The following is a 72,089-nucleotide window of genomic DNA, read 5'->3' as shown; positions in this document are numbered from 1 at the left end:
TTCAAATAGGTCCTGTATAAAGCTTGAAGATACTTAACAAGGCAAAGACCAAAACTTGATAAAAAGTGACAAAGCGTCGTCGTTTTTCCCTTCTTGAAGAGGCAGAAGATAGTCCTAATGCGTATAAAAAATTATGAAAAAAGTAAGACAAAATAGTTACCTCTCTGCAGATGAAAACAGATCAATTTTGCAGAATTTTGTTGCATTCATTCTTCATTACTATTACCCCAATAACAAATGCTCATGACCCAGATATTGAAATCTCCAATTTTTCATACAAATTCCATCCAGATGAAAAAAGACAAGACCAAAGGTTGAAGAATAAAAAAAAAAAGAAACAGAGAAAGAAATAAAAAGAACGCTCTTAGGTTTTACATCAACTGATTGATTTAACTTTGTGGGCTATAAAATTCCAGTATCATCTTCATCACTCTGGTTTTTTCTCGTCCTTTGCTTCCTCTGTTTCATCTGTTTTGGACTTTTCTGCTTCTTCAGGCTTCACCTCCTCTGTTTTGGCCTCTTCCGTCTTAGGTTCCTCTGCCTCGTTGTTCCCTTCTTCCGTTATGCCAGCACACGCGTCACAAAATCATCACTCACCCAAGAATCAAAATCCTATATGGATGAGGATTTCAAAACCAAAATAGAAAAAAAAGAAAAAAAATAAAGAAATAAAAGCTTTCAAGTTGTATGAATTTCATCATTCATTTTAACACAACTTTTTTTACTACAAATGACAAATAAAAAAAGGCACCTTGAAAGTAAACTTTTTGTAGAAAAGGTGAATTTGATTCTTGAAATTGAAAAAATAAATCATCTTTTGATTTTCTCGAGACTCAATAGAATCATTAAAATATAGCTTTGGTAATTGTAACAATCACACAAATGATCCCCAGATAATATAACTCAAATCAATAATAATGAACTGTTTATAATAGAAATTCTAAGCTCAATACATTTGACAGAGTTAACAATATTAAAGGAAAATAACATAACTCTGATTCAATGGAGATTAAGAAATATAGAATGAGAGTAGCAGGAGAGAATAGAAGATCCAGTCACTGAGATAGTGCAGCTGGCCAGGGAGAAGAGAGACTCAAGGAGGCGGGAAGACTACACATAATTCATTTCACACCCTCCCCTGATGACATCTTGTCTTTTTATATGGCATCTCAACACCTTTTTGCTGCCTCTTCCTCTTAGCATTGGTTCTTCCTTCCTGGGCTCCTTATTAGGCTCCCTATCCTGGCCCAATTCTTCTGTGACCATGACAGTAATTTACAATAATATAATTGCACAGATAATAAGATAAAAGAATTTGATTATGCATAACACCTACTTTTTTTATATACTCCTTCCAGTCCTATATAACAGCTTTATTTTTAGAGAGGTGTCTGGTTCAAAATATAAGCTTAATTTTCAAGTTTGTCTGAGCATTTATTACTTTTTTTCCTTATTTTATCCTTAGTTGACTTTATTTAGTACCCCCTCTCTCATTAATATTACCCCTCATATGTTCTCTTTCATTATTTTTTTTAATTTATTGTCTTTTTTATTTACTCTTTTAATAGATAAGGGCAAATTTGGAGAAAAATATATTTCTGACTTATTTATTATTTTTAATTAATTGTAACTGCTAGTTCATTAAATGATTTGGTTATTTGAAGCTTATATATAGTATGGGTAGGAGTATGATTTAGCATCTCTCTCATTTCTATCTTTTGGACATCTTTCATTTCTATCATTTGAAGCTATAAATATGCACATTTGTTTTAGTGGTAAAGAACCACGCAAGTTCATGAACTCGTCGGAGATTTCAAGGAACTATTTATATATACATAAAGGATATTCATAGAACTATGGGCATAAATTAGCAGAGTGACTCATTTCAGATTCTTGTACAGAGCTCGGATTCATAATAAAGTTAAACATGTTAGTGCATTTAAGGTACTTAAGAATAGACCCGCGAACAAGCTTTTGTGGAGGATTTGTTGGACTAATTCCTAAATTTGTATGCAATCTTTGGAATCTAGAAACGATGGACCTTGGGCATTCTGAATTTAGAATATCCGTATCCTTCTCTAGCGGGATGTGGAAGCTCAAGAGATTGAGACCTCTTCATACAGCTGGACCTGTGATTTTTCCTGAGTTTCCAGATGTAGAAAGTAACATCATGTGGAATCTACAAACCCAATCTTTGTGTTGCTGTAAACAAAAAAATCAGCCGCTGTATCTTTAATAGGTAAAAGTGTATTCCCAAAGCTTAGGAGATTGGGTTTGCATTTCTATGAGGATGACATGCATAAACAAGGGGTTGGACGAGTGTGGGAAAACCTTTCAAACCTAAACCATTTGAATGCATTGAAGACTTATGGCTTTCCTAGTATTCCAACTTCTAGCTTCTGTCGATGTCTTCCCTTTCAACGTTACCAACCTAGCAATCTCAAGCACCAACTTAAATAACGATGTCATGAGCACTTTGGGGAGTCTTACCAACCTCAGGATTTTGACACTGTGTTATTGTGAGTTTACAAAAGGCTCAAGGTCTGAGTTAGATCCAGCTTTGTTGAATTAATGGGTTCCCCAAATAGAGGTATTTCAAATGAAATATTTGAAGAAGCTCTATCGCTGGGAATTAGGTAAAGATGGAATGCCATGTCTCAGACGTTTGATCACTAAAGAGTGCGAGAAGTTGACTGCTCTCCCTGACGAGCTCTGGTCCTTGACTTCCCTAGTGAGAGGTACAAGTAGTAGGGCCATCTGAATCACTGAAGATGCAAATCCAATCAACCCATGAGACATGGGTGCAATCTCATTATCTCTAAGGTTACATTTGGTATGGAGTATTAAAAATGAGGGATAAGGATTGGGATTGGGATTGAAAAAATATGTTAAAAGGATGTTTAGCATGAATGATTTCTTATCACATGGGATTAGGCAATGCCACATAGATAGGATTGGAGAATACCACCTCTTCTCATGGTATTTCCCAATCCCATATATATGGGTTTGTCTAATCCCAAGTATCATACAATTACTCACACTAAACACTCTTTTAATATAGTTTTACACTTTCAATTTTAATCTCTATCCCTCATTTTTAATGTTTCGTAGTAAACGGGACCTAAAGGTCTTTGAGAGCGAGAGAGAGAGAGAATGTAACAGACATATATTTATAGAGAGATAGAGAGAATAAGTGAGTTGAAATGATGTGTTGGATTGATAATTACAGACTACAAGGTGATTACTAATAGCTAATCAGTTACAACTGTACAAGTGCTTAAACAACGAGATGTGGATTATATAAGAGAGCACCCGCATTTTTTTTTAAAATATAAAAAGAATTTTCCTTTAAACCATTAGCCTTACTTGATTAACATTCTTAGTGTCTTTTATTCTCAGAAGTTCAAACTCCTTCCTGAAATTGAAGACTTTTATCTGCTTTGTCTTCTCATGATTTCCTTGAAATTCAACTTCCTTTGCTGTATTGCATGCCATTATATATCTTACTAAAATTAGTCTGATCTACCACCGGATGAAGACTAGCTACTTTATTCAAGGTTTGATTGTCTGGCAATGCAGTTTCAAAGTCTGACTCAACTGTTTCCCTTTTCACAGACCACACAGGATGGTTTTCTCCTGTGATATATGTTGAAGAAATGAAAAAATATTGCTGCTTGTATCCATTACAAAGATCATTAAAAACTCTCAAGTGTTTATATGTTTTTAGGTGATGTTTTTCTTGATTTCTCTCATGCACAATCCCACAGAATTCAGTTTCGCTCTCTTAACATGTAAGAAAAGAAGAAGAAATTTTCCACACAGAAAGGCAGTCCCAAGAATTCTCTGTTGTCTGACACACGCATATATGTACCAAGATATATTTCAAGGAGCCCTTTTGAAGGTTTTCAAGAGTATTTATTTCATTTCCTTTGCAAAGCTACTGTAAACATTCATTGCTATGTATGAGTTTGAACATCTTGAGTGTGTGCGCAGTTTAATTTTCCTATAAGGATTTTTAATTTGAAATGAGGATACTTACCTGCTGAAAATCACCCAATAGAGCTGTTTTTTCAGCACATTCCTTTGATATTCTGTGCCTCTTGTCAGTAGAATAATGACTTCTCTATTATTAGTCTCAAATGATTTTTTATAGTAATTATTTTTATTTTAAAAATTAAAATTAATATGTCAGTATTTAAAAATATCTTATCAGCATTTAAAATTTTAATGTTAACATTTTTTTTAACAACATTAAAGTAAAAGGTCTAAAAAGACATTTTGTAAATATAATGGACTAGAATGAAAAAGTGTATAAAATTAAAGAATTAAATATGCATTTTTTCATAATATTTATTATTAGTCATGAATAGTGTTACTCACTTCAAATTTTTGTAGAGCATATAGTAATGAAATTATAAGAAAGAAAATACATGGTGCTTGAGATCCGTGCAGATGGATCTCACCAATGCTACTATTTCTTTCCCATTTTCTTAATTTTCTCATATATGTGGACAAAAATATTTTTAGTTATTAATCAACTACATAAGAAAGGGAGAGGAGCCTCTCCTCTTCTCTTCTCATCCTCCTCGATCTCATTTTTCTTTCTTAACTCTTAAATCAATATTTTAATTATTCAAATGTTAATTATTTTAAAATTATTATTAAAATATTAAATTATAAAAATAAACAAATAATAAAATACAAATTACTATTTTTTTAATAGTTTACAAATGCAATAAATAGTAAATACTTTTAAAAATGTTTTATAAATATTTTTGAAAATATTAAAATCTGAATGTCAATATAATTGTTAAAAAAAAAAAAAAAGGAAGAAGGGGATGGAAAGGGAAGAAAATAAGAGAACCCTTTCCCGATGTAGAGGACTGCCATCACCTATGAAAGATTCTGCGAGGGTGACCAGATGGTTCTTCTTCTCGTTTAAACCTCTGGTGCTTCTTGTTTAAGAAGATGGTGTTGAGAGAGTGAAGAAGGGCACTGGAGTTGAGATGAAAGTGGATACGGGGGAAGCCAACACGGTAGGATGTTTTTTTTAGGAGATACTCTGAAGGTTGAAGACCCATATGAGCATGAACACTTCTGATCAAGGTGTGACTTGGAAGCACAAACAACAAATTCAATGAAGACCGCCTTAGTACTAGTTTAAGTATATATGGAGGGAAAGGATATTACTCCTTCTGTTCTTAATATAGGACCTAATTTTTGAGTTGATTTTGGTTCTAAATATAAGACTCTTTTCTCATATTTATCAATTTTCTCTAAATTATCCCTATGAATACTCCCTCAACCATAATCAAATAGAAGAGAGAGATGGGTATTAAGAAAGATGATTATGGTGTTTTAGAAAAAATGTGTCACTTTTCTTATAATTAACTAACTTACCTAACTTTCTTAATTTAATCAAATTAGTTAAATGAGTCTTACATTAAAGATCGGAGGAGTATATATGTTCTGTTTAATACTTAAAAATAAGAAAACAGAGTTTACTAAAATAAACAAGAATGAGACAAGATGAGAGTACAATGCTTTCATTCTTGTAGGGCAATGTTCATGGATTGATGCTTTTGATCTCAAGTAAAACTTTTTTATCACGTGATACAAATATGAGACAGTTCCTAGCTGAGAAAGTTAAGTTCAACTCAAGCAAATTCAAATTTTACGTACTTAGTCACAGTTGAAACAAAGGCCCGATTCGAATTTTGATATCCAAATTTGGATTTAAAAATTTCTCATACTCAATCATAGTTGAAGTAAAAACTAAATTCGAATTTGGAGTTCTAAATGCGAATTTGGAAATCCAAATTGTAATCCAAATTCAGATTTGGCACTTTAGAAACAAAATCTAAATTTAAATTTGGTCTACCACATGGCTTGAAAGTTATTGACCAAAGTTAATAAGCTCTTTGGCTCTTAAAGTTTTGAGTATGGAGTGAAAATCCAAATTGATGGAGCCAACGAGAAGTATAATAACTAAAAGCAAATCTTTGGAGACATTTAGAACCGCGAGCAGTTGAAAGAGGGAATTGCTGCAAGAGAATATATGAGAGATCTCTGGGTTGAACTCGCATCAGTTAAAGTCGCAAGCCTCGAATAATACGTTTAAAAATTTTCTGCACGTTAGTATTTAATTTAGTTATTTATTTTGTTTTCTTTATTGTTAATTATTATTTTTATATATGGTCATAAGTATCAAAATAAAATAGATTTGATTTGATATCTTAACAGATGCTACCTTCGCATCATTACTTATATAATTCATTATTTTTATTTAGTTTTTTAAAATTAATAATTATAGTATTTTTGTAAAAATCTATTATGATTTCTATATTCATATTGAATATTTTATTTATTATTTATTTAAATTATAATTTTTTATATTTTTATTATTTTTTAAATTATTGAATTTTTTAATAACATTATTAAAGGTTAAAAACTTTTTTTTATTTAATAATATTATATTCTTTCGTTAAGGGTAATATGGCAAATTGCACAAATTTCAACCCATTTTCAGTCCAACCAAACAAAATTTTTCCACAACCGATTTTTCATTCCAGTATTTACCAAACATGTCATCCCTTAGAGATTTTCCCTTTATGTTTTTCTATTTCAATCAAATTTTCCTACCAAACAGGTCCTAAGTTAGAATAGAAGGAGAATGCAGTGGGAAGCCTAAAGAAGGTCCCAGCCAAGCTTCTATTTGGTTCCAAGTCTCTCTCAATGCAAAGTGCAATTATATGAGACCTTAAAATTATAAGCCCATTCACACACACACACACACACGAATTTCTTGAAGTGCGCTTCATGTGAATGGAATAAGTTAAAGAGATATATAAAGAAGGACGGATCCAATGTGTAGTTTTTTATTATGCGGGAACCAACTCAGCAACTCTCTGTCTCTCTTAGCTTTGTCTACACTTCATGTAAAGTGTATTTTAAGAGATATGATTCAAGAAATGAGGGATTTAACGGTGTTTGTCATCATTGTGCAAAGTTTGTCACCATTGTACGAGTTTAAATAACGTGATTCATTATAAGAAAGTACGTAATATAGAAGTACTAATCAAACATATGCAGATTAACGGTGTTTGGAGCCTTTTTAACGGAAAGACTTGCCCATTTAACCTAATAAACTATAAGGTTTTAATTAAAAACAAATAAAACTAGAGGGATCTGATTCAAAATCTGACAAAACTATAACGATTGCCGAATTAATTTTCTCATTAATCAAAAATCTTAATTGTAAATATTTTCTGAGTAGTATATTGCAAGTGGATTTCGGAATATAAGGAAGGAAGCTCGCCACTGATTGCGGGAGAGATTTGAATGAAGAGACAATTCCATTTTCTGGCGTGAACCTAGGACCCTTCCCCATGCAATATTGTGAATAAAATATTTAATCGGATGGCTATTAACAATTAGTAATCATACTTTATTTCCAGTCTCATGAAGATGACCCACACTGAACGCAGAGGAAAACAAGTCTCTGAGTGATAACACAAACATCAAGAACAAGTTTTTCTTTTAATCCTTTATACATAATACTACTTTTGGTTTTTAATATAAGACTTACTCGACTTATTTGGGGAGATTAATTAAGTTAATAAGTTACCTTAAAGCATTTATATTTGTCATTTTTCTTCAAACTAATTTGTTACTCTTATGGATTGACATATAATCTAATTATACATGCAAATATTTGAGAGATATCATCTATATATGTCATAATTAAGTGATTTGATAACTTTTTTAATCTTTTTAAATTAGCCGACTGAGTTTTATATTAAGCTCAATTTATTTATTTTTAAATGAAAGGGAGGAAGGTTTTGAAATTTAGAAAAAATAATATTAAAAATCACTTAAATTTTATAAGAAATTTAATGCATTTATTTGTTTTTTTATTAATGTGTGTCAATGAGTTAGAATTAGAATACAATTTAAACACGCGCACACATAAAAACATAACATCAGGTTTGAACCTGAAACCTTGTCAAAACGTGGTGGGTGACATTGTCATTGGGACAATTACCATTGATAATTTTGGTTATTTTGCTAAAAGGTAAAGGTTAAAGTCACCTAGTATTAGTATTCACAGTTGTACTGCCAACTTTGAAACTCATAAATACACACCTGCACAAAAAAATATATATATATGGAAAAAAAATTCCTAAAGCATGAATTTTTTTTCAAGTAATTACAGAAATTTGTCAAACAAGTATGGCCTATGACCTATCTGTTAGAAACAATCTCACCTAAGAGGGGGGTGAATTGGGTGAGTTACAAAAATTTTAAATTAAGTGCGTGACAGTATTGAATAAAAACAGAGAGTCAGAGTAAGGAGAAATTTAACCGCAGAGAGAAGACACAAGATTTATACTGGTTCGGTCTAAACCACGTGACCTACTTCCAGTCCCCAGAACACCTCTGAGTATTTCACTATCTTCCAAGATCGACAGGGCTCTTGGTGCCTCGGTACAGTAATTGTATCGCTCAATCAATCCCCCTTACTCCCGTAAGGATACAAGCCTTCTCAAGAGTCCACACTCTTGAGTATCACTCAAGTATTTTAATAAGAGTAGTAATTGGCTCTCTTAAAGAGTGAATTTAATAATGAACACTGATGCTCGGTAGTAACGTGAAAACAGAGCATTGAATGCTAGACTAAATAATCGCAGGTGGTAGTTCCGGTATTCAATCTCTTCATTAATGCTTCTTCGCACCTTTTATAGTTGATATAGTTAAGTAGCCGTTAGACGGAAGAGCTTCTAGCCGTTGTGACTCCGTTTGCGTGTTTCGCTGGTTTTCAACGGTTCCGCCATTAATGCGTCTGAGCTTCTGACACTGTAGGTTGCAGCTACGTAATCCCGTTGAAGAGCCGTTGTATTCTTTTTCATTAATCTGCATTATTTAAGCTTTAAACAAATAAGAGTCTTGCGGTAAATACTTTAGTCATGACCTAAGAAGAGAAAACAAATATATCATTCAAAGATTTGGGACGAAATGATTTATCTGTAAGAAGAGCAGAAAGACATTCTGGATATGTTTGATCGAAGAGATGTTCGATTACTTGTTGATAGATCATGTTATCGATAAACAGAATGAAGACTTTTCGAATTAGTTCACCAATATTATCGATCAAGTGTTGGATCATTGACTTTAAGAATTATCATAGTAAAAGGAAATCATTCCATGATCGAACAAGTGATCGAACACTTGTTTGATCGAACAGATTATCGATAATTCAAATGTTATTGAAATGAAACTTAGTCATTGATGATCGAACAACTTATCGATAAATGTATGATGGATAATGTTATCGATAAACCATGAGTATGAATATATTCAGTGAAAGACACAGACTATCTAAAGTGATCGAACAGGTGATTGATCAAAGATTATTCGAACAAGTGATCGAATAAAGTGAGAAAAGAAATTTAATCCTGTAAGGTAAAGAAACAGATTATCGATCACGTTTTGTGAAAACATAAGTTTCAGGGAATTGAATGATCGATCATATTATCGAAAATCCAATGATCGATTAGGTGATCGAAAATAGTTCAACGCGAATATAGCAATCTTTAGACTATTTATCGATCATGTGATGTGAAAAGATATTTATGCAAACAAGTTAAATTATCGATAATGTTATCGATAATTTGGTTGCAGGAAAACTAAATAAGAGTAGATAAAGACATTGATTATCGATCATGTGATCGATAATTTGATGATCAATAAGGTTATCGATCCATCAGTGAAGTTGATTACCTGCATTCAGAGAGTTAGAGCATAATGTTCGAACATGTGATCGATAAACAAATGATCGAGAAAATGATCGATAAATTGGTAACAGAATTAATGTGCAAAACAAGTAGATTGTGTTACCTTTTATCGAAGTCGTTATTGATAAATGATTTATCGATCACGTGATCGATAAATACACTTCAGATTTGGTTCTCTTATCAGTAACTCGATTGTTTATCTGATATTATCGATCAGTTGATCGATAATTAACCATAATCTTGTGTGATTTCCACGTTAGTGATAATCGATCACTTTATCGATTAATTACTTATCGAATAGTTCTTCAATCCAAATACCTACTATAAACCTGATTTACACTCGAACAATTATCTGAAACCTTAGCGATAAACGATTAATCGATCAGTTGATCGATCAAAATACTTAACCCAAATTATCTGACTTTGTTATCATCAAAACTATAATCCTAACACTATCCATGCTTGGCCGAACAACATTTAAAAAAAAAAAAAGTACTCGTCCCCATGTGACTAGATCTGAACAGATTATATTTAATATTTTTAATTACTTATTTTTAAATAAAAAAAGTTATGTTTATTTTAAATTCTATAAGCATTAAAATAATTATTTTAAAAAATAAAAATAAATTGGGATTATTCAAATTAAATATAAAGGATCTAAATTTGATGAGTTTGGAATGCTCATCACTCTTGAGGAGCATCCAAACTCATTCCCATGTGACACACCCTTTCTTTCTATTTTTTTATTTGCATGCTCATCAAATTAGTACTCTAACCTCATCATATATAAACCATTCAGATTTGATTTAGATAGTTCATATTTAATTCTTTTATTTTTTAAATAATTATTTTAAAGAGCATAAAATCTAAAATGAATATAATCTCTTAATTATTAATTTTTTAAAATAATTTTTTATTTAAACATAAAAAAAATTAAATTTAAACTATCTAAATCAGATTTAGATATAATGAGTTTTGGGCGCTCATCACCTTAGTCGTGCCGAAACTCGTCCCAGAAATTGGTTCCCGCTAGTTCCATGCTCAACTGAAACCACCTCGGCATCGCACGGGCTTTTAGTGGATCCACGCGCTTCTTTTGTCCCTTTCAAATTCCTACGTGACACGCCTTACCTTTCTATCTTTCATTTGCATGCTCACTTGAAAGGCCAATAGGAATGAAGGGAATAACAATGAAAAAACAATACAGTCTTTACTTTTAGTTTTCGAGGCAACCTCGTGGAAGTGGAATACTGACACTAGCTAGTATTTAAATCCTTGAACGTCTTGGCAATATTTTGTGCTTCAGATTTTTCTTCATTTGTTTTTGAGTTCTTGTGGGGATCGTTCAGACTTCATGGCTGATAGCATTGTTAGTTTTGTGGTGGATAACTTGTCTCGGCTTGTGGCACACGAAGCCAATTTGCTATGTGGTGTGGATGACAAAGTGAGGTCCCTTGAGAGTGAGCTCAGAATAATGAGCGCCTTCCTTAAGAGCTACAACCAAAACCAGCGCAAGAAGGAGATTGAACAAGAAATTATTCGTCAAATCACAGACATCGCACATGAAGCTGAGATGTCATCGACACTTTTGTTGCCAAAGTTGCCTGGCATCGAAGGAGAAATTGGTTGTCCAGGATGCTCCATGCTGTTGACCATGCAAAGCTACGGCACATGTGGCAGAGAAAATAGACAACATTAAAGCCCGTATCAAGGAGATTCATGAGGATAAAATCAAGTATGACACCCAAGAAGCAGCCGGATCTTCAACAGATCAGGAGTCACAGCTGCTGCACAAGCAAAGAAGGGACGTGGAGGAAGATGATGTGGTGGGTTTTCAGCATGACACAACTGAAGTCATCAATCTCCTAGAGCAAGGGGGTCCGCGTCACAATGTGGTGTCCATCATAGGTATGGGCGGATTGGGTAAAACTACTCGCTTGCAAGATTTATAACAGTGATCATGTCAAGAATCACTTTGATTGTCACGCTTGGGTTTATGTGTCTAATGACTATAGACCTAGAGAGCTTTTACACGCCCTTCTTAGACGCTTGATGTCAATCTCTGCAAAGGCATGTTATGACAATAACAATACAAGTAATTTGAGTGAGGAAGAATTGAGAGACAAGGTACGAGACTATTTGAAAGAAAAGAGGTATTTTGTAGTATTGGACGATATATGGAAACCTCAACATTGGGATGACCTACAATATGCTTTTCCGAATGATAATAAAAGCAGCAGGATCCTGATCACTAGTCGTGTGAAAGACGTGGCTTCTCATGCCAGCTCATCTCCTCCCTATTATCTCCCTTTTCTTAGTGAAGAAGAAAGTTGGGAGCTTTTTTCAAAGAGGGTGTTTCGAAGAGAGTGTGTTCCTTCTAATCTCGAGCTACTCAGTAAGCGTATGGTAAAAAGTTGTCATGGCTTACAAATATCTATTGTGGTCCTTGCAGGAATTCTAGCAAACAAGGAAAAGTCATGCCGAGACTGGTCCAAGATTATGGACCATGTCAACACGCTTCTCGCTAAAACAGGAACACCTGTACAAGATATAGTATTGAAACTTAGTTATGATAGCTTGCCTCCAAGATTGAAGCAGTGCTTTCTATATTTTGGTATGTTCCCTGAAGACCACGAGATTCTTGCTAGAAGCTTGATCCAACTATGGGTTGCTGAAGGATTCATTCCTCATGGTGATTCCAGAATTACAGAGGATGTTGCTGAGGACTACTTAGATGAGCTCATTGATCGTAGTTTAATCCAAGTAGGGAGAAGGAGAAGTGATGGGAGTATCAAGACGTGTCGGATCCATGATATTTTGAGAGAACTTTGCAAATCTGAGAGTATGGAGGAGAAGCTTTTTGAAGTTTGTACGGTTGCAGACATGTCAGCGCGAAGCAAACCTCGTAGGCTATCTATTCAATATACTATCGGAGATTATTTTGCTTCAAGCAACAGAGACCATTCAGGTACTCGTACGTTGCTCTGCTTTGACCCTAACTCCGACTGGTACCTCGATTTCGATTCAAGCAATTCAAAAGAGCTTGTGAAACAGTTTCAACTTGTTCGAGTGTTGGGTCTGAAACGTGACATCTCGTGCAAGTTCCTTGCCAATTTAAACATGTTGATGCATCTAAGGTACTTAAAAATAGACATAGACCCCTATGCCTTTTCTAGTGGAGGTTCTCTAGGACCGATTCCTGTATTCATATGCAATCTTTGGAATCTAGAAACTTTGCACCTGGGGCCTTATGGAATAGATTATTGGAACTGGAAGCTGCTCCTTTTCATTGGAATTTGGAAGCTCAAGAGACTGAGGCATCTTTATGCCCCTGTACCTATGATTTTACCAGAGTTTCCAGATGTAAAAAGCCCAAGCCAAAGCCAAACCCTGTGGAATCTACTGACTCTATCTCCTATTGCCATTAACAAAAAGTCAGCTATTATGTCTCTAATAGGGAAAGGAGTATTCCCAAAACTTAGGAGTTTGAGTTTGCATGTTCGTGAGGATGACATGCATAATCAAGGGGCTGGCCAAGTGTGGGAAAACCTTCCAAACCTAAATTATCTGAATACATTGAAGATCCATCGCTTTCCTGATATTCCATCATCTGTCAATCCCTTTCCTTCTAGCCTTACCAAGCTAAGAATCTCAACCACCAAATTAAACAGTGATGTCATGAGCATTTTGGGAAGTCTTGCGAATCTCACAAGTTTGAAACTACATCACTGTGCGGTTGCAAATCGGTCTGAGCCGGAGTTGCGTTGCATTAATGGGTTCCCCCGACTAGAGGTATTTCAAATGATATGTTTCCGTGACCTCAATCGCTGGGAATTAGGTAGTAATGTCATGCCATGTCTCAGATGTTTGATCATTCACCAATGCGAGGTGTTGGCTACTCTCCCTGACCAGCTCTGGTCCCTGGCTTCCTTACGGGAGGTACGAGTGAGCGTGATCTCTACATCATTGAGGATGCAACTCCAAAGTCGACCTATGAGAGATGGGTGTAATCTCTCCATCAATTAGTGGGGGTGAATTTTTTGGGGATACACATATCTTTATTTACTCCAAAACATGAAAAGAGAAAACACCTGTTTCAAGGGAGATCTATTTGAATGTTTTCAATAGTATTTGTCATTTCATTGCAAGCTATTGTAATCTCTCACTTTCAGGTCCTGCAGTGTGAGTTTGAACATTTTATTGTATATGTTTGTGTGTGTATCAAGCTTAATTTCCTATAAGGATTTTTTACTTCCACATGCGCAAGACAAGAGGATAATCACATGCCAAATATCACCCGAGGGAGTTTTTCCTTTTGGCACATTTCTTTGATATTCTTTACATCTGGTCACTCAAAAAATGACTTCTCTGTTCACTTCAACATCCCAATGTACTTCTATTTTCTCTAGAAGAGGAGGAAAGTGCATTTCTCTCTTTATCTGTGCAGCTTCAACATCATACTTAGAGTGTAGACTGACCCAAACTCTCCTACTACCATGCTGCAAGCCCCTGACACTGTCCCCGCAAAACCAAAAAGCGCCATTGCCTTGGAATCTTTTTTAACAGATCCTACACCCATCTTTAGTGCAGAAATTAAAACCAAACAAAAATTTAAATCAAGCAAGCTGAAGATCTAAGAAGAAAAATCAGGCATCGAATGGCTTGAGCTTGCAGGAAAGAGAGTGGGGATTCAAGGATTTTGTAATGAGAAGGGATGAAAATTCTGGGGGATGAGTGTTATTGATGAATGATTCATTGATTTGTAGGTTCATTTCTAGAGGCTTTAAGGTTATTCTATCAGTCAAATGATGTAGGATTGGGAATATTGTTTCAAAGTTCTTCAATCTGACTTTCTCCAAGGACAGTAACTGAGTTATTTTAGAATAAATGAGGCTAACTACTGTCTCAATACTCATCTTTGACAATAAAATATCCAGAAAGCAGTGTCTGTATGAAGGAAATGAAATTGTTCAGAATCAGATATCTTGCGAAGAATATGGATTTATGCAAAAACTGGAGTGTGTCTCACGACAGGATCAATAATCATCTCAAACAATATTTTATACAGAAACACAATCACAACCCAAAGCCCTATTCTGTTTTGTTCTTAATCAACGCCTTAAAGCAATGGCATTTTTTTTTTTTTTACAATTCAAGAATCAAGAACACGTATTAATTGCATATATTTTTTTATAAACATACTTTTTTAATCCAACGAAAAGATTTTGATAAATATTCCTTAATCTGATAAGATCAATATTTCAAAAACTTAGGGGAAAAAAAAAAGGAAAAATGAGAATTATGTTTCATTTGTGAAATCAAGATTATGACTAGTGAAGATCCAAGGCTTTTAAGCATTTATTCAAACTGTAATTAAAAATGCTTATCTGTTGAGGTTTACTTTGAATCTTGTGGCTTTGGCCGCATGAATTGAATACATCTGTTTTTGCTAACAGATAGGGAGGAAAATGCAAAAAAAGAGAAATCATATATATAGTATACTATCTCCGGTCATTAATTTAATAAACTAATCTAACTTTTAATTTAGTACTAAATATAAGATACAATCTATTTTGTTTATCATATTTATCTATTTTTTCAGAGTGGTTTATAGTAATTACATATGTTGAAGGTTCCATTAAATGGTAGTCCGAGCTAATACACATGATTAGCAAGTGTATTTTAGGAAAAATAATACCTATTTATTACAAATAACTAACTTAAAAAACTTTCTTAATTGACTCAAATTAATTAATTAGCTCTTATATAAAGGACTAGAAGTAGTAATTCTTTATCAACCAAATTGTATCATTCTTGCCTCTGCTTTTGAATTGTCTTGCATAGGGAACTTTGAGAACCTAATTAACATCATGCAGCAAAATAGAGCAATTAAATCCACTCATAAGCTTCAATCCACAAAAACCCAAGTAACTGGTTAGCCCAAACACTGCTCCCACATATCCAAACACTGTCAAAGCCAATGAAGCCACAGCCACAGCCACCACTAGCCTTATCTTGTGACCTCTATGCTGATGCAGATGCTGCTTGAAATAGATTTGACAGTTTCTTCTGCTCCTCCTTCTCCTTCTTCTGCGTTTCTCCATCAATGCAGCAATTGAAACCAAACCATCATTGGCTCCCAATATCGCAACATGAAGTGACTGACTCCTTTGACAGAAGTTGGGCAGATCAGTTTCTTAGTTTAGGTTCATCTTCATTTCATTGGCTTCGAGGGATGCTCAGCCACGGGGTTAAATAGAAGACATGGGAGATAAGAAGAAGGAGAAGCAACAAAGAGCATGAAAGCTGAAGATCTCAGAAGATCTCAGAAGAAAATTAAGAGATTGAAGGTTTTGGGTTTACTTTTTCTGGTAATAATATATAGTTTGTACAGCCTTTACCAAGTATTAAGATAATTATTCAAGAAAAGAATGGATGCTTAACTATAATACATTATAATGCCAAAAAATTATATATCTTAGACGGTGAAAGAAAGGAAACGTCGTCCTCTTGATTCTGCTTATAAATGATTTGTAGCTTCATCTTCATGTTCTTCTGGATGATTCTTAGAAACGAAAGAGTGATCAGTTGTTGTTGTGTATGATCATTTGATGGCAATGGTGAATGCTGAAGTTTATAACCCATCATCAGTGTGGCAATTGAAACCAAATCATCATTGGCTCCCATTATTGCAGTATGAAGCCACTGAACCCTTTGAGAGAAGTCAGGCTTATCAGTTTCTTTGTTGGGAGTTTGGGTGTCTTGTTTAGGATCATCTTCGTTAATTAACCTTAGCACTGATAAGAAGACATCATGGCTTTTTTTTTTTTGTAGAGAAAAACTTTTTGGGAAAAATAATTAACGTTTGGAGGTAGTATAAGCTTTGTTTTGTCTTCTTTACTCCTATCTTTCGTTACGTAATATTAAGAATTGGAAGCAGTAGTACTTTTTGAGCAAATCAATTTGCAAGGTAAATGAGTCGAGACTTGAACCGATGGCAAGGATGATATGAAACAATCCTTGGTTGGGTTGGTCCGTCATCCTAGAATTCATTGTCTTCGGGTAGGAGAATTTTTCGTATTGCCAACGATAATCCTATCTAGTCTATCCAATTTATTAACAGATTAAAATGAAATTAAAGGCATTTAAGCTGTTCACTGTTTATAAATTTATTTTGTTTGTTTTTGTTTTGGTTCTGGGCGTGCCGTTTTTTCTTTTCCATTGTAAACTCTCTAAATACTAGCTCCAGTCCTTAATATAAAGACTAGTTTAATATTCAATTTGGTCATAAATATACTATCTCAATTTACGTTATCTTCAATATTTATTATTTTTCTCTCAAGTAATCTCTATAGTTTTGCATATGTTAAAGAGTTATTATCAATGGATAATTCAAATACATGTGATTAATAAAGATATTTTAAGAAAGACAACATCAATTCAAACACACTTAGCTAATTTTTTATTCTTCTCCGGTTAGTTAATTAGGTTTTATATTATTTTGTGTTTAGGGTATCAATAAAGCTATTGCAAGGATTCAGAAGCAAGTCCTCAGCTTAACCCATTTTAAAAGGATAATTATTGAAAAACCTTTTAAGAAAATCATGGTCTACAAAAAAGAGTTTTGGGAGTCTATTGTGATGCAAGAACCATTACCCTGAATTAACCTCACCAAAACACATAATGAAGGAGGTGCAGGACAAGTGTGCCATCCACCTCAAGCGGTTTTGACATTTTAATGTTTATCCTTTACTGCAAATTTAAATTTACATACCCGGTCAAAAAAAAAATTAAATTTACATGCTGACCCAAAGTCAATGTGGAGACTGGAGAGCAACAATTAAAGAGTCTTTGAGGTCATGTGAGGTGGGCCGAGGTGGGCCCACACGCTTCTTTTATTACATCTCAATTTCTCATATACGGTCTTGCCCCACACGTCTTTTCAAGGCCCAAAAAGAACCCAAAAAAAAGGGCCCACACGTTTTTAATTCTCAACCATTGAAGAACCAACTCCCTCTTTAAATAAATATTATCCCCATCTGGTTAGAACAGGGAGACCGGAATACAAAATATTATCACCCAAAAACTCTAATTAGAAGGAGGAGAAACAAGATTAAGATGATAAAGAATGGCGAGGGCGTGTGGCTTGAAGATGAAGGTGAGATTGTGCAGCAATTTCAGGATTTCTACTTAAATCTGTTTGAAGAGGAGAATTGTTGTAGGCATTGGTTGGAGACGAAGCAGAAATGGGGTAAAGTGGAATTTTCAGATTTAAATTGTTTGAAGAGGCAAATCGATGAGAATGAGATCAGGCAGGCTTTCTTCCAAATGGGGAGCTTTAAGGCACCCGGCCAAGACGGTTACCCTACATTTTTCTACCAACAGAATTGGAACATTGTGGGGAATTCTGTTGTGAGGCTGATTGACGAAATGTGGAGAAATCCAGAACGCATTGAAGAATTAAACAGCACTCTATTGGTGCTAATTCCAAAGATAGAGCATCCTGAAACTGTAAGTCATTTCAGACCTATTGTTCTTTGTAATGTTTTGTACAAAGGGATTACTACAGTGATTGTTAATAGACTTAAACCTCTTATGGATAAACTAGTCTCCCCTTTCCAAACTAGTTTTGTTCCTAAGAGGAGTATCCATGATAATATAATTATAGCAAAGGAAATGGTACACTCTATGAACAAGATGACTGGGAGAAGAGGCTTTATGGCTGTTAAAATTGATTTAGAACAGGCTTATGATAGGATGTCTTGGGAGTTTGTTGGAAGAGTTTTAAGGGAGATTGGGATTGATGAACATTTGATAAAAATTATAATGATGTGTATTAGCACACCTAGAATGGCAATTATGTGGAATGGAGAGGAAAAGGAAATGTTCAAACCTCAAAGAGGGTTGAGGCAAGGAGATCCCTTGTCTCCTTATTTGTTTGTCCTGGCAATGGAAAAACTATCCCACTTAATTGCTGACAGTGTGGATGAAAAGAAGTGGCTGCCTTTCAAAATAGGAAGAAGTGGTGTGGCTATTTCTCATCTACTATTTGCAGATGATCTACTGCTGTTTTGTGAAGCAACTATGGAACAGGCTTGTAATATGCTTCAGATTTTAGAGAAATTTGGTGCTGTTTCTGGGCAAAAGTTGAACATACAGAAAACCAGCATTTATTTCTCAAAAAATACAGACTTGAGAGTAAGGAATGATATTTGCAGTATGACTGGGTTTAAGTGTATGGATGAAATAGGAAGATATCTGGGTGCTAATATCATGAAAGGAAGAAGCACAAAAGAGAGGTTTCAGCTTTTGATTGATAAGATGCAGGACAAACTGAATGGATGGAAGAAGCAGACTCTATCTTTAGCAGGGAGGCTTACCTTGGCTCAATCAGTCCTAAGTCAAATGGCAATCTTCCAAATGCAACACTCTCATATACCTGTGGGTGTGAGGCAGCAATTGGAAAAGATACAGTGTGACTTCATTTGGAATCATGAGGATGGAAAGAGGAAAATGCATGCCTTGAGCTGGGAAACTTTGTGCAGCCGAAAGGAGGAAGGAGGGTATGGTTTGAAGAACATGAGTATTCTAAATGATGCCTTGTTGGGTAGAGTTGGATGGAATTTGATTACAAATCCTGGTTCTATCTGCTCTCGAGTGTTGAAAGGGAAGTATGGTAGAGGAGTAAATCTGGAGTCTGAATGCATTGCGAAAAACACAGATTCAGAGGTATGGAAAAATTTGGCTCGTATATGGCCAAATATTGTGGGAGGTATAAGATGGGAAGTGGGGGATGGAAGGAAAATTGAACTTTGGAATGACAGATGGCTAGAGGGGGAAAGGAGACTGATTGACTATTGTAAAAAGAATTTAAATGATGAAGAACTTCGTCAAAAGGTTAGATGCTTAGTAAATAAGGATGGCGAATGGGATATGGAGAAAATAGAAAGCTGTATTTTGGAAGAAGGGCAGAATCTTATTCTTGCTATACCGCCCCCATGTGATTCTAATGGAAAGGATACTATTAGATGGGGATCCAGTGTCAAGGAGAAGTATATTGTGGCAGAAATGTACTGGAAGATGAAGGGAGAAGGAGGGAATAAAGAGGAAGTGTGGAATAAAATCTGGAAATGGAAAGGGCCTAGAAGAATTCAAACATTCTTGTGGATTGCTGCACATGAACGCCTTCTAACTGCTGAGAGGAGAAGCAAATTTTTTGGTGGTAATAAGGAGTGTTATAAATGTAGTGGCAAAACAGAAAATATAATGCATGTGATAAGAGATTGTGAAGTAGCGGATAGAGTTTGGAATCGATTAGGTGGCTGGACTCAATTTCCAGAGTTTCTTTTGCTACAAGGGAAGGAATGGATCACGTGGGGGCTATGTAGGCAAGACAAGCTAAAGGTTACTGAATTTGGAGTGGCTTGCTGGCAACTATGGAACTGGAGAAATAAGGTTTTGTTTGAAACTGGATTTAGAATACCTGAATGCCCTGAAATAGTGATTGGAAAGTTTGCTAGGGAAATCTCAATGTCTCCTAATGTATACTCTCCCAAAAGCATCAGGAGGCAGGAAAGGAATATTAGATGGATACCACCTGAGGAGGGATGGTTTAAACTAAACTCTGATGGTGCAGCCAAGGGCCAACCGGGTCTGGCGGGCTGTGGAGGTCTATTGAGAGGCTGTGATGGAAAGTGGATTACTGGATATGCTAGGAAAGTTGGCGTGTGTACAGCAATAAAGGCAGAGTTGTGGGGTGTCCTCACAGGGTTGCAGCTGACAACTAAACTTGGTGTACAATATTTGATTGTTGAATGTGATTCTGCTGCTGTTGTAAAAATTTTAGAAAACATTATAGTTAGCTTGATATAGATTCTGCTTTGTTAAAACTTGTGAAAGCTGAATTGATTAAGCTAGCACAAGTTAAGATCCAGCATGTATATAGAGAAGCAAACTATAGTGCTGACTGTCTAGCTAAGTTTAGTTTTAGTATTGACGGGGTGCTGAAGGTTTTTGACAAGCCTCCCCAACAGGTATCAGGTTGCTTGTACAATGACTTTGTGGGTGTTGCCTTCCCACGTTCAATTTTGATGCAATAAGATAGGCTAAATGCCTCGTACTATTCACCAAAAAAAAAATATTATCCCCATCAAAAATAATTAAAAAAAATAGATAAATTAGTTAAGAGAAAGTTAATTTAACAGTTCTTGTCATTTTACTTGATTTTTAATCAGATCTTTATATTTTTTTTTTAAATTCTTTCAAGGGTTAAAGTGCAATCCCCCTCCAAAGTTTTCAAATTGTTGTAATTACTTACCAAAATGTTATTTAAGGCGCAATTTCAATCCTATTGTATTTTAAAGTAATGTTATTGTAATGTTCCACTTGATTGACGAATTAGAATAACGGCGTTAACACGTCAGATGGGACTGGCATATTAATGCCACATGGCATCCCCATCACTTTTTTCTTTTGTTTTTTTTTTTTGTTTCCCGCAATGCTTTTTCTAGCCTCCTGCATTTTTTGTCCATCATCTCCCTCTTTCCGTGCAAGAAATCGGCTTCCTCCGCCATCTTCTCCGATGCATCATTACTCTTAGAGCATCAACTAGCTGAGTCAGCCTAATCATCATCTAACAGCCACCTCACCAGTCACTTACCTCTGAAGTTAACGGCAGGGATCAACGTGTATGACTGTGAAAATTACACGCATCTGATATAAAAGAAAAAAACTATGGGGACTTGATTAAAAATCTAATAAAGGTATAAGGACTGTCAAATTAATTTTTTTATAAGTTAATCATAATAAATATAATGTAATTTTCTTAAAACACCCTCTTAAGTTTTATTACTATTGTTGTTGAGGAAGTAACAAAAGTAGTCCCTCCAGCACATGATATCAAGCTTTGGTTAGAAGAAAATTGTGGTTTGAAATATAAGACATTGTCAGAATAACTAATGTAATTTATTTTGTTTCGTCCTTATTAACTATAGGGAAAAGATGAGAGCTAATAAAAATATAACATTAAAAGTAATTTTGGTATTTTTTGGAGGGGTAAAATAGAAAAATTCTATCATTTTAAAATAAATTTAATGAATAAACTTTTATTTTTTTGGTAAGTAAGAAAAGCTAATCTTCTTATATTATAGATCAGAGGAAGTAGTTTGGGAGAAAAATAATGAATATGATCAATTGAGCTCACATACTAAAAATCAGAACAAATCTCCCACATATTTCCTAACTACAAAAAAATTGACTTTCAGCGGTCGCTGCCGAAAGTTTTTTGCGGTAACAAATCGCCGCTAAAAAGTCGTTGCCGTAGTAGCCGTGACTGAAAACTTTCAGTGGCGACTAAAAAGGTCGCCGCTAAAAGATATTTTTAGCGGCGACTTTTAAAAGTTTGTCGCCGCCAAAAACACTTTCCGCGGCGACTTTTTTGTCGCTGCTGAAAGTAATGCCTAAGAAGAATTGGCTTTACCAATGCCACGTCATCACCGCCGGTGCCACGTCATCTTCTCTGTCCGCCACGTCATCACCGTCGACCTCCATGTCATCGCCATCGGCGGCCACATCATCACTAGCCACCTCCACGTCATTGCCACATCACTCCTCCTCGCCACGTCATCGTCCAAATATTTTCACCTTAAATGTGTCTTCTTCCAGGTTCGAACTCGTGACCGCCTCCTTTCGTGTCCAACCTTCTTGCCGCTGAGCCAGATTGAATTTGTTTATTAATATTGTAAAATAAAATATATATTATTATATTATACTTTCAGCGGCAACAAAAAAAGTCACCGCTGAAGGTCCACTTTCAGTAGCGAACTTTCAGCGGCGACTAAAAAAGTCGCCGCGAAAAGTCCACTTTCGGCGGCGACACTTTTGTCACCGCTGAAAGTCTTGGTTTTAATAACAAACTTTCAGTGGCGACTAAAAGAGTCGCCGCTAAAAGTCTACTTTCGGCAGCGACAAAAAAAGTCACCGCTGAATGTCTTAGTTTCAATGGCGAACTTTTAGCGGCAACTAAAAAAGTCGCCGCTAAAAGTCTTGGTTTCAATGGCGAACTTTTAGCGGCGACTAAAAAAGTCGCCGCTGAAAGTCTTAGTTTTAGCGGCGACTTTTTTTGCCGCCGCCGAAAGTCGTCGCCTAAAGTCTGTTTTTTTGTAGAAGACCAGACCTAACACATGTATAAGGAGATATAAGTGCACCGAATAATGAGTTTTTTAAAAAATGTAAAAGTTTCGATTTAAATCAATAGAATAACATCACGAATGAAGATGGTAAAATTTTAATAGATCATGCACTTCAATAAACTCGCGAATAATCAATGCGGAAAATATATAATGAAAGATTAAAAAACAGAGCGAATTGAATTAATGGAATTTTTTCCACAAGAAAATGCAGTTTAATCGAACAAGTTTTCTTTAAGAAAGCCATTGAATATTCGATGATATTATAGAACCTAACAACTTAACCATATAACAACGAAATTCTTTATCCAAAAAAAAAAAAAGAATATAACAACGAAATTCCAACAATTACACTAGTGAGCGGATATCATTCATTAGAGCCTCTGATTCAGAGGGAGAAGAATACCATTGGAGGGAGGGCTCAACTTTTAAGTCTTCTCCCAATTTCCCAGTCAATGTTTGGTGGACCCACACGCTTCTTTTGTCCCCTTCAGGTCCTACGAGCCATTCATTTCGATCTATCTTATCTTATATCCTTGAGGGTTGAACGTCTTGTGCATCAAATTTTGCTTCTGTTATTGTTTCTGTGTTCTTGTGTTGATCGTGCAGACTCCATGGCAGATAGCGTAGTTAGTTTTGTGCTGGAAAACCTGTCTCGACTTGTTACACACGAAGCCAATTTGCTGTGTGGGGTGGAGGACAAAGTGAGGTCCCTTGAGAGTGAGCTCAGAATGATGCATGTCTTCCTTAAGAGCTACAACCAAAACCAGCGCAAGAAGGAGATCGAACAAGAGGTTCTTCATCAAATTACAGAAGTCGCACATGAAGCTGAGGATGTCATCGACACCTTTGTTGGCAAAGTTGCCCGGCATCGAAGGAGAAATTGGTTGTCCAGGATGCTCCATGTTGTCAACCATGCAAAGCTGCGGCACCATGTGGCAGAGAAAATAGACAACATTAAAGCCACCATCAATGGGATTCATGAAAACAAAATCAAATATGACACCCAAGAAGCAGTAGGATCTTCAACGGATCAGGAGTTACAACTACTGCACAAGCGAAGAAGGGATGTGGAGGAAGAGGACGTGGTGGGTTTTCAGCATGACTCAGATGAAGTAATCAATCGCCTCGAGCAAGGGGGTTCGCGTCGAAGTGTGGTGTCCATCATAGGTATGGGCGGATTGGGTAAAACTACTCTCGCTCGCAAGATTTATAACAGTGATTATGTCAAGAATTACTTTGAGTGTTATGCTTGGGTTTATGTGTCTGATGACTATAGACCTAGAGAGCTTTGGCACGCCCTTCTTAGACGCTTGATGCCAATCTCTACAAATGCATGTCATTACAATAACAATATATATAAGTAGCAAGCATGGAAAGAAATCAAAGGGCAAAGGCAAAGCTGGATATGATGACTTGTGTAGTTTGAGCGAGGAAGAACTGAGAGACAAGGTATGAGACTGTTTAAAAGAAAAGAGGTATCTTGTAGTGTTGGATGACGTATGGCAAACTCAACATTGGGATGACCTACAATATGCTTTCCCGAATGATAATAAAAGTAGTAGGATTTTGATTACTAGTCGTGTGAAAGGAGTGGCTTCTTAAGCCAGCTTATCTCCTCCCTACTGTCTCCCTTTTCTTAACGAAGAAGAAAGTTGGGGGCTTTTTTTGAAAGAGGGTGTTTCAAGAAGAAGGTAAGCGTATGGCATAAAGTTATTAGGTAAGCGTATGGCAAAAAGTTGTGGTGGCTTGCCAATATCCATTGTGGTGCTTGCAAGAATTCTAGCAAATAAGGATAAGTCACACCGAGAATGGTCCAAGGTTATGGATCATGTCAACTTATATCTCACTCGACCAGAAACACAGGTACTTGATATAGTACTTAAACTCAGTTATGATAGCTTGCCTTCAAGATTGAGGCCATGCTTTCCATATTTTGGTATGTTTCCTGAAGACTACGAGATTCCTATTAGAAGCTTAATCCAATTATGGGTAGCTGAAGGATTCATTCGTCATAGTGATCCCATAATTGTAGAGGATGTTGCCAAGGACTGCGTGGATGAGCTCATTGATCGTAGCTTAATCCAAGTAGGGAGACGGAGAAGCGATGGGGGCATCAAGACATGTCGGATCCATGATTCGCTAAGAGAACTCTGCATATCTGAGAGCATGGAGGAGAAGCTTTTTGAAGTTTGTAGGGATACAGACATTTTGAAGCAAAGCAAGCCCAGTAGGCTATCCATTCAATGTAATATGTTTGATTATTTTGCTTCAAGCAACAAAGACCATTCAAGCACTCGTTCTATGCTTTGCTTTGACGACAACTCCCACTACCTTTTTGATTCAAGTGAGTCAAAAAGGTTTTTGAAATGTTTACAACTTGTTCGAGTGTTGGATCTATCAAGTTCCAACCACAATAAGATCCCTGCCAACTTAGGCATGTTCATTCATCTAAAAATAGAACTAGACCATGTTGTTGATGGACGTATTCTAATTGTGATTCCTCAATTCATATGCAATCTTTGGAATCTAGAAACTTTGGACTTAGGGCGTGGGCTACTATATGACGGGGAGGTGTCCTTTCCCATTGGAATTTGGAAGCTCAAGAGACTGAGGCATCTTCATACCCCTGCATTTATTATTTTACCAGAGTTTCCAGATGTGAAAGGCCAAACCATGTGGAATCTACAAACTCTATCTCATGTTGGCATAAACAAAAAGTCAGCTATTATGTCTCTAATAGGGAGAGGCGTATTCCCAAAACTTAGGAGATTGGGTTTGCGTTTTTCCGAGGATGACACGCATAAACAAGGGGTTGGTCAAGTGTGGGAAAACCTTGCAAACCTAAATTATCTGAATGCATTGAAGATTTATGACTTTCCTGATATTCCATCATCTGTCAATGCCTTTCTTTCCAACCTTACAGAGCTAACAGTCTCAAGCACCAACTTAAATAGTGATGTCATGAGCATTTTGGGAAGTCTTGCGAATCTCAGAATTTTGAGACTATATTTTTGTAAGGTTGGAAAACGGTGGGAGGGAGCTGGCGGAGCTTCGTTGTATTAACGGGTTCCCCCAACTAGAGGTATTTAAAATGAAATGCATGCCTTACGTCAGTTGCTGGGAATTAGGTAGTGATGCCATGCCATGTCTTAGATGTTTGAGCATTAAAGATTGCTGGATGTTGACTACTCTCCCTGACCAGCTCTGGTCCCTGACTTCATTACGGGAGGTACGAGTGACAAAGCGCTCGGGATCATTGAAGATGCAACTCCAGAGTCGACCCATGAGTGATGGGTGCAATCTCTTCATCAGTTAGTCGTGAATTTTTGGGGATACACATATCATTATTTACCACAACATAAAAAGAGAGAACATCCGTTTCAAGGAGCCCTATTTGAAGGTTTTCATTAGTATTTATGTCATTTCATTTGCAAAGCTATTGTAATCTTTCACTTCCAGGTCCTGCAGTGTGTGAGTTTCTTTGTGTAAGTTTGAACATTTTTATAATACATATATGTCAAGTTTAATTTTTCTATAAGTATTTTTTATTCCCAAATACTTAAGACACGAGGATAATCAGATGCTAAATATCACCCTAGGGAGTTTTTTTTTTTTTTTGGCACATTTATTTGATATTCTTTACCTTTAGTTACTGAAATAATGACTTCTCTGTTCACTTCCGCATCCTCTTGTATTTCCATTTTCTCTAAAAGAGGAGGAAAATGCATTTACCTTTTCATCTGTGCAACTTCAACATCATACTGAGCGTAAACTGACATAAACTCTCCCACTGCCATACTGCAAGCTCCTGATACTGTCCCCGCAAACCCAGAGAGCACCTTTGCCTTGGAATCTTTTTTAACCCTTGTTGGCTCCCAATATTGCAGCACGAAGCTGATCGGTTTCTTTGGCTGGAGTTTGGGTGTGGTCTGTTTATGATCATCTTCATAATTTAGTTGATTTGGCTTTGGAGCTACTCCTGCATGATTAAGGGACATCATGCCACATGGTAAAATGGAAGCCATAGCACACAAAAAGGAAAGAGATCAAAGAAGCTCAAACAAGGTGAAGATCTCAGAATAAAAATCAGAGATCGAATGGCTTGAACTCGCAGAAAAGAGGGCGGGAGATTCAAGGATTTATCATGGGAAGGGATGAAAATTCTGGGGGGTGAAAATCAGAGATCAATAGGATGGTTTTTTTTGTTTTGTTTAATTTAAGAATCAAGAACATGAATTAATCACGAACTTTGTTTTTATATAGATATACCTTAATCCGATAAGATTAATATTAAAAAACTAAGAAATAAAAAAAGGAAAAATGATAAGAACTACTTTTCATTTTCATGAAATTAAGATTACGACTAGTGAAGATTTAAGGCTTTTAGACATTTATTCAAACAGTACTTAATCAACAACTACTTTGAATCCTGTGCCCTTGGCCTCATGAATTGAATACATCTGTTTTTCGCCTAACAGATAAGGAGGAAGAGGCATCATACATACATATATATACACATGCATACGTGTACGTGTGTGTGTGTGTGTGTGTAATGTAGTTCTTTATCAGCCAAATAGTATCATTCGTGCCTCTGCTCTTCAGTTGTCTTATATAAGGAACTCTGAGAACCTATTTAACCTCATACAGCAAAATAGAGCAAATAAATTCACCCGTAAGCTTCAATCCACAAAAAACAGCTCCCACATATCGAAACACTGTCAAAGCCAATGAAGCCACAGCCGCAGCCACCATTGACCTTATCCTGTAACCTCTTACGCCGATGCAGATGCTGCTTGAAATAGATTTGACAGTTTCTCCTCCTCCTTGTCCATCTCTTCCTCAATGCGGCAATTGAAACCAAACCTTCTTTGGCTCCCAATATTGCTGCATGAAGCCACTGACCCCTTTGAAAGAAGTTGAGCTAATCAGTTTCTTAGCTTAGGATCATCTTCATTTCATTGGCTTGGAGGGACACTGAGCCATGGGGTTAAAATGGAAGGCTGGGAGATAATCAAGAAGGAGGAGGAGCAATGAAGAGCAAGAAAGCCGAAGAGCTCAAAGGAAAAGCAAGAGATTGTACGTTTTTACCAAATATTAAGATAATTATTCAAGAAATGAAACATGTATAGTCCTCTTGATTCCGCTTATAAATGACTTGGAGCTTCGTGGTCATGTTCTTCTTGATGATCCAACGAATCGTTAATCAAGTCAAGTCCACTGACACTTGTACAGAGTGACGAATGTAATTAAATTGATAAACACATGATCATTTTAGATTGATACGTACCTTCTCCACAAACCATGCTATTGCTATCACCGTCACTCCCGACGCCACTATTCCTTGCATATTGATAATATTTACACACATACATCGTAGAATGGTTTTACACTTTTTTTTTTTAAACTAGAAATAACATATAACACCTTATCTTAATAAGGTAATCTCTCTTATACTGTGTATAAGAAAATATTTTTAGAGATCATCTGTTCCTATTCACAAGAGACAATATAGTCTTAACGAACATTAGTTATCGGTTTACTTGTTTTCTTTTCCCCCCTCTATATAGTTATCTGACTGAGTTAGATTCAAGCATTAGCAAGTCTAACTGCCGATAGCTCTCTTAAAGGCGTTTTCTGTATTCACACGAACTCAAATCTGAGAACTCACTTTTAAGCAAATAAAACCCTTTTCACTAGAATCAACACTTTTTAATTACTCATTGTCGCTCTTTTCATAAATAAAGATGCTTTTTTCTTTTAAAAAAAAAGTTGCGCCAATAGCTTTTTTTACATAAAAAAGCAACATGAATGCCAACTAAGAGGTTGCAGATCCTATCTGTAGTCTTGTGTCATTATATCGCCGCCATCGTTGACATGAGTGCCGTATTTGTGCAATGGCTTGGGTACTCACCTGGAGTTCTGCTCATCACACCCTGTTCCAATTGTAAACGACAATACTATATAACGTGTTTTTCAAGAACATAAGAAGATTTATCAATTTTTTTTTAAAAAAAGAGAGATGATCTATATATAACTGAAGAAAGATATGCAGATACAATAACAATACAAAAGGGGAAGGAATTAGGAACCTGAATGATGAGCCAGAAGGCGTAAGAGAAACAGCTGCCAATGGCACAAACGACACCCAAAGCCTGACGAGCGATGTCGCTGTGGAGTGCCACGTGGGCATGGTGGTGGTGATGTAGATTCAAGCGAGAAGGGAAGATGTGAACACGTGGACATTTGACGAAAGTCATCACCATTGCTCCTCCTATTCCAACTATCGTTCCTAGCCTCTTTGCCCATTCCGCTCCTTCTCCCAAATATAAACTCTCCAAACTGTTACTCTTCCGGTCCTTAATAGGACCCAATTTTTGAGTTGGTTTTGGTCCTAAATATAAGACTCATTTATCATATTTATTAATTTTCTCTAAATTACCCCTATAGATACTCTCTCAACCATAATCAAGTAAAAGAGGGAGATGAGGTATTAAGAAAGATGATTGTGGTGTTTTAGGAAAAATGTGTCATATTTTTTATAATTAACTAACTTACCTAACTTCCTTAATCTAATCAAATTAGTTAAATGGCTTTTATATTAAGGACCGGAGGAGTATTTTTTAAGGAAAAAAATTAATCTTTTAGTCATTTAAATTGTAATTCAGTTATGATTCAGTCTCTTAAATTTTAACTCATTTAAAATTCGGCCCTTCAACTTTTCTCTTTTAATAAATTAATTTTTATCACATATAAGTCACACTAGGTCATCACTTAATTATGCTATGTGCAAAAATTATTGCCTACATGGCTTCTAAATAAGCTTTCCTCATTTATTACCCAAACAGTCCCTATCGTCTCTCTTTAAAATATTCATGTATATTATTAGAATATGTATATCAATTTATAATTCAAGTAAAATAGTTTTGAGAAAAACCATAAATGTAATACGTTAAAATAATTTATTGAACTTTCTTAGTCTCCTAAAATTAGTAAACTTGGTTTTATATTGAGAATTGAAGTGATATTAAATACTTCCCGGTCCTTAATATAGGACCTAATTATTAAGTTCATTTTAGTCCTAAATATAAAATCTATTTATCATATTTATCAGTTTTTTCTAAATTACTCCTATGGATACTTTCTCAATAATAATCAAGTAAGTGAGGGACGAAAGATAGTAAGAAAAATTATTATAGTATTTTAGGAAAAATATGTTATATTTCTTATAATTAACTAATTTATCTAACCTTTTTAATCTAATCAAATTAGTTAAATAGGTCTTATATTAATAACCAGAAGAATATCAGATAATTGTACAATAGAAGAAGATTGATGTGTATATAATGATGTGGTTAGAGTTTACCTAAAGGAGGGGGCCATGAGAAAGGTCATTGTAGGCAGGAGATTGAGGGAGGCAGGAGCAAATGTTGCCGAAGTCAAAGCCGGGCTCTCCAATATAATTGTAGCCCCTGGAATATGGTTCCCCTGCATCCCTATTTCTTAGTTAGTCTTCTTAATCCAAATTTACGCTCTTCCGTACTGTCTCTACTTATTAATTTTAATTTTTAAAATCCACTTATTTCTTTTAACATAGTTTTCCCCTTTTTCTAAGTCAATAAAAAATTAATCCTAAATAGTTATTTTTATTTTGCTCGAAAACTTACCTAAACAATCCAAAGATAAATGTCAAGAAAAATACCTTCCAACTCAGTTTTGGTTTCCTGTCATAAATCAAGAAGAAGAAAAAAGAATATCAATCCATATTGTTATGCCCCCCTCACAAAGTAATTACAACAAAAACCAAATTTCAGATGTATTACTCCTAAATGCAGGAACTAATTAAAGAGTTAGTTTTAGTTCTTAAAATTTGAGGCAAAGGAAATTTCCAAATGAACTCCTAGAAATCATGTAAAACTGCAGTATCAGCATTAGTTAAAATGGAAGCTCCATCTTTTACCTTATATATATTCAAAGAATTTCCTTTCCATACCAGTTTATCTAAAGTATCCGTGAATGAGAGGGGAGGAGACAGAATGGCTAAAGTTGAGGAACTAGGATAAAGTAGATGAATCAAGGATGAGTTCCACTCAACATTACACCAAGAGGAGTTGCTATGAACTAAAAGATCCGCTACATATAAAAAATTCGACATGTCAGCAAGATCTTGTTGCATTGGCCACCATAAATGGTGATTAAGAGGAATGGATTTACCATTGCCAACTCTCCACTTCAGTTTAGATACTATAAGTCCTGCATTCTCTGAGATACCTTTCCAGATCCATGATGCATTATAAGGCAACTTAATCAAATCAGAAGAAGCGGTATCAATATAGTTGATTTTCAAGGATGTTGCTAATAATGATGGTTCTTCTGAAGTTAACATTCTCCAAACCTGTTTGGTGCCATGGGCCTTAAACCCAAACCCCCTTACTCCACTAGTTTAAAAATGTACTCTTTCCTAAGAAGATGGGCCCTCTTCTTAGCGTCCGCGAACCCCCAGAAGAAATTGATACAGCAGGAGTCAATTTGCTCGCATATGTGTTTTGGTATCTTGATGCAAGAAAGGACATGAATATTCACAGCTACAAGCACTAATTTGATATAAGAGTAAGTCTTGAGGCCTGAGATAGAATTTTTGTCTGCCAATTAGCAATTCTATGCCTCACTGCATTTAACATTTGAGAGTAGATTTGAGTCTTGCTTTTGCCTGGATCCATCCAAGTTCCTAGGTACTTCCCCAATTTAGATTCAAATCAGAATCCAGGATATTTGGACCAGATACTCTTAGCACTGTAACATATTGGGGGTAAAGATTGAGAAAGATTTGGACTTGTTACATTTCATATGCCATTTGTCGGAGTAATTGGAGCACAGAGAGAGCCATTAAGCAAAATTTGGTACTCCACTGTTGACAAGCACTGTCTCATAAGATTAACCCATTTGGTAGGAAAATTCATTTTGATCATGATAGCATACACAAAGTCCCAAGAAAGCTTATCAAAAGCCTTAGCAAAGTCAATCTCAAGAGCCGCTATTTTCTTCCTTCCTTCTATTGAAGGATGAAAATGAGAGATGAAGTCTGCAGCTAGCATTATATTATCTACTATGTCCCAATGCTTTTGATAAAAACTTGCATGGAATCCATCTGGTCCAGGTGCACTCTCCTTAGGAAGATGAAAAACTGCTTCTTTTACTTCCTCTTTGAAAGGCGAAGTTATGATGCGGGACCTGTCAGTGAAGACAGAAAGAGGAAGCAAGAAGGCGGTGGGGAAGATGAAACGATAAGCATTGAGCACAACCAAGTTCGTGCCATCTTCAGTGACGATCTTGTACAGAATCGCCGCCGCCGCAAACGACGCCGTCACCACCGTCATCGTCAGTGGCACCTTCATCTCATTCACCACATTCCTCCCTTTCTTCATCCTTTCTCCTTCCATCATCGATAATCATCATCTTCCATACAACATCCACATATTGATGCATATGCAAATTTATCAGACGTCCGTCGGCTTATATATATATATATAGAGAGAGAGAGAGAGAGGGAGAGTCTGCGCAGTGCAGATCAGAGAGCAGTCAAAATTTTTCTCTACGACTCCGACCTTTGTTAATGGCCGGATTCAAAGAATATACTCATGATGGCTTAATTATTTTTTCACATATTTCACGCGCATAATGTACCGAATTTTGGTTTACAATCTTTTCTGAGGATGGAACTACTCACAGTAAAAGGAAAAAAAAAACCAATAATATAGAAATCATATATATATAGTGATTATACACTGGGGAGAGCTAGATACAGCAAAAATGTCGAATTCCTTATAATGCAATGAATCAGGTTTGAAGTTTCATGGGAAAAAAAAAACTCACATTTAGTGTTTCAACAATATCTCTCACTTGCAGAAAAGTTTTCATGCATATGAAGTGTAAGGTGATAAGCAAAGTTGAAAGCTAAGTAAGGGTTTGTTTAAATGACCATTAGAACTTTTAAAAGCAACTTTTTAATACTTCCTCTGGTCTTAAATATTACATTGCAAATTAGATTTTATATTTACGATAAGAAGCAATAACTTTTTCATTGTAATTAATAAAATATAAGTTAAGTATGTGAAATGAGTTTTATATTAACTTACATTAACATATATATAAGTGGTTATATTAAATAGTTCCAAACAAGCACCAAAAGGAGGACAAAACAAGGAAGAGAGTTATGGATGGCAAAACCTAAGTAGGCTGTGTTAATGGATCAGAGGACATAATCTATTTTATAATCTCCCTCCATATCCCTTTGCTTTTGCACAGAATTGTTGTCCAACAGTGAATATTCCACATGTTTTAGACACTTTTTAACTATCAAAATCTCACGATTTATCCACACACACACACACACACACACACACACACACACACACAGATATGTGTCTTGTACAGACAGAAAGTATAGTCTAAGCCGACCTCCTATTTATGTGTATGTCTGTGACAATCCCACAGAAACAAAATAATATGAATTTGAATATTTTTGTTGACATCGATCATGTTTTTGTTTTTATAAAAGGTTAAATATTATACTTCCTCTGTTGCTATACTTATGAAAGCTATACTAATTAGGGGTCTGATTTGATTCTAAAAATAAGATTTTAATATATCTATATATATTTCAACCTACAAAGTTTTTTTTTCCGAATTCTCTATATTGATTATAAATATTAAGAGAGTTTTTTTTATCAAAAGAATGGTCTTCAATACAGACGATTAAAAAAAAAAGTACTTTGTGAAAATGAATACACATTTTTTTAACAAATAATTAACTTAATCAAATTTTTTTAATCTCTACAGATTAATCATCTAGTTCTTACATTTAGAATAAGAGGATGTATTAATTCATACAAATTAAGAAATTTTGTTAAAGAATTAGTTAATACTCTTAATTAAAATTACTCGATCTTTCCACAGATACTCTTAATTAAACGTAAATTCAATCTCCAAAGGGATTCATTAATGATATATTTGTTGAGAAATTGAAATCGCAATGATCTTATAGTCTTGTGAAAATGAAACTATCTTAAAAGACTGCTCTTATATATCCTTAATATATAAGTTACGTAAATAATTGGGGCCAATAATATATAAAAAAGATAGAATATATTAAGTTATTATCAAATTCAATCTCCCAATTAGTTGTTATATTACAAATGGCAGAAAATACATTATACTTATGCAACTATGTATTCCTTAAAATAAAACATATCGATCTCAAATATAGCAAAGACCAAAGAATAAAAGCGCAAGAAACAAATTACTAGCATTACAACCAAGAAAGGCTGGGGGAGGGAGGGAAATTAAGTTATCATGTGGTTGTTGATGTAACCATGATATTTCTCATAATTTTAAATTGGGGTTGTTAAACAAACCGACAAGGTGTTTAAATACCCTGAAAACATTCACGAATGAACACCTAGTACCTAGAATTTTTTTTGGCTCTTATGTGCTTTGGAACTGAAAGTTTTATTTCGTAGTGTTTCTATCATGAACTGTTATTCACCGTTAAATTTGATCATTAAAAACATTAATCAAATCACATAATTTAATAGTCAAACTTAAGAACAAAAAAAAAACTTCTAAATGCTGTATGCTTCTTTGTGAATAATTTTAAGACATTTTAAGTACCTTATCCCTTAAAAGAATTTAGAGGTAATAGTATTTTTTTTGTCCCATGTCAAATTTAGGCCATTTTTTTATTTGTGTTGGGAAAAAAAAAACACTTATAAAACTTGCAAGCGGCTTAGCAGATTGAGCTAGATTATATGAAGCCTTGAAGGCAGTTAACAAGGCATAGTTAGATCAAAACTTGATCAAAAAGTGATAAAAAGTCATCGTTTTTCCCGTGCACTTCTTGAAGGCACAGAAGATAATCTTAATGCCTAGTATAATAAAACAAGCAAGACCAAATAGTTACCTCTTTGCAGATCAAGGCAGATGTATTTTGCAGAATTTTGTTGCATTCATTGTTCATTACTATTGCTCCAAGAACAAATGCTGATGACCCAGATATTGAAATCTCCAAATTTTCATACAAATTCCATCCAGATGAAAAAAGGCAAGACCAAAGGTTGAAGAATAAAACAAAAAACAAAACAAAAAAACAGAGAAAGAAATAAAAGAACTCTTTTAGGTTTTACATTAACGGATTGATTGATTTAACTTTGTGGGATATAAAATATCCAGTATCATCTTCGTCTTCTTCTTCTTCATCACTCTGGTTTTTTCTCTTCCTCTGCTTCCTCTGCTTCCTCTGTTCTGGGCTTCTCTGCTTCTTGAGGCTTCGCCTCCTCTGTTTTGGCCTCTTCCTTCTTAGGTTCCTCTGCAACCTTTGTTTCCTTCTTCCATTATGCCAACACACACATCACAAAATCATTACTCGCCCAAGAATCAAAATCCTATATTGATGACGATTTCAAAACCAAACTAGAAAAAGAGGAAAGAAATAAAGGGTTTCAAGTTGTATGAATTTCATTACTCATTTTACAAAAAAAAAAAAGTTTAGTACAAATTACAAATTAAAAAAAAAAGCACCTTGAAACTAAACTTTTTATGGAAAAGTTGAATTTGATTCTTGAAATTGAAAAAAAAAACAATCACCTCTCGATTTTCTCCAGACTCAATAGAATCATTAAAGTATAGCTTTAATCATGTAAAATGATATAATTGCACAGATATTAAGATGAAAGAATATGATTATGTATACCACTTCCTTTTTTAATGTACTATTTAGCATCTCTTTTATTCCTCTGTCTTTCTGGACATCTTCCATCACTAACCTTTATGACTGTCAGAAGCTATGAATATGCGCATTTGTTTTAGGGATAAAGAACCAGGCAAGTTCATGAACTTGTTGGAGATGTTCAAGGAAATTTAACCCAAGTATCAATACCCCCCTCTCTCCCTCTCTCTCTCTCTATATATATATAGATATAAAAGAATATTCAGAGAACCATGGGCATAAATGAACAGAGTGACTCATTTCAGATTCTTATACAGAGCTTGGATTCATAGTAAAATACCTCAGTTAACAGAGTGCTGAGAGACTTTTCATCAGAGGCAGAAGGGGCCTCCTCCGCCTGAGTCTTGCCGGCGGCAGCTGCCTCATCCCTTTCCGGTGCCGGGGCTGCTCCTTCACTAGTCTTTGGCGCACTTCCACAGTTTCCCATTCCAACAATTCTCAGTTGCAAAGCCTTGAAGAAGAAATGGTTTGAAGGAGAATGGGGAAAATGAAGGGCCTTTTTGTGATATGGAAGGCTAGTTTGGCATATGGATTGGGATTTTTTTTTTTTGATAAATCAATTATGGTTGTTCATGAGTTATTTTAGGCAATGTTGTTGCTGCTTTTATTATAATATATATAGTTGCTTTGAGGAATCATTTTTGGGATGGTTACAGCTATGTTTGATTGGCAATCACAGGCTGTGATTGTGGGCAATCAACCAACCTCATTTGCTTTAGACAATGCATTCAAAACTCTTGGCTTTTATTATATATTTGGTGGGCCATTTACATTATATTGCATGCATCAAAGTTATGCACTCTATGCTCTCATGATAATGCATTTGTTTTGCCACAAAATGACATTTAATATTTTAAATATTTCAGTCATCATACAATGTGAAAAAAGAAATTATTTTTTTTCTGATTTTAACAACACAACTAATTCTTATATTTAAAACTAGAGAGAATTCATATTTTATTGTTAATTTTATATTTTTTTGTCATTCTTCACTCAACAAATAAATTCACACACATATTATATTTATAAAAGGTTGAACTGGCAACTTCGTTCACTCTAGATTTTATGCCAATGATGAATTATTGAAAGATGGAGCGATGGTTTGTTGTTTGGGCATGAGGGAAAATATTTCTCTTCTTGGGCAACTTGTAGAAAATCAAAATTCATTTCTTTCAAATTGCAAACAAAAAGTTATTTTCTTTTGACAATTATTTTAGATATTCAACCCTTGTCATAACATATAAAAAATTTTAAAGAATAAATAATTGATGGCTATTTCAGCTCTCTAGACAAGCGATGTGCTTAACCTGGCTTTTCATTTTGTAGTATCTCCAAGAACCCTTTGTGATTTACAAAAGTTATTGTATTCACACATTTAGGACTATTTAAACTTAAAAAAATTGTATTGTTATTTTTCAGTAGATTTATTTCATTTAAATTTTGGACTGAATTATTTTTTTTGAAATCTCAATAATTTTCGTCTTAAAAAATGTTACATAAAATGAAAACAGATTTGTAATAGTGCGTAAACTATCAAATATTAAATAGCATGAAATCATTTAAATTAAATCAATTTAAAGATTCTACAAAAGAGCATAACAATAATACCAATGTTATTTGACGGAATATTCTTAGGCATATTCCAGTTGTTGTAGTGTAAAAATTAATTTTTATAATAAAATTTGGCAGTTCTACAATTATTAATTTGTTGGTGATGGGAGGATCTTTAGTTTAAAGTTGAAACACAAAGTCACATGAATCTTAGTAATCATATAATTCTTTATTTCAGAGTTTTCAAATTCGTTTTAAGAATTAAAGGATAAAATAATATCCATAAAAACGCATATGCACACACATAGAAAATTAACATTAGAATAAGGGTCTATGAAATTAAATAAAAGATTTTCAGTCAATTATAGTCATTGTAAGAATATTTTCTTTAAAATTTAAAGTATGGCATATCTTTCACCTTTCGGTTACAAGATTAGACAATGTAATATTTAATTAAAAAAAGGAACTGTAGAATTGTTAATTCTTTCTCTTATCTTTTTTTTTTTTAAATGCAGAGCTCTAGCAGAAAAGCAGAATCTCAACCATATGAAAGAGAGATAAGCAAAATTTAAAACATTATTATGCTAAATGAAACATTTTCTACTAAACATGAGTAGATTAAAAAGTTGAATAAATAAATTAATTATAATAAAAAAGAAGGTGCTTAAATATTTTGAAAGTATCAACGAAGGAACGTTCGGAACTTGAAAATTTATTTTGGCTTTTATATGCTCTGAAAATTTTATTTTGCAGCATTTTTACCTTGAACCATTATCTACTATTAAAGGTATTTGTCAAACCGCATATTTTAATAGTTAAAGTTAACAACGAATAACAGTTAGAATATTTTTGCTATAAAAATAAACTTTTATGGTATGTAGGAGCAAAAAAAAACTTTTAGGTACTATAGGTACTCATTTATGAATACTTTCAGAATATCTAAACATATTGTCTTATCTTTGTGAAATAATTTTGTATAATATCATATTATATATTATTTTACCAGTGACGTAAACTAGTTTAAAAAATTAGCAAATATGAGATATGAAGTAAATCAAAATCTTGTATTTAATTATTTATGATCAAATTTAACTCCTTAATTAACTCTTATATTAAAAATTGAGGCGGCTATAATATTAACAAAAATAGAGCACATTGAATATAGAGTGTGAGCCACGAGTCAGCATTGAAAATAAAATTGATTTTGCTTTGACTCGTATAACACTATAACTAAATTTTTAATATTTTCTAGCATCTTGCTTTATACCATCAATGTATAAAACTTTATGCTGAATATTAAACCTAAAAATAAGTTTACATTTTGAAGAATTACTTAAACTCGGGCCTAACTACGACATTTACTAATGGAAAATAAATAAATACAAAATCCCTTGGCCATTTCACAAAACCTCCTTTCTTCCCTTCAAGGAAAAGCAAAGGGTGATTTGTGAAATAAAATGTGTAATTAACGCTCATTCATAATCACCAATATCATTATTATATTATATTATGTACTATATTATATATATATATATATATAACAAACTATATTATATTTATTATGAGTTATAATTAATGAAACTTATTTTTTAAGCTTCGTACGATGCCGAAGAAAATATGCTTGATATAACCAAACTATGCTATTTATCATAAGTTATGGCATATCTTTCTTTTTTCTAATTTAAAGAGTATATTATTAGCTAATATATTAGGATTAATTTTAGTTTGACGTAGCAGATTCATTATATTTATGAAAAAGGTCACAAAGTGTTTAATTAATTGAAGGGTTTTGAGACAAAGAAAAATCGCTCTACAATGAGGTTGTTCAGGAAATTACAAGCTAGGAGATCAATTACTTTTTGTTTAATCATGTTTTGAGTTGAGGCTCCATTGCATAACCGGACAAAAAAAAATACTCCTTGAGTTCTTAATATAGGATTTAATTGTTGAGTTAATTTTGACCCTAAATATAAGACCTACTTCTCTTATTTATCAATTTTTTTTTCTAAATTACCCTTATAGATACTCTCTCAATTATAATCAAGTAAAAGAGGCAAAGAGAATATTAAGGAAGATGATTATGATATTTTAGGAAAAGCATGTCATATTTCTTATAAGTAACTAACTTATCTAACTTCTTTAATCTAATCAAATTAGTTAAATAGGTCTTATATTAAGGAGCGGAGGAGTATAATGACAATTAAAGAATGCTAAATAATTATATTATTGGGTTATATACTATTGTTAGTATTTATGGTTTTGGTCAAATTTTGATTTTGTTCTCTATAGTTTCACAAGTTTTTTGTCTGAATTTAACAAATGATTTCCATGCTTTTAACCAGTTTTGGTTTTGGTCCCTATATTCAAACTCAGATTAAGTCTTTATAAAAAATATAAGGGTCAAAATCAATGATTTGAAGCTACAAGGACTAAAATCAAAATTAGATCAAATTATAAGGATTACAATGATATTCACCCTCTGTTGCTCTGACTTTTGCAATCGATTAGTGAAAAGAGTTTAAGATGAGCAACAATTCGGATGAAACACCAAAAAGATTCACAAAACAGCACAATTTGATTTACTATTGCATTTATGGCGTAAGTTAAGATCAAATTTGGACTAAAAATTAATTAAAGTGACTTTTAGGGAAGATTACACCTACTTCAATTCAACTAGGGATCCAATGTGCGGCAGAATCTGCAAATGGTTTTTGGATGAGTTTGTTTGTCTATTTAATGAACATATGAGATTTTTTTTTTCAATACAAGTCATGTAATTAAATCCAATCTCAGCCTAATTTTACATGTTAAAATCCAACTTGACATATGTCTGGTTTTGTATAATTTGAGGAGGGAAAGTATTTTGTCACATAAATTTAATTATTTTCACAGCACAATATTTTCATTAAAAGAAAAGAAAATCAATATAAGGTTCCAAGAAAAAATACATATAATTATCAAAATGTCCTGTCAACAAGTGGATCATATGGACTTGTTATTATTGCATTGAAATTTATTATTACTTGCTGCTGATTTGTTATGAAACTTCTAATGATTATATTTCTTTTTTAGAATCTTATTATGACTTTTTCTATTAAAAAAAATCAACTTTTTTGGGTTCAGAGAGCAAGTAGGCAGAGATGATAGCAACAATCGCATTAGGGCACTTTATTTATACGTTGAATAGAGCGTATTTTATACTCTGAATAGAGCGTATGGACCAAAAAAATACAAAATATTGTCGATGGAAAAATTAGGATAAAAGAGTGTATAATATGTCATTAAATATTCTTGAAGAAAGGGCATGAGATACTTCTTGGAAAAATGTAAATATATCTTTTATATATATATATATATATATATATGTATATGTAAATGTATTTATATAAACAATACCAAAAAAAACTGTGTTCTTCTTGGGCCAATAAATAGCTTTATGTTAAATGGTACTTCTCCGGTCCTTAATATAAGACCCATTTAACTAATTTGATTAGATTAAGGAAATTAGGTAAGTTAGTTAATTATAAGAAATGTGACATGTTTTTCCTAAAATACCATAATCATCTTTCTTAAGACCCCATCTTCCTCTTCTACTTGATTATAGTTAAGGGAGTATCCATAAGGATAATTTAGATAAAATTGATAAATGAGAAATAAGTCCTATATTTAGAACCAAAACTAACTCAACAATTACGTTCTATATTAAAGACCGGAGGAGTACTTTTTTTTAATGCCAACGTTTAAAAGTATTTATTTAACGCTTTAAAAATTTAATAGAGAAATATTAGATATTTTAGGTAATATTAAAGATTCTTAGGGTAGAAAAAAAATTTCTTCACAAATGAATTAAATGAAACGAAAATTTTAGTAAACCCGCAACCCCTAAAACAAAATAAAATATGCAAAACGTAGCGTGCCCCTGGCAGTCGGCAGTCCAGTGGATTTTTTTGCTCACCGAAAAAAATAAATTGTTCAAAACAAAGTGAGATCACGGTTATCAAATTAATTATATGGAACTAAAAACATGGGTGTTGATCTTTTATCTGCATTCTCTTTTTCAAAATATAACGTTAACCAAATTCAAACCCCACGTATCTAATAAGATTGCCTGTAATAGGAAAATAACTACATGTAGGGAAAAAAAAATATCACAAGGAACATTACATTTGAAGAAGAGAATGCAGGCAAAAGATCTCCAGCCATTTTAATTCCATGATTTTACATTAAATTTTAATTTAGTTTTTTTTTTTAGTTTCTAAAATATATTTTTAGCCTCTTACTTTTAAGTTTAACTCAGCAATTTAAAAGAAGTGCAATGATAGCTGTGTGATGATGGCGGAGGCATTGGCATTAAGAGAAGCTGTTCAGTATGCGCCTCACATTAATAAGCTGCAGAACGTGCCATGTTTCGCGTCACTTTCCACCATACTTCTGGAAAAGCCACTAACTAGCCAAAAGAACGGATCTGGTCAGTAGGATCATTTCTCCCGCTATTTTGTGTAAATTTCATTTCTTAGGAAGTAGTAATAATTTAAAAAAAAATCTCCATCAGCAGAAATACCAATCCGACAGTAATTCTGACTGTTCGCCAATCACAATAGATCAGTTCATATAAACATTGCATATTCATTAAAGAGCTTTCAATGCCAACGAGCATCCAAACATGATTAACAAAAGGGAGTAGATAATAACATCGACGAAAGACAAAACAATCATAGCAAACTCAAAAGTCCCATTAACCATACAATTAATAATTTAATATAAACAGAACTGACTCAAAAATTCCCATCCGGGATGACAAAACTTGTAGTCCTCCAAACTCAAGGCACCTAAATTCATGACCAAACCATTAAAAAAAGGTTGAAAGGGGGAGAAAAAAATCAAATCAGACAAAACCTACATAGTACCAATACCATCTGCCAACTGCATAAAAGTATGGCTTCTAAGGACCTAATGAGAAAACATATAACATACTCAACTTACAAACCCGATCATCCATTCCACTAGATATATCTCCTCTATTGAAAAGCCAACGCATCAATAAGTCAACCAAACTTTGACTAGTGAAATATGAAACCAGACTGGGTGAAGAACTCCGTCCTTCTCCACTCGACTCAACTTAGAAGCACTTCCTGTGAACAATAGCTGGACCAGATTCATCGTATTCACCCTTTGAGATCCACATCTGTATTAAAAGGAATATTAGCAAAGCACACAAAAGGACGGTCACGCATGAATCCATTCTAGTTACTACTAATCAAACACATGGGGAAGGGGGGAGCCAACCTGTTGGAAAGTGCTAAGTGATGCCAGGATAGAACCACCAATCCAGACACTGTATTTCCTCTCAGGTGGTGCGACCACCTTGATTTTCATGCTGCTTGGAGCAAGAGCAGTGATTTCCTTGCTCATACGATCAGCGATTCCAGGGAACATTGTTGAACCACCACTGAGCACAATATTTCCATACAGATCCTTCCTAATATCAACATCACATTTCATGATGGAGTTGTAGGTAGTTTCATGGATTCCGGTGGCCTCCATACCAATTAGAGAAGGCTGGAATAGTACTTCCGGGCATCGGAACCTCTCAGCTCCTATGGTAATGACTTGTCCATCAGGCAATTCATAACTCTTCTCCACTGCTGAACTACTCTTGGCAGTCTCCAATTCTTGTTCAAAATCAAGGGCGACGTATGCCAATTTCTCCTTCACATCACGGACAATTTCCCGTTCGGCAGAGGTGGTAAAAGAGTATCCTCTCTCCGTAAGAATTTTCATCAGGTACTCTGTTAAATCACGACCAGCAAGGTCCAACCTCAGAATTGCATGAGGGAGAGCATACCCTTCATATATGGGTACCGTGTGGCTCACACCATCACCAGAATCAAGCACGATACCTATTTACAAAACCAACACAAAAACAGGTAAGGAAATCTAAGGCCAGTCATAAAGATTGAAAATGTGAATCAAATGAACTCCAAACTCTTGTGAACAACGTTTTCATGTTTCAAAATTGTTTTCTGGGACTAACCCAAGTTACCACGCAACAAATATAAAGCAAAACCCACAACAACAACAAACCTGTTGTACGTCCACTAGCATAGAGAGACAAGACAGCCTGGATAGCAACATACATAGCAGGCACATTGAAAGTCTCAAACATAATTTGAGTCATCTTCTCTCTGTTAGCCTTGGGATTGAGTGGTGCCTCAGTAAGAAGTACTGGGTGTTCTTCGGGAGCAACACGAAGCTCATTGTAAAATGTATGATGCCAAATCTTCTCCATATCGTCCCAGTTGCTGACTATACCATGCTCTATGGGATACTTCAAGGTAAGTATACCTCTTTTTGATTGGGCTTCATCACCCACGTAAGCATCCTTCTGACCCATCCCAACCATAACACCAGTGTGACGTGGTCGTCCAACAATGCTGGGGAAAACGGCCCTTGGGGCATCATCACCAGCAAAGCCAGCCTGCAAGCATTCAGAAAAGATAAGTCAAGCATCGGCCAAGTGAAAATTAGGAAAAATGGTTTAAAAAAAAAAAAAAACCATACTTCATGGCATCTAAGCACCAAGTAAAGATTTTTTTTTTTTTTTAATTCCAAAATTAAATAACATCAACTGAGATCTCAATAAACGGAAGATATGCTAAGTATAGTGCAATTAAGCACAACTTCTAATCTTTTTTATTTAAAAAACATCTCAATATTCTAGCTCAACAAATTCCCTAACCTTGACCATTCCAGTTCCATTGTCAACAACAAGAGGTTGAATGTCCTCAGCGTCAGCCATCTTCTATGATCTGCACAAAATACAAGCAAGGTTAAGTAGGACTATAATTAATAATCCTCAGAATGTGCCAGAATTAAAAGTTGTTTTACGAGAATAAAGCGGGTTGTAAATAACTCGAGAAACCCTGTTTGAGGCCTTTTCTACACAATTGTAATACCAATGCATAGAATTTAAGCTGCCAAAAACGCTAGTTCACCAGAACACAGTTTTTGCAATATACTTTCAAACAATTAAGAATCAAAACCATTGTGCTTCACTTCACATGACACCATGACTCAGCACCTACATGCAGGATTCTAAGCAAACCCCAGAAGCCTCAAAGATCAGCAATACGCGAAGCAGAACACAGCCACAAAACGCATAAAATTTATTAAAAAACCATTTAACACGTCAATCGGCGAATTGACAAATCATCGTCAATTGATCATCCAGCAATAGCCAAAAAGCGGCAAAAAATCAAATCAAATTCATGGAGAAATCTTACTTCAAATCTAGTAAGAACCAAATCAACCCAAAACCAATTACAGCGACAGAATAGATCTCGATCAGCTAAAGCAAGTAAAGATCGGAAACTTTTCGATCCACAAAATAGAACAGAAAACCCAGCAAAGAATCACGGATCCAGGAACTGAACAACTCATTAAAAAAAAAAAGCAACTGTACAACCTGAATTCAAGGATAGCAAAACTCACCGAAAAAAATACAAGGAAGATCCAAACTCACCTTCCTAAACGGAACTCGAAATCACTGGTTCGCAGGTACGGGACGGTCGAGGAAGCAGCTCGGCGAAGACGTAGCGGCAGCACGAGAGCATTGGGAGGAGGAGCATCAGATGAACTTTATATTCCATGAGCACTGAGCAGAGCGTTAAATGACATTGAAATGCGAGTGAAATGAAACGCAAATGCAGGTTGGAATGCTTTGGGCCATGACTCGGTGGTGTTTGGCTCGGAAGGAAAACAGATCCCGAGCTATCAGGAAAGGTCAAAAGTGGAATCGCGAAGGAAATGGCAAGGACTTGTTCTGGAATCCGAACAAGGCAGAGTAAAGAGCGGCGTGACATTTTCCGCGGAATGTGAATATTGGAATCCAAACAAGTTCCTTATCAGCCAAAAATGCCACGCTAGCAAGTGCGGCTGTTGATGTGGGCCCCAGTGAGGGTGATCTGGACACCACTTCTTGAATGTTCTGCACTACTTTGAAGTCTGAACTCTGACGTCTGCACCGTTCAAGGGTTCCGATAAGTTTGTCTTAATATATATTTTTTCCCCCCACATAATACTACAATTTTTTAAACTTTATTTATAATTGTAAATCTTATATTTAATTAATTTTATTTTAAAATTTAATAAATTTTTAATTTTTCTTTATTTAATACATACACTTCAATAAAAGCTGAAAAAAATAGTTCATGAAATAATAAATTAAGAATAAAATTGTAGGTGCAGTTATATAATAAATCTAGTAAAATAATTAATATTAAGAAAAAGCATTTTATTTTTTCTGTCCTATAAATTGAACAGAAGAGTAATATATTAAGTTATAAAAAATGTTTGTGAAATATGAAAATTGGCTTCCCATTAACAATCTCAGGAGCACATGAATTACCTATAATTAAGTATATAATTTTAAGTTAGTGCAAACCACTTTACTTTGAAAGAGTATTACAAAGATATGCAACAAGCAAATTTCGATTATTTATATGAATTTTAATAATAATTTTTTTGAAATTTTTATATTTTGACCTAGTTTGCCCTTTTTTGTTGTTTGGTTGGCAAAACTGGGGAAAACCCCTGCCTAACTTTATTCAAACCAAACCTTCTCTTGGAAAAGAAATTGCCAATTGGTGCACTCTACAACTAAAACAAACACTCCCATCTCCTTGGCCATCTAACTTCAATACTCTTTCTTATTTTTATCATAAGAAATGACCAATTCGATTATACCAATAAAAACAACTAAAAATATTAAATCTGTTATACAATTTAAGTGATTTTTAATATTACTTTTTTAACTATATTAATTAAATTTCAACATCGTATTAATTTTTATGCTCTCATTACTCTTATTAAATATGGGTATATATTGAAACAAAATATTTAATACTCATTAAAACTATAACTATATCTTATTAAAAAAAGAGTAAAATTTTCTTTTGGCTTCTAATAAGGATAAAAGGGAGTAGTTCTCTTCTTCACACCCAAGGTTCCTATCTTCTCCAGCAAGAGATTTTTCATCTCCCAAGTTGAAGAAGAGCCACAACTCCTCATCTAACAGAGGATGATGTGTCATTCACAAAATTTCCTTATTTTGTGTGTATAATGTTTTTTTATTTTAACTTGGTCAAATCTTAAGTGATTATAATCCCTTACTTTGAATTATCTATGAGCCAGGTCAAAAAATTTATGCATAGATGACGCTTTGAATTTGACAATATATGGAAAGCAAGCCACTGAACTGAAGCCTCACATTTTATTAAGAAAATAATAAATAAATTAATAACATTAAATTTATTTAAACAAAATTGAAAGTTCAAAAAGTTTATTGTCATATGCATTCTATAGTATTCCAAAAGTAGTTTATATGTAAAGGGTTAATTCAAATGTTTGATTAGGCTTATGTTATATAAAGAAAATACATTTAATTATATGCATATATAAAGAAAATACATTTTTGGCATTATGCTTTTATTAAAAAAGTAGTAATATTAAAAATATGATTTAAATACAAAATAATGTGTAGTATTCTAAAATAACCAACAACAAATGTTAAAAATTAATATGTTGTTAATTTTAAAAAAATCTACATATTAAAATTACCGAATGAAAGTCTAAGAAAGTCTTGTTCAAAATTATTCCCGGTCCAAGACAAAAGTCTTGTTCAAGAATAAAAAAAAATTGAAGGATTCATGTTTTTTGTTTGTTTTTGGGCCAACAAAATTTGAAGGTTTCATCAACCGGCTAAGGTAAGCATTTAACTTGGAAAAGTTTGACTGCATTCCAAGGCAAGTGACGAATGAAATGGACAAGTAATAAAATGAAGATCAAGTTGAAATTAAATAATTATCTCCACGTATGCCTCACATAGATATTTTGATAAAAACATATTTTATCATCATAAATCTACTTTTTCCCCCCTTATATTTGGTTTCATGGAAAGTTTGTCATGATACGCAATGAGTTGATATGTAAATTTGTTTTAAAATTTTTTACTTAGGGCTGTTTGGTACTCAAGTTTTTTAGGGTGTAAATTCACTCAAGAAAAATTTAAAACTGTAACAATATTACTTCTTACTATTAAAAATATTAACCGTCAATATCATTATTTAAACAGTTCATATTAATTTTTTAAGTGACAAAAGATGAAAAGAATGATATTACTGCTATTTTGAACTTTTAAAATAAATTTGTACCCTAATAAAGACTGAAATCCATTGCCCTTACCAATCAGAAGCTTTTAGTCTCTTTCATTAATGTCCACTTCTTGACAGAGATAAATGGTGATCAAATTATCAACCAGACTATAGGAAGATATAGCATAATTCAATATAATATAACCCACCATTCCTTATGTAAACCAATGGGGATTATCATAGCCCTTGATAATATATCAATGTAATTACTTCTATACTGGTTGAGATCATGAATAATTCCGATAAAAAGTTATAACTTTTGGTGAGAAATTTTTTCCTTTGTGTAAAACCATGAGCAATTTCCCTTCCTTTTTCCGGAAGGGGGGGTTTGAATTAACTTTCTTGAGAGTGATTTTACATATTTTGAAATAAATATGTAAAAAAAATTTTGTCTTGATTTATGTAAAAATATTTATTTTAGCATGTGCCAAATTCCCTCTTCTTCTCATATGGAACTTGTTTTTGAAAAATCAGAGCAACAATCAACACAAAAAGTCAAACCAAGCAACATATAAAATCGCCACTCAAAAATTGCAACAACAAAAAAAATCATCTTAACGAAAACGAGGAGGAGATCTGGATGCTCCATGCTCATCTTAAATATAAGAGTGATGCCTAATTATATAGATTAAAAAAATTAAGTAAAAATTTTCTTTAAAGTATCTCTTCTCATTATTTACATTAAATCCACCTCCATTAAACTCTGTTAATATATATGTGCTAGTTTGGGGAAAAAAATTAAAAATTTAGAAACAAAATGAATTCACATTTTACATTTTATATTTAGAATTAAAATAAATTTTCAATTAACTCTTATGTTTGGGATATTATGTTTTTCAAAAGAAAACAACACCTTAAAATTCAGGGTAGAGGCCCCATGTCAGATGATAATCAAAACCATCCATATATCACTAGAAACTAGAAAAGAAACAATATTGAAAAGATTTGACTTGGACAATCAGATGAAGGCATATGATATTAGCAGAGCAGGCATGAGAAAATTCTTATAGTGTGCTAGTAACCTGTTCCTCGCGTAGCAGAAGATGCAGAGATCTCTATTAACAAAGCAATTCACAAAGGAAGATTGGAGAACTTGATTTACTGATATGGAGCTATCCATCCGCCATTGAGAACTGGCATTAAGCAAGTCCTTGTGAATTCCAAGAATCAGTAAAGAAATCAGTCATATAGGCTTTTTGACTGACAATCATTAATGCCATTGCTGAACCTGGATCTAAATTAAATCCCATCGTTATAGCCAGTGGTTCAACTTTAGTTCTTCTCATGATGCACAGCTTCGTTCCTGCGTTTCCAGATGGCACAGAGAATAACAACTCAGTGCTCGAGAACAAAAGTGTTCGAATGTTGGGTGAATTAGAGACCTGATCCGGGGAGCGAATTAGAGAAATCGCTGTGCTTCCATGTAAAAATTTTATTAATTGCGATGAGCGTGGATCGAACACACGACCTTCAGATCTCGCTCTCCCAACTGAGCTATCCTCGCTTCATGCTTGCTTAGAGGGTATTTAGCTATTGTTAAAAATACTTCTTAAAAATATATTTTGTAAGACAAAACAAACTTTTTTAAATATTTATTTTGTAAATCATAAAAATATTTTTAAAATTATTATTTGGTTTTATCCGAATAGCTGTTTTGTTCTTTTTCATGGAGACCCGATGGCACCAAATCTCAAATTCGGGTCGACCCGTGCCCAACCTGCTGACATCTTCGTCGAGCTTGATCCGAAACTCGTGCGTGGCTGAACCAAAACATCGTAGTAGGCAGTGTGTTACCACTGCCACGCCAAGATCTGTTCGCTGTGATTCTAGTTGCAATGTACGCCTCAAAGTTTCCTTCTTTCTTTGTTTTTCTCGTCTGGATCAGATCTATTTTGGTCGTTGATTTGAACGCAATGCTTCTTGGAGAGTAGCGTTTTGCCTATCTAGGGTTTGCAATTCGCTGCAATTTTATCTTTTTTGTTTTGGACGTTCTGTTTTGTTATCACAAGTTCAATAAATAGATGGTGATGCTGATTCGGGAACACGTTTTGCACTCCTCGCATAGGTTTCATTACTGCTCAATTAATGGAAAATTGATCTCATAGGAATTAAACACTGGAGTGCATATGTTGGGATTTTTCTCTGGCTGATCCTTGATTTTCTGATTTAGTTTAAGGAAGCTTCTTACTGTGTATTTCTTTGCAGTTGCTGAAATTGGGTTCTGGCTGTCATTTTGATGTATTTTTCCCCTTCCCTTGGTGGCCTAAAGTTTGTTAAATTTGTGCATTTATCCTTCTTAATATACTATTAATATTAATCTGATTTCTAAATTTGATTTGGCCAATGAATTGGATTCTGCTCCTCCATACTTAAAAATGATCCCTTATACCCTTGGGAAGCCACCATATTGTATTTGCATTTATCATATTTTCTCCTACACTCATACAGAAGGATGTAATACTACTGCAGAAGAAGCTTTAGATAAATTTCATTATATATTTGATGTCTAAGGTTTTATGGGTGCCGAATTCATGGTTTTCAGAATGTGTAAAGTTTTGGATGGTGTCTCATGAACATTACAACCAGTTTTGAAATTTGTCTGCTCTCTGTTTTTTTTTCCTTTTTTCCCCCTCCGGGGGTTTTTACATGACTTTTCTACCAGACATGCAGACTCATAATCTGTTTTATTGTAAATTTAGGGCTGACGAAGAACCTGTTGATCAGAAGAGATATTATGAGGACTCTTGCAAACCGAAGTGTGTGAAACCATTAATTGAATATCAGGTTAGCGTTTTGAATTACATTTCTTTGATCATATGTTTGTTTAATTGAGGTTGAGGACTTGAGTCAAAAATGATCTGCTTTTGCTTCTTACTGAATAACTGTTATTTGATTTTACAATTATTTTTTAATTAATTTTCTTGTGCTAAAGGCAAAGTGGCCAAATTGCTAAGTGCATCTATCAAACCAAAATCTTATTGCACGCTTATGAGACATAATGATATTATTCATTGACCTTTGCTTAGATAGACAAGAGTCCCAACTCACCATTCAAATAATACAAAGAAAGGAGGTTTATATTGTCTGTAGAATACAAGAGAAGAAAAAACCCATCCAAAGAAATGAAATTATTGCAACTCTTGCTGGAGTATGGAACAACACACATATTGATATAATAGTTGAATAGATGCCGTGAGTTGTGATGATGAAGAACGTAATTTGCGAGTTAAAACCTGTTGTTGTTTATTCTCCATTCCACCTTCAGGAACGAGGATCATTTTGAAGTCCCCGAGCGACATTGTTAATCCTTCATTCTTCCTTATCTTCTATTTATTCAGATGTAATTGTTACTTTTCTGTAAAGTAATCCGACTTAGCAAGGTTGGTCTGCATGGTGAAACATGATGGGCAGTTGAACCATTGGGTTCAGGGTTTGAATGCGAGCACCATCATATTGATGATTGCTGTAAAGTTAACCCCCTTCTACTTGCTACAGGCATGCATTAAAAGAATCGGAGGTGATGATTCCGGGCACAAACACTGCACCGGGCAATATTTTGATTATTGGTCATGTGTTGACAAATGTGTACGTATTACTTTATAATTCTATTATCAAACTTTTCGCTGTATGCTTTTACATATTCTGTACTAAACTTTAATCATACAATGCAGGTTGCACCAAAGCTATTCTCCAAACTGAAGTAACGGGAGAGACTTTAGTGTATCACCAGCTTCTCAGATTTTTCATTTTCAAATAACTACTCCTAGACACTTGATTTTGGACTCAAAAACCATACGCCTGCATGTATGGGCTTTTGCTGTGGTTGCTACGAAATTTTTAAAACAGGGTAACCTTAGATATTGATTAATAAAATCCTGTGAAATTGTATCTCTTGGAAAGTTTTGACTTTGGAAGGTTGGATCCAATATTGAGTTTTTGGTGTTGATGATTCTGACCTGTTGAATAAGTGGGTTTGTTGTAATATCTGAATTGTGCGTCACAGCTGCTCTACATATGCCAAGATACTCAGATTTTGTCTGTTTTTCATCGTGCACACATGTATTCAGAGTCATCTCTCTAAAACTTGAAGAATATCATATGGCCAGTGTTCTGCCGATAAATGCACGTTTTCTTTCAAATTTAGCATTACACAAGGATTATACACTTAAATTTTGCAAGGATCATGTAACAACTGAGGAAAATGAAACACTTGCATCAGAAGTCCATGTCTGATTTTTACTGACAAAATGCTAACTGACTACCAAAGGGACGACAACAAAGTGCGCGCTGCACACACGACACCCAGACTGCCACAGGAGCCATCAGTAACTCTAAGCCTCCAAGTCCAATTGTGTAATAGTAGAGGAGGAAGCCGAACCACCTTGATTTCTAAACCTCCAAGTTCAATTTGGTGTTAAATACTCTTCTGGTCCTAAATATAAGACTCTTTTTGTAATGTAATTTATACTACAAAAGAGGTTTTATATTTAGGATCGGAGGAATATGAAATTTCAATATATTTTATCTCTCGTATTTATCTACTTTTTTCAATATAATCATATATTAGTTACACATGTTAAAATTTTATCAAATAGTAATTGTAGATAACACACACATAATTAATAAGGGTATTTAAAAAAAATACTTTTTTATTATAAATAACTAATTTAATAAACTATTTTAATTTATTCAAATTAGCCAACTAGTTCTTATATTAAAAACCAGAGGTAGGAGTTGTTAGAGAGGTACCAACCAAAACAACCCTTTTTCATAGTTGCTGCAACCCAATCTGTAGTTTTGTTAACTTCTCTTTGAAACTAGAAAACAAGAAACTTGCCTAAAGATCCTACAAGGTTCAACACGTGCAGCATTAAGCTGCTACAAAACCACTCACCGCTCAAGACATTAATTCAGAAATGAGCTTACAATCTGTCTCAACAATAAATGAATCCTGAAGCAAATTCGTGGTCATCAATACGGCGTGCCCAAGAGACCCATTCAGATATCTGCAATTCACTGATACAGCAAAACCTTAAACCAGAATGCCAGTTCCTTTTCTTGTCATTTCCTTCAATTATAAGAACCATTCACAATCTAATTTCAATTGAGACATAATAATGGTTCCCATACCAAATTGATACACTGAGGTCTAGCACAAGGGGATTCCAAATTCCACTGCTTCACCAATAATTCTAACAGCATCAATCTCTGTATCCTGATATGAATCCTCATATTCAACATATTGGGCAAAGAGGAGTAGAGGACCAATCACAATATTTCCTTTTGTTGAGACCGTCTCGAGGGTCAAGGCATTATTCAAAGTCCGCCACAAAAAAAAAAGAAAAAGAAAAAGAAATATCTTAATAAATATTTTTATTTATCAATAAAAAGGTATTTATCCTGGCTAAAATCTCTTTTTAATTTTATTCTTTATGCCGTCACTTTATCTTATTCTTTTATTCTTTATGATGCTTGATTGATTCTTTCATTCTTCTTGTGATTCTGTTCATTCCTTGATTTTTGAATCAAACTTGATGGAATCCCACTCGCGTTCGAGGGCGTGACCGTTAAACGTTCAATGGCTTCTGAATTGTGTACATGGAAATAAAACCCTAATAACAGATTTTAATCCTTCGGATGAGCCTGTGCACAGACTTCGCTGACGATTCGTCTCTCCCATCATCAGATTAGGCCTCACCGATGATCGATGTTATCGGTACTTCCTCGACGATGAAGCTGCTTCAACCGGAGAAACGAATAGAGCAACACCGACAAAGTCCCATCAAGGTCCCGGACAATCTCAAGTTTCGTGGCTCGGAATCTCAAGGCCGTGAAGAACCTGAAAACCCATTACAATCGCAGAAGAAAACTAGGGATTTGCCCAATTTGAACAAATGCCATGCGTGTGGCTTCATAGTTGACGTTTGCGCTGGTAAGAAGAGACTCCACATCCTTAATAGCGAGTGGCGCATAGTTCTTCTCTGCAAAAATTGTCTTTCATCCATTAAATCTTCAAGAATGTGCTCGTATTGTTTTTCCGAATCGTCTGCGGATTGTTTTTGTTGTGAGCAATGTAAGCATTCTGTTCATAAAAAGTGCTTTTCCAAGTATAAAGACACTGCTCCATGGTCTTATGCTTGTTCTGGGTCGGAATTTTCTGTTTGTGTGGATTGTTGGGTTCCCAAATCAGTGGTTATTTCAAGAAAAAGAATGAAGACTGGGAAGGTTAAGAAAAAGGATAGGATTGTATTGGAAAAGGATGCTTCTAGGTTTTCGGATGATGGAAATTCTGCGGTTTCATTAGAGGATGTGGTTAAGGATGCAAATCTTGTGGTAGACGAGAAGGTTGAGGCTGCTGCTAGGGCTAGAGACGAGGCTGTTAAGAAGGCTGTGGTTGCTAGAAGAGCAGTCGAGGCTGCAAATAGTGCTTTAAGTTTAGTACCAAGGGGAGATGAGAACAGTTTAAACGAGCGCCTCAAAATGGGTGCTGATAAGGTTGTTGAGTTGTATCCTCCCGTAAGTAGCTCTCCGTCTAGTTGCTGCTTATTCAATTCAAGTTACTTAGATACTGCAAAGGCGGGGACTTCTAGTTCTGATTCACCTTGCATGAGGTCTAACCCAAGCAATTCAAGTGATTTTTTGAAGCATGAAGTTTCTAGTGATAATAACATGCACAAGGACTCCCATAAATATGTAATGAAACCTTCAGTTTGTATGGATGGGAGTGACAAGAGAACCAGTTCGAATGAAGGAAAGTGCATGGTTGATTGTGATTCAAAAGAAGAGATTGGAGAAGAGTTGATGAAGGAAGGGGAGGGAAGTTGTTCCGACAGGCAGATAAGTGGATATTACATATTGAATCTTGATCGCAAGCAAACAGAGACTGCGTTGCCTGGGGAAGAAAGATGCAATGGACAGCCTGACCGCTATTTCTTGAAATATAGAAGGAGAGTTTGTAGGTTAAAACCAATCTCAGATAGTAAACCAAAAATCCTCCACAGTAACAATGACACTAATCTTGAGAGTCAGGGCTCAGCTACTGAGGTTCCATTGAGTTGTTCTTGGGAATTGAGAACGTTATCTAATGGTTAATTCCAGTCATTTCATGCTCCTTTGCAAGCATCTGCTTATGAAGTGGATATTCCAAGATCCATCTTGAAAGGGCACAGGTACAGAAAGTTTATCCTTTCCCACTTATTGTTGTGAATTTATGGCCTTGCTTTTTTTCTTAACAAATTGTGTTTGTTATTATTCTGTATCCTTGTTGACATTCTAACATGTTACGTTCATTTTGTACTTTTGCTGCTCATATATTTTCTGTCATCATGCCAAAGCCTGAGTCTTTCTATTTTGACACTTGGAAAATGTGGTATTATTCACAGGATTCCTCAGATTTGATATTTCTTTCTACTGCTGGCTATTTGTTGATATTTTTGTATTATATCTTGCTTGAAAATTTCTTTACCCTCTTCCTGGATATGCCTGAGATTGTTTACAACGGGCACCTTATAACGAAGCAAACGTTGAAAGAATGTGATTGGGTCTGTGAGCTAACTTGCTTGACTTGCTGAACGATGTAGGTTAGGATGAACAAATTTGTATACGGTTTACATGGGGGCAAGAAAACTGTTTACATGAGGGCCTTTTTGCCACTATCTGGTTTGGCCCTCTGGTTCGTGCTGGCTGGCTGTACTATTGCGGGCTATTCTGCAAGATGCTAATTTTAACATGCAAATTTATGCTTGATTTGTTATTCTTGTGTTGTTATTTTGCTCTGGATGTAAAACCTATTATGATATAAATGTCACGTTATTAAAATCACTGATAGCATGTAACAGAACTCTGGCACTACATAATTAGATCGAATGAGGTGGGGATCGTAGGAAATGTTTATAGCTTTGACAACCTTGTATAAAAATTATAATTCTTCTAGTTATTATCGTTTATTCTTTTATTTTGCTAATAATTAAGACTAATGCTGATTCATCCTTTTTATGCTTGCCTCCTTTTTTACGTAGTTGACTGGAATGCCATCTAACGTGTTAACATCGAAATGGGTACAAAAGTCTACCCTAATGGAGCAGAAGACTTACCACTGGCCTTGTTTTTTCAAGTGTTTAAAAAGACCTTGGGCGATTAGCATTGATTTCTTGCAGTTCCAATCACCATACCAGGTTGGGTTTCATGAAAGTTGACAAGTTATTGATATAGCAGGTAAAGCAGATAGCCTTCCACGTGGGAGATGCTTGTTCTTTTTTCAAGATGTAATTTTGGTCTTTGTAAAAAGTTGGAATCCCCTTTGCCCTCTTTTTGTCTGTCTTCCTTTCAGTTTGAGGCTTTCTGTAATCTTTTACATTCTTTTGTAGAACGTCCTCACCTGTGTGTCATTCTGTATAGTTAGTTAGTTACAGTTCTGCAATTCCACTTATGTTCAATAGCTGCTTGAATTATGCTAGCTCTGTATCATGAGTTGAATGTTTCTTACTTTAAATGATGAATTGATCAGTTTACTTGTACTGAAAATGAGATCTGACCGTAGAAAAGTGAAATTTTACTCGATATGCTGGCAAAGCGAACCTCAAAATTCGATCAGTCTGTGTAGACAAAAAGTAGAATTTTTGTTGTTTGATATGGAGCTTTTGTTTTACAGAAAGCTTATCATGGTTATTTTGTTTCCTCGCATGGTTCTGCGATATGGGATGTTTCTTTGTTGGTTAACCTGATAATGTGGAAACGAGGCATGAAAATTCGTTCAGGCCAGAAATTCAAATAACGATGCCAAACCAACCAATCAGAGGATGTTAAGGGACAAGTCAATTGCTTGTTACTCCTCTAATCCTGTTTATAATGCAAAAGGAGAAGATATTTTTTCGTCCTCTTTATAAGGTACTGAGGGAAATTTTTTATATACATGTATAATTTTATTCTTTATTTATTATTGTGTTGGTTTTATTTACACAAGGTATAATATATATTAAATATGGATAAAGTTAGATAGTTGAATTTTAAATGAGAGTTAATGATCTTTAAAGTTTTTTTTAATTTGTGTGAAATATATTGGAAGTGAGTTATAAATAGGATCAGATAAATACTTGAATGAAAAACCTGTTATCACATACCAAAGCATGCAGGGGACAAAAAATTATTCCTTCGGCTACAAGGGACAAACTAGGAACTAAGCGTCTATCAGTAAATCAATTAGAAATTTGTTTTAAATGCCTTGAATTGAATATTCACTCACTTCATATGGCAACCACATGCCATTCGCTGAAACAACTATGAAATAATGCCTCAGAACAGACATTAGGGACAATATTTCCAATCTTAAATACCTGGCACATACAAATAATTGAATTGCAGTATCAGTAACAGTCAGTTCATCTGACTTTTCATCTATTTCTTGTTTTAAAGCCTCGAGCCCAATATTACTTGTAGATAGTGTGACCCCCTAAACTTTGTTTTATATTGATTAACTCTTTTGCTATGCTGACTTTTTAAATACGAACTTTGACATTAAATATTTTACAGGGAAGGAATTATATCATGAGAATTGAGGTTCTAAAGTTTTGGAAGCATACTTCCACTATAAATGGGCCGGAATCTAGAGAGTTGCTTGGAGCATTTTGACTCTTCTGAACTTGTTTGGTTGATCCTCATCAACTTGTTTATATTCATAGTACAGAAAGAGAGAGAGATGTCACCCTTCCTTACTTTGGCTAACTCCTTTAGCTGGTAATTTAATTCTTTTTTGTTAAAATCTAAATCATCCAAAATTTTATACTATTCACTATTCTAGATTTGACCCAAGCCTCAGAAATTCGGCGCATTGTGTTTGTCAAAATTTTCAAGATGCTGAATAAAAGTTAATGAAAACCAGGGGTGAGTCCACTGTCTGCATTAGGTGCTCATTGATGAACAACTGATGCTCAGCCTTGAAACAGTGCTGTCGCGCCATTTTAACTTTGAGCAGGCACCCCCTCCCATGTGGTCTCCACTTCCTCATCCTTCCATTTCTCTTCTTCATTTTTTTTTTATTTTAAACATCTCTATAGTAAAACAAATAAAAATTGCAGTTTTTTTCTAAAAAAAATTATTATATACTCTTCTAGTTCTATTTATAATATATAAATTTTTTTGTCCTATTTACAAGTTACACCATTAAATTTTTTGCATAAATATATAATTTTATTTTTTTTATTACTTTGTCCATTCTTATTTATACGCTTCAAATTGGGAGAGATATGTGTCCCTTTTTATAAGTTTCAATTTACATTTGTCTTAATATTTAATATTTTTTTAAAATTTTGTCTTTAACTATTTATTCCTTTTCTTTTACCAAGCTCTTTTTTTATTTATTGTCTCTCCCACTTACTTTTTTTTAAAAAAATAAATAAGAACATATTTAGAAAAATAAGTATATTTTTTCACCTATTAATTTCTTTTAACTGCCTTTTTTTTGTGATATGCAAATCGATTATTTAGAGCTTACAAAGAATGAGTATTATGTGAACTTTAGATTGTAGGGGTAAAATGCTCCCTCCTGTTCAAAATATAAGTTTCAAAATTTTGAAGGGATCTGTTTTTTTAATAAGTTTTAATTTGAATTTATGTGATTATTTAATTATTTTTTATATGTTTACCTCTAATTAGTTATATGCCTTTTTTATCTACTTTTTCCACTCATTTTGCGTGTTCTAGGAAAAAAAATTATTTTACATATTTATTATTTTTAATCAATTTTAAAAACTTTTCAAGTTGTGTAATTTAGTTATTTCGAGCTTATATTTTAAATTGGAAGAAGTAACTTATAAATTTTAAGATAAAGTTAATGAGTGTCAAGATTTTTTTTTGATCAAACATGTTAAAAGTAATTTATAAATAGGACCAAAAGAATATATAACAATTTTTAATTAATTTAATATACACTTTATCTTGACAGTAGTACAGTACAAAAGACATAATAACACATTAAAGGTAAAATTGATACTTCTGTAAAAAAAATTAATGATATGACCTATAAATAAGGCAAAAAAATTTCTCTTTACCTTATAAATAAGACTAGAGGAGTGTATGATAATTTTTAAGAAACTACAATGTTTAATTTTTTTTTAATCATAAAGGTGTTTAAAATAGTTGGCAAAAAACGAAATGTTGAGAATAAAAAGAAGAAGCTGGCAAGAAAAAATAAAAAAGAGACAAGGACGAGGGAGGTTACATAATCATTGTAAATGAAATATCATCACAGACACTTCAAAATCTTCAAACAGTTCTTTTCATTTTTCGTAAATAATGACGGAAATATATAAAATGCAAGACATGCATGGTTCTGCATGGCTTTCACCAGGAGTCACTTCGGCTCCATAAACCTTCAGAGATAATGAGATTGCACCCATCTCTCATGGGTCGACTTTGGAGCTGCATCTTCAGCGATTCAGAGGGCACTATTAGTTGTACCTCTCGTAAGAAAGTCAAGGACCAGAGCTCGTCAGGGAGAGCAGCCAACCTGCAGCAATCTTCAATGACCAAACGTCTGAGACATGGCATTACATCTTTACCGAATTCCCAGTGATAGAACTTCCGCAAACCTGTCATTTGAAATACCTCTAGTTGGGGAAACCCATTAATGCAACAGAGCTCTAACTTAGACCTTGAGGCTTCTAGAAACTCACAATAACGTAGTTTCAAAATCCTGAGGTTGGTAAGACTCCCTAACATGCTCATGACATTGCTATTCAAGTTGGTCCTTGAGATTGCTAGCTTGGTAAGGTTGGAAGGAAAGGCATTGACAGATGTCGGAATATCAGGAAAGCCATATATCTTCAATGTATTAAGATGATTTAGGTTTGGAAGGTATTCCCACACTTGGCCAACTCCTTGTTTATGCTTGTCCTCTTCCCAAAAGAACAAACCCAGTTTCCTAAGCTTTGGGAAAACACCTTTTCCTATTAGAGACACAGCGGCTGATTTTTTGTTTACGGCAACACGGGATAAGGTTTGTAGATTCCACATGGTCTTATTTTCTACATTTGGAAACTTAGGTAAAATCACAGGTCCACGCGTATGAAGATGTCTCAGTCTCTTAAGCTTCCACATTCCACTAGGGAAGGTTAAGGATGTCACAGGTATAGGACGCCCCAAGTCCAAAGTTTCTAGATTCCATAGATTGCATATGGATTCAGGAATCATGGCTGATCCTCGATAAAGGCTTGGTTGCTTGTCTATTCTTAAGTACCTTATATGCACTAACATGTTTAAGTTGGCAGGCATCTTAAACTTACAAAACAATGGAAGCCGTAGATCCAACACTCGAACAAGTTGAAACCATTTCACAAGCCTTTTTGTCTTGCTTGAACCAAAGTTGTAGCGAGAGTTGCGATCAAAGCAGAGCATGGAACGAGTGCCTGAATGGTCTTTGTTGCTTGAAGCAAAATAATCAGACATATTACATTGAATGGATAGCCTGCGAGGTTTGGTTTTCTCCAAAATGTTCACGTCCCTACAAACTTCAAAAACCTTCTCCTCCCTGCTCTCAGATATGCAAAGTTCTCTTAGCAAATCATGGATGCGACATGTCTTGATTCCCCCATCACTTCTCCTTCTTCCCACTTGAATTAAGCTACGATCAATGAGCTCAACCAAGTAGTCCTCTGCAACATCCTCTGTAATTCTCAAATCACTGTGAAGAATGAATCCTTCGGCAACCCATAGCTGGATTAATTTTCTAACAGGAATCTCATAGTCTTCAGGAAACATACCAAAATATAGAAAGCACGGCCTTAATTTTGGAGGCAAGCTATCATAACTAAGTTTAAGCACTATATCTTGTACTTGTGTTTCTGGTTGAGTGAGATATGAGTTGACATGGCCCATGATCTTAGACCATTCCCGGTATGACTTCTCCTTGTTTGCTAGAATTCCTGCAAGTACCACAATGGATATTGGCAAGCCACCACAACTTTCTGCCATTTGCTTGCCTAGTAACTCTAGATCAGAAGGCACACATTCTCCTCGAAACACCATCTTTGAAAAAAGCTCCCAACTTTCTTCTTCATTAAGAAAAGGGAGAGAGTAAGGAGGGGATGAGCTGGCATGAGAAGCCACCTCTTTCAAACGACTGGTAATAAGGATCCTACTGCTTTTATTATCATCTGGGAAAGCATCTTGTAAGCCATCCCAATGTTGGGGTTTCCACATGTCATCCAACACTATAAGATACCTATTCCCTTTCAAACAGTCATATACTTTGTCTCTCAATTCTTCCTCACTCAAATTATAAAATTCATCATATTCAACTTTGCCTTTGCCCTTTGATTTTTTCTTATTCTTGCTACTGCTATTGTAATTGTGAAAACATGCATTTGCAGAGATTGTCAGCAAGCATTTGAGAAGGGTATGCAAAAGCTCTCTAGGTCTATAGTCATTAGACACATAAACCCAAGCACGACAATAAAAGCGATTCTTAACATAATCACTGTTATAAATCTTGCGAGCAAGAGTAGTTTTACCCAATCCGCCCATACCTATGATGGACACCACATTGCGATGCAGACCCCCTTGCTTGAGGAGATTGATTACTTCAATTGTGTCTTGTTGAAAACCCACCACGTCATCTTCTTCCACGTCCCTTCTTCGCTTGTGTAGTAGTTGTAACTCCTGATCTTTTGAAGATCCTGCTGCTTCCTGGGTGTCGTATTTGATTCTGTTCTCATAAATCTGGTCGATTCTGACTTTAATGTTGTCTATTTTCCCTGCCACATGGTGTAGCAGCTTTGCATGGTCTACACCGTGGAGCATCTTGGACACCCAACTTCTCCTTTTGTGGCGGGCAACATTGGCAACATAGGTGTCGATGACATCCTCAGCTTCATGTGCGATGTCTGTGATTTGACGCACAACCTCTTGTTCGATCTCCTTCTTCTGTGTGTTGTGGTCGCTGTTCTTAAGGAAGACAGTCATCATTCTGAGCTGACTCTCAAGGAGCTTCACTTTGTCCTCCACGCCACATAGCAAATTGGCTTCGTGTGCCACAAGCCGAGACAAATTTTCCAGCACAAAACTAACTGCGCTATCAGCCATGAAGTGTGCACGATCAACACTAGAACACTGAAACAAGTGATACAAAATTTGAAGCACGAGACACTGCCAAGACGTTGGAGGATTTAAATATTAGCTAGTGCCATCAGCATCATCCCCCTTCCACGAGGTTGCCTCAAAGACTAAAGGTCAAGTCTTTATTGCCATCGGCTTGGTTCAGTTTGGCCTTTGATGGAAAAAAAGAAGAAGAAAGGATGGCGTGTGGGGTTTGGAAGTGACAAAAGAAGCGTGTGGGTCCCCCAAAAATTAATATGAATGAACCATGAAGTTTCGGAGAAGACTTTGGAAGAAGACTTCGAGACTAAGAGAAGACTTCCTGTTGCTGTTCATGGTTTTTTTCTATTTTTTTTAACGAGAGATTATGTGTGTTGCTGTAAGTTGTAGTTATTAGTACTAGGTGGTTTAACCTTTAATTTTTTTAGAATCGTAATCAAAATATATAACTTTTATTTATCAATTTATAATCTCAACAAATGTATTTACTGTTTGGAAATATATTTTAAAATATATTTATTGTATTCAAGTAATATTTATTTAATGTGAATGTTTATTTCAAAATGAGACTTTCAATTTTAATCAGTTGAGAAATAAGAGTCTATGGCACTTACACAAACAAATTTTAATGTGTTCCTAATATTTATAATTATGAGAAAATTAAGTTTAATTGAATGAGTTAGTTTTTCACAATATGGTGAATAAAAATTCAAATCCCTATTAAAAGAGATACTTATATTTAGTGCTTCATAATGTCTTGAATACTGGGTCTGCTTGGATTAGCGGTAGAAAAATAATGTATTTTCAATCTGATTTTTTTTTAAAAAAAAGTGAGATTGGGTAACAATTGCATCCAATAACAAGAGAATACGTGTGCGGCTGTGTGGCTTTTCCCCTTTTTATTCGGTTTCTTTATTCGGGCCACGGAATACTTAATGTGGCTTTATAAAAGTATCACCTAGATATTTTGACTACGGTTACTTGTTTATATTGCATTTTCTTCTGGTAAAAATTCTTTTACATTTCAAAAAATTATTATCCTGTGTACATACTTTTTCTCCTTGTAGATATGCGTTAATTGTTATATTTATTTATGCTTGAACGGAAAATGAATGCACCAGCCGTTGAACAAAAAGCTTTGTGCCTTAATTAATATGATTTTCCGCTAATGATGATAAGACAATACTTCCTCTAATTCCAAAATGTAACATCTATCTAATTGAGGGTTGGATTTGGTTTTAAAACATCACTTCATATTATCTTTCACATCTATTATTTTTTTTAAATTTATTCACCTAACCTATAACAAAATTCTATTCTCAGTCTTAAATATAAGATCTAGTTGACTAATTTGAAGATATTAAAAAAAGTTAAGTAAATTATTCTAAAATATTATATTTATCATTTTTTTCCAAAATTTTTTTAGCTTATAAATTGATATATAATCTAATGATACATATAAGTATTTAAAAAAAAATAATGTAACATATGCTATAATTAAGTTATTTTTTAGCTTTTTTAATTTTTTCAAATTAGTGAACTACGCGATCTTATTCCTAAATGTAAAATCTATTTATCATATTTATCAATTTTTTAAAATATTTTTATTAATATTTTCTCAATCATAATTATGTAGGAGATATGGAAAGAATATTAAGGGAAATAGTTATCGTGTTTTAGAAAAAACATATCATATTTTTTTATAATTAACTAACTTAACTAATATTTTTAATCTAATCAAATTAGTTAAATAAGCCTTACATTAAGGATCAAAGAAGTATTATTACATAAGAATATCTTAAAAGATTATGTCACGTTTAATATTTTGTATTTCATTAACCCCCCTCACGAGACAAATATTTAGCTGACATTGATAAACACAAAGTTTAATTCTTTTAGTGTTGTATGGTTATCTCATAACTCTTCTATTCCGAAAGGGAATAAATTTAATGAAATATTACATATTTGAACATTATTCAGTCTCTTTAAACGTAATGCTGCAACAAATTCACTTTCCTCTCTCGTGGTAGAATGCATTTCTCATTTTGGGAAAATAGAAGTATAATGGGATGTTGAAGCGATTAGAGAAGTCATTATTTGTAATGACTTACGCTACGGAACAACTCATACACTCTGAGATCCATATCGAAGAAGATTTTAATAAGCATTGTAAATGAAATGTTACAACCCCTTTATAATAGCTGAACTCTGTAATTAACAATACAACACATCATTTCAAATCACTCATTCTCTCTCTGTCTCCCAACATTAACACATTTATGTTACCTTTCCCACCTAGCTTTAGAGATAGTGAGATTGCACCCTTCAAACGCGAGTTCACGCGAGTTCACCTGATGCTCAGCTTTGAAAGCGGCGCCGTTGCGCCATTTTAACTTTGAGCGGCGCCCCCTCCCATGTGGTCCCACTTCCTCATCCTTCCTTTGCTCTTCTTCATTTTTTATTTATTTTAAACATCTTTATAATAAAAAAAATTAAACATTGCCATTTTTTTCCCCTAAAAAAATTGTCATATACGTTTTTAGTTCTATTTATAATATCTAAAATTTTTTGTCCTATTTACAAGTACACCATTAAATTTTTCTCATAAATATATAATTTTATCCATTATTTATTACTTTCTCCATTTTTATTTATAAGCTTCAAATTGAGAGAGATGTGTGTCTCTTTTTATAATTTTTAATTTATATTTGTATTAATATTTAATTTTTTTAAATTTTGCTTTTAATTATTTATTCTTTCTCTTTTACCAAGTTCATTTTTATTTATTTTTTCTCTCACTTTTTTTTTCAAATAAATAAGGACATATTTAGGAAAAGAAGTATATTTTTTCACCTATTAATTTCTTTTAACCGTTTTTTTGGTTATATGCAAATCGATTATTTAAAACTTACAGAGAGGGAGTATTATGTGAACTTTAGATTTTAGGGGTAAAATGCTCCCTCCTATTCAAAATATAAGTTTTAAATTTTTAAAGGGGTCTGTTTTTTCAATAGGTTTTAATTTGAATTATGTGATTATTTAATGTATTTTTTCATTTTTACTTTTAATTAGTTATATGCCTTTTTTATCTACTTTTTCCACTCATCTTGGGTGTTCTAGAAAAATAAATTGTTTTACATATTTATTTTTTTTAATCAATTTTAAAAACTTTTCAAGTTGTGTAATTTAGTTATTTCAAGCTTATATTTTAAATTGAAAGAATTAACTTATAAATTTTAAGATAAAGTTAATGAGTGTTAATATCTTTTTTCTGATTAAACATGTTAAAAGTAATTTATAAATGAAAGCAAGGAGTATATAACAATTTTTATTAATTCAATATACACTTTATCTTAAGAGTAGTACAGTACAAAGTCCACATAATAACACATTAAAGATAAAATTGATACTTATGTAAAAAAAATTAATGATATGATTTATAAATAAGGTAAAAAATTTCTCTTTACTTTATAAATACGAGTATGATCATTTTTAAGAAACTATAATGTTTAATGTTTTTTAATTATAAAGGTGTTTAAACTAGTTGAAAAAAAACAAAATATTGAGAATAAAAAGAAGAAGCTGGCAAGAACAAATAAAAAAGAGACAAGGACGCGGAAGGTTACATAATCATTGCAAATGAAATATCATCATAGACACTTCAAAATCTCCAAACAGTTCTTTTCATTTTGGTAAATAATGACAGAAATATACAAAATACAAGACATGCATGGTTCTGGATAGCTTCCACAAGAAGTCAATTGAAGATTGTTAAAGTTTAAGCAGCTGTAAAGCAGTAATTTTCAATACAACACATCATCTCTGTCTCCCTCCTTGTACATCTATAATGAGATTGCACCCATCTCTCATGGGTCGACTTTGGAGCTGCATCTTCAGCGATTCAGAGGGCCTTATTACTCGTACCTCTCGTAAGGAAGTCAAGGACCAGAGTTCGTTAGGGAGAGCAGTCAACCTGTCGCACTTTGCAATGACCAAACGTCTGAGACATGGCATTACATCTTTACCTAATTCCCAGCGAGAGAGCTCCCACAAATCTTTCATTTGAAATACCTCTAGTTGGGGGAACCCGTTAATGCAACGGAACTCTGACTCATACCATGGTCCTTTTGGAAACTCACGATCTCTTAGTTTCAAAATTCTGAGGTTGGTAAGACTCCCCAGAGTGCTCATGACATCATTGTTTAAGTTCAGAGCTGAGACTGCAAGCTTTGTAAGGTTGGAAGGAAAGACATTGACAGATGTTGGAATATCAGTAAGGCCATAAATCTTCAATGTATTCAGATGCTTTAGGTTTGGAAGGTGTTCCCAGAAATGGCCAACTCCTTGTTTATGCTTGTCACCTTCACGAAAATGCAAACCCAATTTCCTAAGCTTTGGGAATACGCCTTTACTTATTAGAGTCATGGCAGCTGATTTTTTGTGTACAGCAACATAGGATAAGGTTTGTAGATTCCACATGGTATTACTTTCTACATTTGGAAACTTTGGTAAAATCACAGGTCCATCCGTATGAAGATGCCTCAGTCTCTTGAGCTTCCACATTCCACTGGAGAAGGCTACGTAGCCGTCGTCTACCATAGATCTATCACGGCCCAAGTCCAAAGTTTCTAGATTCCATAAATTGCATATGGATTCAGGAATCACACAGCCTATTACTCCAAAAAAGTCTGGTAGCAGGTCTGACAGGTTTATTCTTAAGTACCTTAGATGCACTAACATGTTTAAATTGGCAGGGATCTTAAACTCACGAGACAATTGAAACGGTACATCCAACACTCGAACAAGTTGAAACCATTTCACATGCCTTTTTGTCTTGCTGTTGTAGCAAGAGTCGCGACCAAAGCAGAGCATGGAACGAGTGCCTGAATAGTCTTTGTTGCTTGAAGCAAGATAATCAGACATATTACATTGAACGGATAGCCTGCGAGGTTTGGTTTTCTCCAAAATGTTCACGTCCCTACAAACTTCAAAAACCTTCTCCTCCTTGCCCTCAGATATGCAAAGTTCTCTTAACAAATCATGGATGCGACATGTCTTGATTCCCCAATCACTTCTCCTTCTTCCCACTTGAATTAAACTACGATCAATGAGCTGATCCAAGTAGTCCTCTGCAACATCCTCTGTAATTCTAAAATCACTGTGAAGAATGAATCCTTCAGCAACCCATAATTGGATTAAGTCTCTGACAGGAATCTCATAATCTTCAGGAAACATACCAAAATATAGAAAGCACGGCCTCAATTTTGGAGGCAAGCTATCATAACTAAGCTTAAGCACTATATCTTGCACTTGTGTTTCTGGTTGAGTGAGATATGAGTTGACATGGCCCATGATCTTGGACCATTCCCGGTATGACTTCTCCTTGTTTGCCAGAATTCCTGCAAGTACCACAATGGACAGTGGCAAGCCACCACAACTTTTTGCCATTTGCTTACCTAGTAACTCTAGATCAGAAGGCACACATTCTCCTCGAAACACCCTCTTTGAGAAAAGCTCCCAACTTTCTTCTTGATTAAGAAGAGGGAGATAGTAAGGAGGAGATGAGCTAGCATGAGAAGCCACCTCTTTCAAACGACTGGTAATCAAGATTCTACTGCTTTTATTATCATCTGGGAAGGCATCTTGTAGGTCATCCCAATGTTGAGGTTTCCACACATCATCCAACACTACAAGATACCTCTTCCCTTTCAAACAGTCATGTATTTTGTCTCTCAATTTTTCCTCACTCAAATTATGAAATTCATCATATTCAACTTCGCCTTTGCCCTTTGGTTTTTTCTTATTCTTGCTACTGCTATTGTAGTTGTGATAACATGCATTTGCAGAGATTGTCAGCAAGCATTTGAGAAGGGTATGCAAAACCTCTCTAGGTCTATAGTCATTAGACACATAAACCCAAGCATGACAATAGAAGCGATTCTTAACATAATCACTGTTATAAATCTTGCGGGCAAGAGTAGTTTTACCCAATCCGCCCATACCTATGATGGACACCACATTGCGACGAAGACCCCCTTGCTCTAGGAGATTGATTACTTCAATTGTGTCATGCTGAAAACCCACCACGTCATCTTCTTCCACGTCCCTTCTTCGCTTGTGTAGCAGTTGTAACTCCTGATCTGTTGAAGATCCTGCCGCTTCCTGGGTGTCGAATTTGATTCTATTCTCATAAATCTGGTCGATTCTGACTTTAATGGTGTCTATTTTCTCTGCCACATGGTGCAGCAGCTTTGCATGGTCTACACCGTGGAGCATCTTGGACACCCAACTTCTCCTTTGGTTGCGGGCAACATTGGCAACATAGGTATCGATGACATCCTCAGCTTCATGTGCGATGTCTGTGATTTGACGCACAACCTCTTGTTCGATCTCCTTCTTCCGTTGGTTTTGGTCGCTGTTCTTAAGGAAGACAGTCATCATTCTGAGCTGACTCTCAACGAGCTTCACTTTGTCCTCCACGCCACATAGCAAATTGGCTTCGTGTGCCACAAGCCGAGACAAATTTTCCAGCACAAAACTAACTGCGCTATCAGCCATGAAGTGTGCACGATCAACACTAGAACACTGAAACAAGTGATACAAAATTTGAAGCACGAGACACTGCCAAGACGTTGGAGGATTTAAATATTAGCTAGTGCCATCAGTATCATTCCCCTTCCACAAGGTTGCCTCAAAGACTAAAGGTCAAGACTTTATTGCCATCGACTTGGTTCAGTTTGGCCTTTTGTCTTTTGATGAAAGAAAAAGAAAGAATGGCGTGTGGGGTTTGGAAGTGACAAAAGAAGCGAGTGGGTCCTCCAAACATCAATATGAACGACCTATGAAGTTTCGGAAGAAGACTTCCTATTGCTCAGCGGGTTCATGATTTTTTTTTTATAATTTTAACGAGAGATTTGTGTGTGTTGTAATTATTAGTACTAGGTGGTATTAACCTTTAATTTTTTTTATTAGAATCGTAATCAAAATATATAACTTTTATTTATCAATCTATAATATAATCTCAACAAATGTATTTACTGTTTGGAAAGATATTTTAAAATATATTTATTGCATTCAAGTAATATTTATTTAATGTGAATGTTTATTTCAAGATGAGACTTTCAATTTTAATCACTTGAGAGATGAGAGTCTATGGCACTTACACAAACAAATTTTAATGTGTTCCTAATATTCATAATTACAAAAAAATTAAGTTTAGTAGAAGGAGTTAGTTTTTCACAATATGGTGAATAAAAATTCAAATCCCTATTGAGAAAAATACTTTTATTTAGCATTTCATAATATCATAAAAAAATTAACCTTTTTTAAAATAAAGGGAAATGTAAATCATCATTTTCTTTATATAAAGCTGAGCAGTTTGAAGTGTTGATCACGAATAAGTAGGATACGATTTTTTGGTTTCTTGTAAGAAGGGGGAAAAAATCAAAAAGAAGACAACAAAACTACTCCGATTTGAAGGACCAATATTTGATCGTTGCATTTTGATCACGATATTGAATTAATTTATTAGGTGACATTGCAAAGCTCAACACGTTAATTCAATTTACCAACTTTTTTAATATAATTGACTTTGGTATAACTCTTTTTATATAATTTATTATAAGCAATTGGATTTGAAGTAAAATCATTCATAATTTTATATTCAATTAATGCAACAAATGGCGTACGTAATCCGGTAAGGGAGACAACATGTCGACATAAAAAAGAGCAAATTTTGTTGAAAAGATTAAATTGAAATTTACAAATTAGATGTCAATTATGTATTATATCATATCAATTGATTAGTGGTTGAAAAAGAAGTGAGAGACGCGTATAAAATGTGTGGCAAATATTGTAGTGAGGTAGATGTAGATAGTTAAGCTAAATTAATTAACATTAATTGTTGGTATTGTTATGTGTAAATTAAAAGTGGTTTTAATTGGGGATTTGTTAGGTGGTTGGGATTTTTCAACATCAAATTGGACACATGTTTTTGGATTTTGACGGCTAACCTTAACTCACATAAACACATGGAATGTTGCATTTGCACCATTATCTTGTGTACACACTTTTTCTCCTTCTAAATATGTGTTAATTGTTATATTTAGGAAGAATTAAAGAGAAGGATCAATAGGAAGTGATATTTATGGGAGAAGATCATAAAAATTAGAATTATTTAAAAGACTAAATATTCAAATATAAATTTAAAAATACCATATTATTCATATCCAAATCTCATACATTATCTCCTATATTCCTTCCTATATTTTATTTTTAAAACTAATTCGAATTAACAAACTTCACCAAATGAAAATTGATTTCTCTCAAGGTTTACAATCTGCCTTAAAATAAATTTAAAAAATATGCAAACATGTTTCATTCATGCAAAAATTAAAGTTTTATTTTCATTAAAATTAATTTTTTTAAACCCATCACAGGTTTTAATTGAAAATAAAATTTATATAATTTTATTAAAATTTAGATTATTGTATAATTTATTATATGCATGATTTTAAAAATTAAAAGAAATTTTGTATAATTTATTTTTTACTTTATAAGAAATTTATATCAAATTTAAAAATAAAAAAATTCATGTTAAGAAATTTAAAGAATTCAGATAATTTATTATAATTTTATAAGAACCCTCCTCGGAATCATTTAACAAAAGCCACGTAATTATATAATAAAAAAAACTCATGTAATGTTAAGAAATTTTAAAAAATATTTTCTTTAACTTTTTTTAAAAATTGTTTATATAGTAAATTATATAATAATCTAAATTTTAATAAAATTATGTATTTTTATTTTCATTTAAAGTATGTGATGATTTTAAAAAGAAAATTTTCATGTTTGATAAAGAAAATAAAATTTTAATTTTTATATAACTGAATAATGTTTGTTTATTTTTTTAATTGATTTTACGGCGGACTTCACTTTATCCTCCGCGCCGCATAGCAAATCGACTTTTGTGCCACAAGCCGAGACAAGTTCTCCAGCACGAAACCAACTACTACGTTCTATTTTTAATATAAAATTTTATTTAATTTTAATTTTGATCCTTAATATAAGATCTTAATCTGCTTTATTTTTTATAATTATTTATTATTTTCTAAACTAATAATTCTAATAATGATAAATCTAACCAATAAACTTGATTAGCAAGGATATTTTAAGAAAAATAATATTTATTTATTACAAATAACTAACTTAACTTATTTTTTTAATCTATTCAAATTAGTCAATTAGAAGCGGAGGCAGTATGTGATTAGCCATGAAATCTGCACGATCAACACTAGAACACTGAACCAAGTGATGGAAAATTTGAAGCGCAAGACATTGCCAAGACGTTGAAGGATTTAAATATTAGCTAATACTATTGATAAAAGAAAAAGAAAGAATGGCGTGTGGGTCCTCCACACATTAATATGAATGAACTATGGAGTTTCAGAGAGGACTTCGGAAGAAGACTTCCAGTCTGAGAGAAGACCTCCTATTGCTCAGCGGGTTCATGATTTTTTTTTTTTTTTTTAACGAGAGATTGTGTGTGTTGTTATTATTAGTACTAGGTGGTATTAAGCTTTAATGTTTTTTATTAGAATCGTAATCAAAATATATAACTTTTATTGATCAATCTATAATCTCAACAAATGTATTTACTGTTTGGAAATATATTTTAAAATATATTTATTGTATTTAAGTAATATTTATTTAATGTGTATGTTTATTTCAAAATGAGACTTTCAATTTTAATCACTTGAGAGATGAGAGTCTATGGCACTTACACAAACAAATTTTAATGTGTTCTTAATATTCATAATTATGATGAAATTATGTTTATTAGTGGAAGAAGTTAGTTTTTCACAATACAATGAATAAAAATTCAAATCCTCACTGAGAGAAATATTTATAATACCTTAAAAACTGGGTCCGTTATTGCATCCAGTAACAAGAAGATACCTGTGCGGCTGTGTGGCTTTTCCCCTTTTTATTCTGTTTCTTTATTCAGGCCACGGAATTTGACTACAGTTATTTGTTTATATTGCATTTTCTTCCGGTGAAAATTCCATGAACTGGCTATTTATTTAGATATTTCATTATATAGTTTCTTTGTGAATTTATTCAGGTCCAACGTCCATTAAAATTTTACCATGTTATTTGTTATTGTTGTTCTCTTTTACATTTCAAAAAATTATTATCCTGTGTAGATACTTTTTCTCCTTGTAAATATGGGTTAATTGTTATATTTAGGGAGAATTAGAGAGACCCAGAGAAGGACCAACAGGGAATGATATTTATGGGAGATGATCATAAAATTAAAACTATTTAAAAGGACTAAATATTTAAATATAAACTTAAAAATACCATATTATCCCTATCTAAACCTCCTACATTTTTTCCTATATTCCCTCCTATATTTTATTTTTAAAACTAATATAATACGAATTAACATACTTCACTAGCTCAAGTTTACAAT

General features: G+C 34.1%; 7 protein-coding genes across 7 annotated transcripts; 5 read left to right on the top strand and 2 right to left on the bottom strand.

Moving 5' to 3' along the window:
- The first annotated feature begins 11,148 nt into the window (after nt 1-11,148).
- LOC114712766 (putative late blight resistance protein homolog R1B-14) lies at nt 11,149-13,820 on the top strand. Its single transcript, XM_028897307.1, is given in 3 exon segments — nt 11,149-11,401; nt 11,475-11,727; nt 11,729-13,820. Coding segments are annotated over 3 exon segments (2,598 nt in total).
- A 9,768-nt stretch (nt 13,821-23,588) lies between these two features.
- On the top strand, nt 23,589-24,547 carry LOC114712808 (putative disease resistance protein At1g50180). Its single transcript, XM_028897350.1, has one exon. It carries the CDS (start codon nt 23,596-23,598, stop codon nt 24,346-24,348), a length of 753 nt encoding a protein of 250 aa, XP_028753183.1. The 5' UTR covers nt 23,589-23,595; the 3' UTR covers nt 24,349-24,547.
- A 162-nt stretch (nt 24,548-24,709) lies between these two features.
- Nucleotides 24,710-26,047, top strand: LOC114712765 (putative late blight resistance protein homolog R1A-10). The gene has a single exon (XM_028897306.1). The coding sequence runs from the start codon at nt 24,710-24,712 to the stop codon at nt 26,045-26,047; it is 1,338 nt and encodes a 445-aa protein (XP_028753139.1).
- A 15,962-nt stretch (nt 26,048-42,009) lies between these two features.
- Nucleotides 42,010-44,937, bottom strand: LOC114712807 (actin-101). Its single transcript, XM_028897349.1, has 5 exons — nt 44,839-44,937; nt 44,056-44,125; nt 43,401-43,794; nt 42,603-43,216; nt 42,010-42,501 (listed from the first exon to the last, which is right to left on the bottom strand). Exons 2-5 carry the CDS (start codon nt 44,113-44,115, stop codon nt 42,436-42,438), a joined length of 1,134 nt encoding a protein of 377 aa, XP_028753182.1. The 5' UTR covers nt 44,116-44,125; nt 44,839-44,937; the 3' UTR covers nt 42,010-42,435.
- A 4,369-nt stretch (nt 44,938-49,306) lies between these two features.
- LOC114712809 (cytochrome b-c1 complex subunit 6-like) lies at nt 49,307-51,575 on the top strand. The gene is made up of 4 exons (XM_028897351.1): nt 49,307-49,364; nt 50,227-50,311; nt 51,023-51,112; nt 51,199-51,575. Coding segments are annotated over exons 1-4 (210 nt in total). The 5' UTR covers nt 49,307-49,362; the 3' UTR covers nt 51,232-51,575.
- Nucleotides 51,576-53,050: 1,475 nt separating this feature from the next.
- On the top strand, nt 53,051-56,050 carry LOC114712806 (uncharacterized). The gene is made up of 2 exons (XM_028897348.1): nt 53,051-54,696; nt 55,546-56,050. Exon 1 carries the CDS (start codon nt 53,228-53,230, stop codon nt 54,617-54,619), a length of 1,392 nt encoding a protein of 463 aa, XP_028753181.1. The 5' UTR covers nt 53,051-53,227; the 3' UTR covers nt 54,620-54,696; nt 55,546-56,050.
- Nucleotides 56,051-58,783: 2,733 nt separating this feature from the next.
- On the bottom strand, nt 58,784-61,614 carry LOC114712830 (putative disease resistance RPP13-like protein 3). Its single transcript, XM_028897385.1, has one exon. It carries the CDS (start codon nt 61,601-61,603, stop codon nt 58,865-58,867), a length of 2,739 nt encoding a protein of 912 aa, XP_028753218.1. The 5' UTR covers nt 61,604-61,614; the 3' UTR covers nt 58,784-58,864.
- Nucleotides 61,615-72,089: the final 10,475 nt, after the last annotated feature.

This window comes from Neltuma alba, unplaced genomic scaffold (genome assembly GCF_004799145.2).
Source record: "Neltuma alba isolate B1F8T4 unplaced genomic scaffold, ASM479914v2 tig00011396_pilon, whole genome shotgun sequence".
Taxonomy (NCBI): Eukaryota; Viridiplantae; Streptophyta; class Magnoliopsida; order Fabales; family Fabaceae; genus Neltuma; species Neltuma alba.
This window is presented reverse-complemented; position numbering and strand designations above follow the sequence as displayed.

Excerpts from the sequence above, each read along its gene's own strand:
- LOC114712808 (XM_028897350.1), top strand. The coding sequence starts at position 23,596 with ATGGCAGATAGCGTAGTTAGTTTTGTGCTGGAAAACCTGTCTCGACTT.
- LOC114712765 (XM_028897306.1), top strand. The coding sequence starts at position 24,710 with ATGGCAAAAAGTTGTGGTGGCTTGCCAATATCCATTGTGGTGCTTGCA.
- LOC114712807 (XM_028897349.1), bottom strand. The coding sequence starts at position 44,115 with ATGGCTGACGCTGAGGACATTCAACCTCTTGTTGTTGACAATGGAACT. Across the intron at positions 43,795-44,055 it reads ATGGAACTGGAATGGTCAAG|GCTGGCTTTGCTGGTGATGA; the intron begins GTTAGGGAATTT and ends GAATGCTTGCAG. Across the intron at positions 42,502-42,602 it reads CACTTAGCACTTTCCAACAG|ATGTGGATCTCAAAGGGTGA; the intron begins GTTGGCTCCCCC and ends CTTTTAATACAG.
- LOC114712809 (XM_028897351.1), top strand. Across the intron at positions 50,312-51,022 it reads AACCATTAATTGAATATCAG|GCATGCATTAAAAGAATCGG; the intron begins GTTAGCGTTTTG and ends TACTTGCTACAG. Across the intron at positions 51,113-51,198 it reads GGTCATGTGTTGACAAATGT|GTTGCACCAAAGCTATTCTC; the intron begins GTACGTATTACT and ends CATACAATGCAG.
- LOC114712806 (XM_028897348.1), top strand. The coding sequence starts at position 53,228 with ATGATCGATGTTATCGGTACTTCCTCGACGATGAAGCTGCTTCAACCG.
- LOC114712830 (XM_028897385.1), bottom strand. The coding sequence starts at position 61,603 with ATGGCTGATAGCGCAGTTAGTTTTGTGCTGGAAAATTTGTCTCGGCTT.